At 40.1% G+C, this 72089-nt stretch overlaps 4 protein-coding genes and 1 long non-coding RNA gene across 8 annotated transcripts in view; 3 read left to right on the top strand and 2 right to left on the bottom strand.

The window, feature by feature from the left end:
* The window catches only part of eif5b (eukaryotic translation initiation factor 5B), a 23807-nt gene extending 23421 nt beyond the window's left edge, over positions 1–386 (bottom strand). The window contains exon 1 of the mRNA XM_042080522.1: positions 228–386. Within this exon, the coding sequence (XP_041936456.1) occupies positions 228–262 (35 nt within the window). The 5' untranslated portion in view covers positions 263–386. The remainder of the gene's footprint in view (positions 1–227) is intronic.
* A 427-nt stretch (positions 387–813) lies between these two features.
* Positions 814–2186, bottom strand: lipt1 (lipoyltransferase 1). The gene has a single exon (XM_042080524.1). It carries the CDS (start codon positions 1992–1994, stop codon positions 852–854), a length of 1143 nt encoding a protein of 380 aa, XP_041936458.1. The 5' UTR covers positions 1995–2186; the 3' UTR covers positions 814–851.
* A 418-nt stretch (positions 2187–2604) lies between these two features.
* On the top strand, positions 2605–4826 carry rpl31 (ribosomal protein L31). The gene is made up of 5 exons (XM_042080525.1): positions 2605–2627; positions 3302–3405; positions 3611–3736; positions 3989–4101; positions 4764–4826. Exons 2-5 carry the CDS (start codon positions 3302–3304, stop codon positions 4793–4795), a joined length of 375 nt encoding a protein of 124 aa, XP_041936459.1. The 5' UTR covers positions 2605–2627; the 3' UTR covers positions 4796–4826.
* A 31077-nt stretch (positions 4827–35903) lies between these two features.
* On the top strand, positions 35904–39814 carry LOC121698836. The gene is made up of 2 exons (XR_006026878.1): positions 35904–36188; positions 39680–39814. It is a non-coding gene; the product is annotated as an uncharacterized LOC121698836 (long non-coding RNA).
* Positions 39815–41928: 2114 nt separating this feature from the next.
* chst10 (carbohydrate sulfotransferase 10) lies at positions 41929–71437 on the top strand. 4 transcript variants are annotated; one of them, XM_042080955.1, is made up of 6 exons: positions 41929–42082; positions 66193–66332; positions 67109–67200; positions 68528–68762; positions 69209–69314; positions 69439–71437. In XM_042080955.1, the coding sequence occupies exons 2-6, from the start codon at positions 66230–66232 to the stop codon at positions 70001–70003; spliced, it is 1101 nt and encodes a 366-aa protein (XP_041936889.1). In that variant the 5' UTR covers positions 41929–42082; positions 66193–66229; the 3' UTR covers positions 70004–71437. The 4 variants fall into 4 exon arrangements, with proteins under 4 accessions (XP_041936889.1, XP_041936891.1, XP_041936888.1 ...); XM_042080957.1 differs by lacking the exon at positions 41929–42082 and adding an exon at positions 58794–58814; XM_042080954.1 differs by lacking the exon at positions 41929–42082 and adding an exon at positions 63783–63927.
* The last annotated feature ends 652 nt before the right edge of the window (positions 71438–72089 follow it).

Genomic DNA, 72089 nt, shown 5'->3' with positions numbered 1-72089 from the left:
GGTACCTGGGTTGCAGTAAGAATAAGGCCTAGCGGTAGCTTATCGAAGCGGCTACCGACCACCACATGAACTCATGGTTAGCTATGCTAGTTAATTAGCCGCATAGCTAGCCAGTGATACATTTAGCGAATGCCAATATCAACTTCATATAGATGGATAACATTAGCATCAATTATGTGTTTGTATCAGCGAGGATATGGTTGATAAACATAAAACACATATTGTACCTGTCCTCGCCTTTATTTTTCTGTTTCTTCCCCATTCTCTCTGTGCTTCAATATGCCTCCTCGTTGCAAACCGATAGCTTGGCTCACAGCAGCACATATGGTTGGTCGCAGAAAAATTGCGCAGGCGCTCTTTAAACAGGACATTTTCGCACGTAAACTTTGCGCGCTTGTTTGTGAATGACCCATTCCCGATTCAATGGGAAAGTAGAATGCAAGGCTCAAGTAAGTCCTTTTTCACATATTCTTATAATTCTCAACATAAGCTACCAGGGAACCTGTATATACTGTAAACCTTGCACCGAGATCCTCTAGTTGTGTTGTTGATAACATTTTAACCTCACTTTCACTCTGATTTAAGTTGCCTATGTTAAATTTAATTTAGCCTATTTACATGTATAGGCATATAGCCTACATTCATCGGAAGAATACTAAACCTAGGTATGGGAATCTGAAGAATAAGGACGAAGCTAGCATAAGGACAGTCCCCATAGGCCTACATTACAGACAGACAGACAGATGGAAGGAAGGACAACACAATGCATGACTGAATCCATCAGCCCACATGTATAGGGAAATGAACCATGGGTTTGCTTTTATACGTTTCATACGTTTATTTATATTCCATCACATGTTTTCAACGAATTTCTCACACAGGCTATACATTTTGGAAGACGATTCTGCACCCATGGGTGCTGTTCTCAAGAACGCTGTGATCAGCGCTGGCATTTCATTCGGACAGAACTTGCACCCCTTTACAAATGAGCTAAACTCTTCCAATAGATTTTTCGGCAACCACTCTGTGGTCATGCCTATTACACAGTTTTCTATGATACCATTCTTTATGTCCAGATTTAACATGACATTGGCTCTCGATGACTCACTTTGGATATCGAAACTAGTGCAAACACTAAACTTAGGGGTTTTCCCGTAAACCCACTCCCAAGTCTGAAGTTCTTGGGCCATGTTCTGAATACCTGGCCAACACTCCTCGTCACCTGGATGAACAGCGTAAACAACACTATCGTATCCAAATTCATCGTTGTATTGACACGCCAGAGCTGTCATAATGGTGTCAGAGTCCAAAGTAGAGTCTTCGTCAAAAAGGTTTTTCACAGGAGATGGAACACTTGGAGTTGCATTGCTTTTGATTCCCTGAGAAGAACTTTTAAGTACTGATGACAGCACAGATCGATCTGCAGAACACAGCAACGTACAGTGATGATAGGCAGAATTGCGACCCAGTTTGGCAGCAGTTCCGGAGATTTTGTACTGTCCATTGAGTAAAATGTCAAATCTCTCAGTTGACTGCACATCTAGCTCTGGTCGCAGCTTTTTTAAGGCGTTGGTCACTACAGAGAGATTTCTGTGTCTGTCGTATTTTTTCTTAGACGTAAAGAACGTCATGTTAATGTTGCCCAAATCGTGGAAAACCGTGCCACCCCCACTGCGTCTCCTTGCAAGTGGTATCCCAATATTTCTCATCATTTTGAGATTGCATTCCTGCCATGGGTTTTGGTGTCTGCCGATAACAACGGTCGGTGTGTTCCTCCAGATATAGAGTATGCTTCGCTTTTGAAGATCTATGTTATCGTGAATCCAATCCTCCAAAGCCAAATTTTCAAAAATATTTGTTGACACTGATTTGATGATGAAGCCTGCTTTACTGCCATCTTCAAAAACAGCTGGCACTGTGCTGTGAAATCGTAACGTGAACCAAGGCTGGCCTCCAGTCTTCAAGCACATGTGCCATAAAGTCCGCGTAATCATGATTTCCACAAATCCAAATCCCAAATTACTTAACTGTCCTAGAATAATTCATGTAGACAATACAGAAAATATTGCATTCAACTAATTGTTAGGCCAGCAAAAGAGTAACTATTAGAAGTCAAAGTCATTTTTTTAAATCAGGCTGTTCCTGTAACAGCCCTAGCACTTCCGGGTAGCGCATATAGCTATTTTACACTAAAATAAAAGTTCAAAGCCCAACTGGTCTAACCACAGAATTGTCATTATGTCACAGTTCATCATGTCAGTTTCCAACATGTAGTAATGTGGCCAGAGTAAAGGACAAAGAATGATGAATGTCTAAACACCAAGGATTTTGTGCCCCACAATTGTAGGTTTAAAAAAAAAAAAAAAAAACGTATTTTAGATTACCTTTGCCCTTTTCTTATCCTGTCGCTATAGCCTACATCCCAAACAATAGTTCTTGAATGAAGTGAAACTCCTAGCATAAATCATTTTGCTGTTTATATTACTATATTGTTTATGGTTCTAGGAGACCGCATCGTGACTTTTACTTTAACAATGCCATGTTTGACCCGGTAAGAAACGCCGATTGTTGGGTTTACATTTACCCACAATCCCTTTCTACTTCCTTTCTGCTATTCCCCGTTCGAGGTATGTTGTCAGAATCAACTTCATATGTTAAAATCCAGCTTCATCGTTAGTGAAATAATTTATTTTGAATGAATTAAAGTCACAAAATACAAAGGTTAATGTATAATCTCTCACAAGGTCTGATTATTGTGGTGTTGGAGTCCCTAATTCGTTTAGACAAGTTAAACTTTTGGCCAGGTCTGGTTCGTTTGTCCAACTCTCGCAAGATGGCTAGTTTGATTTATGGAAGCGTATTTGCAGATTTGTTTTTAGTATTCATTCAATATAAAGCATATTGTGGGTCGACTCGTATGTAGCTGGGGAAGTTTTTAAATGTATTATTCGGGCAATTACCTATTTGTGAACAATCTGGCCTATCTGGCAGCATTGGCCGTGATACATTTAGCTAACAGAAGCCTTGTTATGCTAGCCGCTCTAGCATGTTATGAAGAAAACGCACAATTCTGGTCAAGTATTAACTATGTAACTTAATGTCTCAATGAGAGTTTCTGCAGGGTGTTGGTGGAGTCAATACAGGCTTTTGCACTCCGAGGTAGTTAGCGAATATTCTTAACCCCGCTGTAAGAGACATCCGTGTCTTGAGTTGCACGTTACCCCTTGAGGATGTAATGTTGGGTAAATTCCGAAGGACTGTAACGAGCTGATATTGACTGCTAGTCTTTTAATGTTATTAGATGGCTCCTACCAAGAAGGGTGAGAAGAAGAAGGGACGTTCAGCCATCAATGAGGTGGTGACCCGGGAATACACCATCAACGTCCACAAGCGCATCCATGGAATGTAAGTATAAGCATCGTTGAACAGTCTGACGGTGATGTTGTGAGTATTAACATGCTGGGTAATGCAGATTTTGCACCAGACTTACAACACATTCTATTTAATGAATTCAACACACCTAGTTGTGTGTGCTTGCTTGACTACCAGATCTATGTAGCCTTGCCCCTCTTTCCTGGTCATATGTCTAAATTCAACTTTGTTTCTGTAGCTCATTCAAGAGGAGGGCTCCTCGTGCCATCAAAGAGATCCGCAAGTTTGCTATGAAGGAGATGGGAACGCCTGACGTCCGCATTGACACCCGTCTCAACAAGGCTGTCTGGGCCAAAGGTGTGAGGTAAGGAACAAGTTGTCCGAGATGGTTGTGGGCAGATGTTGGATCAACCCTGCAGTGGTCTCCTTTTCCGTCACTAATATATATATATATCACATCTCATACATCATACTCAGTAATTCTGTATCTGTAATCTTCATGTGTAATGTGTAGCTCTGGCACTCTTCCACAGATGTGGTGTTTTGAAGTGTGTATGTGTGATCAGTGTCTCGAGATGATGGGTTTTTTGTCTTCGCTGCTTCTGCACTCCTCTAGGAACGTCCCCTACCGCATGCGCGTTCGCCTGTCTAGGAAGCGCAATGAGGACGAAGACTCTCCCAACAAACTGTACACATTGGTTACGTACGTTCCTGTTACCACGTACAAAGGTGAGTGTCTCCAGACCTTGATTATTGACACTGCTGTGCCGTCATTTGGAGATAAATGTAAGCAAAGCCAGTATCATGGATTTGACAGCAAGACTATATTGGTCTCTATGTGAAATGCATGCTGTCCAAAAGAATGAAGTGACATTCGTAGTGCCCTCTCTCTCTGGTTGTGACCTACATAGTGACCCCTCTCTGGTTGTGACATCCATAGTGCCCCTTCTGGGGTTGTGACCTACGTAGTGCCCCTTCTGGCTGTGTTCAAAAGCACCTTAAAGCACACCTATACACTGAGGCCTATGGCCTCTAGCTCCCCTCGCCCAACCCCTCCGTTTTTGTTAAGCGACCTTAGGTATCTTGAAAGGCGCTATAGAAAATTAAGTTATTCTTATTTGATTTTTACATGGTCACTGAAAATGAAGAGGACAATAGTGGGATTTCATCTTGCCCTCAGATGCTAGTGAGGTGTATGTGTTTTTTTAAGGGTTTTTTTTTTCCAGTGTGCAAACAGACGTGAGCTTCCTCCCCATATATGGAGGTCAATTAGTCCATGACCTCCCCGGCAATATTGATGTACTTGCTCAGTATTAGGGAAACAATTGGGATGGTGGTTTGATTATTGTTTTGTCCCGCTGATGCTTATGTTCTTGGTCTTCTCTTCACAGGTCTGCAGACAGTCAATGTCGACGAGAACTAAATGTTGTCGTTAAATAAATTTATAAAAATTACCTTACTTGTGGTGTGCTTTTTCTGTCCTAATGCCCAATTCAACATATGGGCATTTGTGGACATTTTGTGCGGTAACCAGGTATGCCATGCTGTTGGAGGTGCAAACAAACACTGCATCGCCATTTAGATAACATAGTAAGGAGTTGGCTCAAGGGTTATAAAAGTATTTTGTTGTTTTTAGTTGTATGATGATGGCACAGTTTTTATAGCTATCTGTGAGTGTTCGCTTCTGGTTCCTTATCTATCATTTTAGTAACTATAACAAGTAGAGATGCACCTATTGCAATTTTGGGCCGATTGCGATTTTTCATAGAGTTTGACCTGCCGTTACCTCTTAGCTGATTCTAATTTTCATTTCTTTTAACCACTTTACAGCACACACTACTGTAATGTATACAGTATTGAATTGTCTACTGTATTTTTAATCACAATACTTATGGGTCATACTGTAATTAAGTACAGTAGTAATACCAGTGCTGTAATGGTCATTTTGGGAAATTCATATTCTGCTTTTATCTACAGCCAGGATAAATTTGGCTAGGCCTAGGTATGGTTTAAGCTACATAAACTTATGACTTGTTATCAGTTTGAAAAACAAGTGCATTTATTCACTCCATTTAGAAATTCACGTGTGCTGCATCCATAGACCACCTGGTTGCAGTCAGCCTGATCCTCCACCAGTAGCAGAGTGAAGCAGCACCTAACAGAAAAAAATATAGTGTTAGATAACAATGTTCAACTAAAACTGAAGTCTACTTACAAGTGAAACTTTATAATAATCATAGAATATGCATGTATGTTTTCTGAGTTTACTGTTAAAATGACAGGCTGAAGATGGTGTTCGCATAACTCAGTTTTGCAAGGTAACTTCTTTAACGTTAGCTGGGTGAGCTCATTGATGCCGTGTTTGCTTGCAGCAACAGCCATTTGCGCTGTTCGTCTGAACAACGGTTAATGATAGTCAGATGTGACAAAGTTAACTTTTATCAATATTGCCAAAGTTAACCTTTTAAACTCAAAAAACCATACATGATTACGAGGAGTTACATAAATGTTAGCTGGACTGGTAAACCTCCATGTTAATGTTAACTTTGTAGGGCCTACATTAACCAGCAGCACATCTTCAGCCTAACATTGTGACGGTAATGATACTAGGCCTACTAGCAAATATTTTGTAAATCATGAATATAATAAACTGTAACTTGGGGACTGTTCGTAATTTATTTAAGGGGCCACCTGAGGAGTTTTGGGAGCGTTCGTCAAAAAAATACGTGACCCTCCCTCGCCAGCAAGAAATTTTTCTATGACCCAAAGTGATTGAGAAAAAAACGCATGACCCTCCCCAACAATTTATTGATGCCTTCTGTACTCGGTCAATGTGGGTGCATGCTACCACTCCTTCCTTGAAATGACTTGAAAAGGCTGTCGTTTGCCCAATTTCACAAATAATCACCGTCGCAAGGGGGTGCGAGGACCTTTTCACTTAGGCTACGTGCTTGAAATCATACAACCTGTCGGTGCATTTTAATAGTAGGCTATCGACAATACTACGGCAAATGTAAAAATACATTAAGCTAATCCTAATAATTATTTTAGCCACAAGCACTTCGCGATGGAGCATACAGTGTGTAAAAAATGTATTTGGGGCTTTCTGCTATATGAGAGCTATCACTGTACTATTATTCCAAGTCATTATCATGGGAAATATAATGTTCAGATATGCCTCACATTATTATAATGCCATTGTATAACAATCCTTATAGTAATAGGTATAGGCCTATTTTAACAGGGCCGTAGACACCATAGACATTGACACCCAATATTCGGACATAGAAAAAGAAAGAAAGAATAAAGCGCTATACTAGGCCTACAGGAAACCAACACGTATCTGAAATGTAATCAAACGTAAATAACGCACAAATTAGTGACCTATGGTTCCAGAGTAGCCTACACCCCTGAGTGGTTTGTCCTGGTGATTTTCCGTTTTTCGTTAGTGGCTTGCACTATCAAAAGCTTCCATTTACTGCACCCTACTGCGGTGAGGTAGGGCTGACAACAATATCGCAAAAGCTACCGGTACAATTTTCACAAAACTTCTTGGAAAGGTGTAGCACAGACTAAGGAAATCCCATTCATGTTTGGAGCCGTTCAGACTGAAAGGGAACATTTTCCATATTGTAGCCTATTCTCGCAATGATAACGAAAGTGAAACCTTTTATTTTAAATTATGAATTTGTGCAAGCCTGTGTCATTTCTTTCACGTCTTTCAACATAAATAATGCATTCATATGCTAGTAGTAATGCCAGAAATGACCGTAGGCCTCTTAGAAATGATTGTTGCATCTTGCATATTATTTAGATGCGCACTCAATCGCGCATCCATGCAGGCAAAACGTGATCAAATGTGGCGATGTTTAAAATACGTGTTAATGTGAATCGCGGACAATAACCAAAGAAAGGAATTTGCACCTCCATTCACCAATTAAAGGCTGTAGTAGGCCTAGTGTTTCTACATGTTGGCACAAAACGTCATTTCTGTCAGATGCCAGTCTATAATGCATACAGGGGTAACATGAGGTGAGTCAGACAGAAGAAGGGCCTAGTAGCCTATTCATGAATCCTGTCCTTCATTAGCCGCCAGCATAATAAAATCTAAATTAAAAGACAAAATCTTATTAGGCTCCAAACCTATGAATCTGAGCCTTAGTTTAAAAAAATCTTCAGGTGTAAGTAATAAGTCAAAGAACCACATTCTGTGTAATATAGAGGTTATCATAAGATACTCTAGTTTGTAATTTCTTTTAAAGTATACATTTTGAACACAAATGGAGTCACGGGTCCAGGGATGGACCAGTGAAGTTGCTTCTTCTCCACCCTTCTCTTTTCACAAAACTCACCAGAGGGGGGGGGGGTGCGCATCTGTGCCCAGGGGTTCATAATCCATCCATGCCATGGCATGCCTATGTCTGTCAAAAGTTTGGAATAACCTAACGACTTGTTTGTGATTTATAATAATATTTTTGCATGGTAGGAAATGTATTGATATTCTGTTTGGGGGTCCCTCAGACCCCACCACAGATTTGGTCCCCCCCAATGTTGACATCATGACTACGGCCTTGTATTTTAAACTTTTCAAATGTATTTATTTGTTGCTTTTATTTTTCCTTCCAACTTGCTGAGCCCCCCCTGGCACCCCCTCGCGGCCCCCCAGGGGGCCCTGGTCCCCACTTTGAAAACCACTGTCATAGGCTACATCACGAAACCAAACTAGTCTAACAAAGCACTTTAACGGGGAATTTATTGGGCATGAATAATTATGCTGAACGCTTTTTGTCAATGAGCAGAAACACAATCGATAGATAGATAGATAGATACTTTATTGATCCCCAGGGGAAATTCAAGGTCTCAGTAGCATACAGACAACACACACACATTCACTAACAGCAGAAAAAGTAATTAAAAGTATATAATATAAAAACACAACTAAGCAATAAGGACAGTAGAAGATAAAGAATAGTGTAGCGCCGAGGCTATTTACTCCCGTGTTGGACTTTCCCCTGTGTTCCCGTCTCTGTTTTCCCGGCGTGTGCGCGCGAGAGTGTCTTGTGTCTCTCCCTTCTGTGTCATAGAACGTGTCAATAAGTTCTGATGTGTCCATAGCAACAAGTTCATGTGTTGAATTTGTTATTACCCAGTGTGCTTTGTTGAATGGTCTCAATGTTTTATTGTTTTATTTCATGTGAATACTTACTAGAGGAGTAACTTTTCAAGTAGGCTAATGCAGTTGCAGGAAGTGTGCATTTAGTTTCTATGCTTATTGTAGTCTAGGCAAAGTAAGGTCTGACCCAAAACTAATTGCAACAGAATTTATTTTTCCATTTTTATATTTCAATTGGTGATCTAAACACCATAGTAAAAGTCCATGAAAATACTGTGTGACTGTCCAGGTTTACATGATGACACAGCAAAGCCAGCAAGTCTGTGTCTTCTCCGACAACGACAGTTTTTTTCAGTTATAGCCTCCTGTACTGTTGTCTGCACAATCAGCAGGTCAGCGTCTCCATCACTATGGAAGACTCTGAAACTCTCGTCTTGAAACTTTCTTACCATGACATTTAACATCCGTTGTTTATTTGCCTTGTTTGACAGGAAATTCTCTTTTTGGGAGTTACAGACCATATCTTCTGTGAAGGTAATTGTTGGCTCCATATATCCTTTTCTGCGACGCTGATGTGTGCTGTCCTTGGTAGATGGTCCACTGTCATATCCATCAAATACAATCACAATTGATTGGCCGTATTTCTTCCTTACGTGGTTGATGTATAAATCTGCAATGGCACCATAGGTAAGCCCACGCGGCCAAGGTAACTTTTGCAAGAGAGAGCCTCCATCAAGTACAAAATGGACATTACATGAGGGGTCATGTTCATCAGGCGTATGTAGAGCTAATACAGCATCTGTGAGTGCTGGTTTGTTAGCCTTCCTCATCATCCCCATGTTATCAAACAACGCAGCAGGATGTCCACATAATTCATACCGGAAGATTTCATTAGGATTCTCCATGTGTTCTGATGCAGCAATGTAGCGCTGGAACAAAAGCTCAGGAGCAACCTGCACAAATTCACCATCAGCTTTGATGGCATGTTAGGCTGCTAGTGTCACTGCTCTATCATTTTTCCTAAAAGTATACTCTGCAACATTCTTTCCCTCCATTTTATGTAAGATATGCAGACCAACATCTTTGGCCTTATCTACATTAGCAGAGCTGTCAGCTGTGACTCCACTAGTGATGTTGTGGAGGGAAGGGTCTGATGATAATTGTAGAATTCTGGGGTATTCTTACTGTATTCTGATGTGTTCATATGTTACATCTGTGTGTAGTATACAACAGGGAGAAGTCCATATTATTGTACATAACTATGCCTTAGGCCTGTGTACCAGCAGGAAGGTCATACAGGCCGATGTTTAGGAACATCCGAGGAACATCGGTGATAACATGGACCAAGGGAGACAGCATGTCTGCCTATTCGGGCTAGTATCTCCATCTGGCCAGGGCCAGGTTTTGTACACTGGTTGGCACGATTGACGTTTCTGTGTTTTAGTATAACAGGCTTTGTCTTAGGTTTTGACTGGGAGACGGATCGAGGAAGCAACCCAAGGAGCATCTTCTGTCGGAAGGCTCAGCAGCCGCTTCTAATAACAACCACAACTGTTAGACTCTGCACAGTTTTACTGTTTGAGACTTAGCCTGTGTTCTGTTATTCATTGTTGTACCATCTACAATAAATCATCATCTAATCGCCGATCCTGATCCCGCCGTCAAGCTTTATTGACCATCTTCAATACAGACATTAGAACTAAAACACAACGCAACAACCAGAGAATCCAACATTTGGTGCCGTGACCCTTCTCGCAAAAGGAGAAGAAAGACGACAACATTTGGTTATCGTGACCCGACCGCAACAGGAGAGGCAAGACGAGAACATCCAACGGGTTCAAAGAGACTTCGGGGGCAGATTTTGGATTTTGAACATCTGTAAGAAGAGTCCATCTTGGCACCCTGATTGACGTGACTGAATCCCAGCTGGAAGCCTGCCAAGAGGGGAAACACTGCTGCACTGCGCACCCTGCATGCAGTGAAGACATTCTGACCAGGTGAAAGCAAAAAATCTTTACTCCTTTATGCGGGAAAAAGAACCAAAGTAAAGCTAATTTATTAGATAAATTAGAAATTAAAAGCTGCACATTAATGAGAGTATTGAAGTTTGTGTCATTAAGTGTTTTGACAAGTAACGTACCTATATCAATGATTGATGAGCTCTAGATGTCATTTGATATAAGAAGTTTTCTGTGAAAAAGTAAAAGGTCAAAGTGTACACATATTTTGGGTAATTGGATAGATTCGTGAACGAATTAAAAGAAGTAATCGATTAACTACGGACAAGCTTGGGGGATTAAATCTTTTCTTTTTCTGTACTGCCATTACATGTTAAGCTGTGTGAGTTTTATGAGATAAATGCTGTGCATGTGCCAATGAGAAAACAGGAGTCATTATTTTGCTGAGTGAACTGTGTGGTTGTTTCTCAACGGTCTTTGTTTAGTTTAATGGCCTAGGACTAAACTTAGTGCTACAGTGATACGGAAAGGAGACGAAATCACCAGAGTGGGGTGTTTTGGTTGTGCAGTATTTGAAAAGTGGGATAGGGTTTCCACCTATGTTTTTTTGTTGACTTGGTCAACTGGGAATTTAACGAAAGATCGTTAAAAGTGTGAGTGAGACATTAATTTGTATCATTGTCCAGCCGTTTTGGGAGAAAAGAAACAGTCTGAGTTAAGTGGAACTGACACTGGTGAAATTTATTGTTGTGGCATCATGCTGTGAGTAAAATAACTTACCATGTGTCAGGTTATGGAGCGAGAGAGATAGAGAGAGAGTGTTTCCTTTTCCCTGGCGTGAGCGTGTGTGTGTGGGTGTGAGTGGAAAAAAAAAAAATAAGAGATAGACAACTTGTGAACAATTGAGAGGCGAACAAATTACTAACCAAATTTTCAAAGTGCAAAGTTGTCACTATATCACTACCACATCACGGGAAAATATAAAAAATATATTTAAAAGGATCACGTCACTGCACGAAACACATAGTACAATTTAATATTTGATATTAGCACAATCCAGATATGGTTCTTGGTAGGAAAACTAAGTTACAGGCCTTAGCTGAGATACAAGACTATGTGTCAGATTGGATGGCAGTGAAATTACAATTGGGCAAATTTGAGAAAAAATTACAAAGAAAAATAGAGAAGTTGGAATTAGAGATCCGAGACAGGATTTGCAGACATGAGACTGAGAGACGTGATTTGGAGGAACAACTCATGGAAGCGGATGTGTTGCCAGAACAGAGTGGAATGAGGCGAAGAGGAGTAGTCTCAGAGGCCCACTCAACGGGGAGGAGCCAACTCCTCCCATACACACCAGCACCTAGTGGGGGCGGGGGTCGCAACAGGCAACCAAGCACCTGCCTCAATCCGACTCTGCCTGACTTGGACTCAACAGCGCCATATGCCATGGTGGAGACATCTAGAAGTGCAGTGGACATTGATAAAGACAGCTTCATTGGACAGAATGCTGCTGTTATGGGGACCCCACATGGGCCAAGAAACAGCACCCCACCTGACGAACAGCCAGCAGGTGACACAAAACAAATCATTCTGGCCCCATCAACAGCCACTGCTTTCTACAATCCACAAAGACAAGGAACAACGTCTGCAACCAACCATCATCAAACTGCTCCACTCCAGTATGGCTATCCACAGCCACTAGCCATAGCTTCAGTACCTCCTCCTCCCCCATTGTTGTTACCAATGCCACTGGCTACAAGCCCTTACCCACCTCACCCACCTGTCAACTCTTTCCCTACCCCACCACCACCACCACCCCCACCCGTCAACTCTTTACCTCACCCACCCCCACCCCCACCTCCCTCACCCCCACCTGCACCAGGGAATGATGGGGCATCTACATCCATTGCTGCCCAGGGAGTGACTGCTCCGGTAACAAGGCCAAAGACAAAGAAAATCAGGCCAGCGATGGAGGACTGGGATGCCTGGGATGAGTCAGCTGACGAGGCACTCATATGCCCTGTGCGCACAGTAGCCACCACCGACGGCGTGTCTGTGCTTTACCAACCAGCTAAAACTGACAACACCCTCTATGCTACTGCCTTGCTTGAAGAACACATCAAAATTGAATTCTTGATTGATACTGGTGCTGAACTTAAAGTCTTTTCATCCGACCTATTGAAGAAACAAAAAATACCTCTGTCAGGCATCATCAATACAGCTGGTGGACCAACTGGAGAAAAATTCAGTCTGAAGCAGACAGCCCCAGTCACCATAGCCATTGGAGAAGGAGATGGAGAAGTCTTGTGGAACCTGAGAAGGCTAAAAAGAGAGGATCTCCTGGAACATCCTGCATGGGCTAAGGGAAGGAATGACTGTGGACTGTTGGAAATGGAACCTGTCAGACTGACTGGAAAACCACCTCCATGTGTGAAACAATGTCCCATCAAGAATGGACAGATTGTGGCAGAATTGTTGGATGCAATGCAGCTGCCAAAGGAACTGGCAGTGATCAAAGTAAAGGCACATACAAGGCAAGACACCATTGAAGCAAGAGGCAATGCAATGGCGGATGCGGTGTCAAGAACAGCCGCAAGAAAGAGAGGGAGGGGATAACGAAACGACTAACGAGAATGGACACGGAAATGGAAACACGGACGGATCTAACGGTAACAGGAACATTTTTGAAAATGACAACGAGAAATGCATGATGAGAGTGACAAAGAAGGTCAACGAAACATCTGAAGAGGGAAAACGGGAAAGTTTGGGGAATGTGTTGTGTTAACCACTTAACTAACCCTATCTAAAAAACAAAAAAGATTAGACCTACTTCAACAGTAGCCTATAATTAGTCTACACAATAGGCCTACTGAACCACCTTGCTTATTGTCTTTGCACTTTGCTTATTGTGTGGATTCATACTGTATGATTTAAACTGGCATATCTTACATAGACAGTGTTGCAGAACTGTTTTTTTTACATACAAGTTGGTTCAATATTGGAAACAACTCATCTATATTATATTTTACCACGTCTGCTCGCGGACTACTTGGGATAGCTTGCGGACCACCAGTGATCCCCAGACCACACTTTGAGAAACACTGGTCTACGAAGATGACAGTGGTCCAGTCAAATCTTTTACTGTCTATGGTCAAATCCTAGCCGAGCTATAACTGTAGCTCGACTTACCTGTGCATGTAAACATACTGACTGACAAAAAATCAGAATGAGTAATTATAACAGATGAGTAGCCCTGTGGACACACAATATTGTTGGAAAATTGAGATGTGTGAAACACTATTTGACTCAAATGGTAATCAGAAATAATTTGTTATAAAAAAAAAAGACTAAAATGTGTTGACTAAAACTGACTAAGACTAAGATACCTTTAGTTTTCTTTTGACTAAAACTAGACTAAAATGACGAGACTTTTAGTCAACTAAAACTTAACTAACAAAAATGATATTTGAATGACTAAATATGACAAAGACTAAAAAGGACATTTCGTCACAAGACTAAGACTAAATTAAAAATAGGTGACAAAATTAACACTATAAAACTTTCGGACAAACACTTTTTAAACGAACAAAACACCGTTCGGTTGGGACAGAGAGAGGTCGCTGCGTGTGCACGCGCCGCCATCTTGTATGTTTACAATATGATACAATCAAACGATAGCCTATACCCATATCAAAATCGCTGGACAATCATATGGTGTAAGGAGGCCTTTGGGCTATTGCAATTTGCATACCTAGCGTAAAACCTTATCCTCAACGGATCCTGCAAACCACGCTCCTCCCTATACAGTACACACAAGCACAAGTTTAAACTTCATGTAAATGTTATCAATGTTATTTATCACTCTGCCACAATGCTGCTGCTACTACTACTCTGTCAGAAGGTTACGCTAGGACTATGTAAATATACAACACAACTACCTCTATCTTTTTGATATATGTTCTATATTTCAGTCTCGCACTTTAATGTCTGTATGTGGTATGTTACGTAGTGGACAGTCAGGGAAACTACACACTGATATGAGAAGGCCGTGGAAGCGTAAGCTGATTAGTGGGCGTGGACGCACCAAGGTTTGAAAATGGGAAACAGGTGACTGATTGAGGGATGCACGTTTTCCCATGATGTGAGTTTCTGTGTCTGCAACGCAGCATGCCCATGACCTCTCAGACCTTTTAGGATTTTAGTTTGGACATTCTCCTTTTGTGGACTACCGTCGTCGTAAGACAAAACTTTGACTTGAAGGACTTGGAGCTTGGGCTGGCCACTCGCTGGGAGTAAGGATTGGGTTATCCCTGTGCGTTCTTTGGCGGATGGTAAGCTACGCTCCTGGCCTTCTCATTAGTCGCAACCACAGTTCATCCATACTGACCTAGTTTTCAACTTCACGTTCACACATACACACTGCAGGGCAAGTTTAACGTTACAACCCAGGTCCTAGCTAGCATGTAGTTATTTTAGAATCCCTAGACAACGTAGCAGGTAAGTGAGCTAGCTAGGAAAGTAAGAAACGAAATTTCAATTCTTTGTATGACCAGTGCATGTAAAGAAATTGACAATAAAGCCGACTTGAGATTCCTGCATCTGCTTTTTTAACTCCTCCACTTCACGGGCTAAATCCTAGTTTAGCCTATCGCACAACATAAATCTAACGACGATGGCTTAGTGTGGGATGTTATCTTAAATTCATCCCGACGAATGTTTGCCACCCACTTTCGTCTGCAAAATCCTTTTACAGTCTATGGCAAAATCCCATAACCATAACAACTTTTGCCGCAGATCGGGCTGGGTTGGTAAACTATGGAAACTTACGCTGTTAAATTTCGATGAAGCATTAGCCTACACAACGATACAGCAATGTTCAGAATACTTAAGCTGTTTAAGTAGGTGGATGGTCTTCTTTAATTTACGACACACACTCGTTTTGCTGTATGTAATTATTTAAAACGTTTCAATGAATAAATGAATGAATGGGATGGGAACTCCGGCTGTGACCATAACTATGTAAACAAAATGTACCGGAAGCGTCCAGGCAGCACTATTTCAAAACGGAAATACGTAACAAAGCCGAGTGCAAGTAGCGAATTGGCACTGTCTGGTTACTTCCGGTTTCTGGTTGGTAGTAGCCTTCTAGCTGAGGCTAGAAGGCTACTACCAGAGCCCGTCTACGGAGAGCCTTGGCACTTCCTATTAAGCCTCATTGTATCGACATTGGTTGCAGTTCCATTAGAATTCCACTTGAGGGCGCTCGCATGCGAGTGCAGAATGCATTGAGGTCTATGGAGCTTTGTCCCTCAATATCCACTTTTCTCTGGATATAATTTTTTTAGTAGTAATTTGAATGTTGCATTTGCTAGGAGAGGCAAAGAAAATACACACTGTTGATTTTGAAGTCACGTAAGTCTTCTAAAAAGCCTTTCAAATATGTCAATGATGTCATTCATTAGCAGAATGCTAGCATGATATGGGCAACAACGACCCAACCTGTAAGAAATGAAAAGGACATAAGTACTCGTTCATTCAACTTTAGATTTAAAATCTATATTGAACTTGCATAAACTACAATAAAATCTACGATTCTTCCACGACAAGCCAGCACTCAACCTGCACTCGCCCGCGATCACCCCCAGTGGAATTCTAATGGAACTGCAACCAATGTCGATACAATGAGGCCTAATAGGAAGTGCCAAGGCTCTCCGTAGACGGGCTCTGGTAGTAGCCTTCTAGCCTCAGCTGGCCAATCACAGGGCGAGTAGGGCGGGACTCTTCCCCTACCACCCTACAAAAAAAAAATTTGCGGCCTGGCCACCTGGCACAAGATTCTAATTGCTGTGATGTCATAAAGGCCTAATAGTTTTTAACTAGAAATGCAATTCCAAGGAATTACCAGTGCATGAAAATGCAAAAGTTGTGATGTAAAATATCAAATAGATAATACAGAGATGGTTACTACAGTGATGCTAGGATAGATATGGTGGTTGCATAGCTTAATAAAAGTTGATAGTTTAAAAGTAGACCGTTTAAAAGTTAAATGTATAGTTTAAAAGTTGTTGATAGACAGCTAGTTTAATAGATAGATAGTTTACAAGTAGACTGTTTAAAAGTTGAATGTAGATAGTTTAAAAGTTGTTGATAGACAGCTATTTTAATAGATAGATAGTTTAATGATAGTTTAAAAGTAGACCGTTTAAAAGTTGGATGTAGATAGTTTAAAAGTTGTTGATAGACAGCTAGTTTAATAGATAGATAGTTTAATGATAGTTTAAAAGTAGACCGTTTAAAAGGTGAATGTAAATAGTTTAAAAGTTGTTGACAGACTGAAAGTTTAATGAATGTTGCTATTCAAATACTTTAATGGCTGTGTATAGGTAGATATTTGTTAAGTTTGTTTTAGAAAAAAACCCGCACTTCTACCTCCACCTAGAGCCTGTTATTTGTGTTACAAAAATCCTCAGCTCCCGGTTCCTCTGGTCTAATCAGAGCAGGGCTGTGTGAGATCTGACTGTCAATCATAGTCTGGTGCAGTCTGGTGTGCACTGACGAGCACAAACTCGATGAGAGGGTAAGGGTGTAAATATTCAAAATTTTGTTTTGTCCCCTCAATCTGTCAGACTTGCCAACTGCAGCATTAATGCAAGGATAATTGTCTCATTGGATATTCACACTAATAAATGAAACGAAACTTGAAGAAAAAAATACTGAGGACATGACCTCGGTGTCCTCAATGGTGGCTATGGCCATGGTCAGGGTCGGACTGGGAACAAAATTCGGCCCTGGCAATTTTCTCCTGGACCGGCCCACTACTGGACCGACGACCCCCCCCACCCCCCACACACACAAGCCCACCGATACCAAAATCCCCCCCTGATTCCCCCCATAAATAACAAACACACAGTATCATGCTGTAGCAACACTTCATAAACTGAACCCAATCATTTAGATTTGGACCTATAGGTTATTATATGATCAGTATCGTAATTTCTGTCAACTATGACGATCTCCATGCATGTTCAGTAGCCTATATTTTTCATTTAGTCAAGAAGTGACATGTGGTTTAATCAGTGTTGGGCAAGTTACTTCAAAATCGTAATATATTATGTATTACTTATTACTGTCATTTCAAAGTAATTCATTACATTATAATATTACTGTCTCTGAATTGTAAGGCATTACACTACTATTGTATTACTTTTAAGTTACTTTTACCAAAATATCTGGAAATATGGATTTGGAATTCTAAATGCAGTTTATTATGCTCAATGCAGCTCATTGCACTTCTAATGGAGGGTGATGTGGTACAACATAATGACTGAGCTAGGCTTAAGGCTAACAACAGTAGAATGCAATAGGTGCAGTGATGGCTCATGATGCAATACAAGGAACAATCATAGCCAGAATTTTGTTAAAAGAAGACAAAAGGTCAAAGTCTGGTCAATTGTGATAGAAATGCTGTAACTTTAGGCCTACTCATTAAAATCAACAGAGAGCCCACTACCTGTATATTGTAACCCAAAACTTAAAGACATGTCAAGATACACAGTGCAGCTACTGGCCATTTTTGTGCCCTAACTGGTGAAATACAGTATTAACCTAAGTATGTCATTATATGGCCAACTAGTAATCTGCCTGTTCCCAGGGATGGGTAGTATTTCTGAAACATGTAATATGTGTTTCAAATGCAAAATAGTAATTTTGTAATTTTAAAAATACTGCAAAATACTATATGTGAAAAACACAAAAAAAGTAGATACTACAGACAGGTGTAATGAATAATTGGTAATTAGGCAACAATGGTTTATGTTTATCGCAATCAGCTAATGTGAGAACAGCTGTGTTCAACAACACTTACAGCTTTTCAGTGACGGCTATTGCTGAAGCATCAGCTCTGGTCTGAAGCACTGGTGTGAAGTGGTACGCAAGTAAAGATGAGCTAGTTGACCTGTGCAAGTTCACATAAGGACACTGACAAAGGCAACTATGTCCCATTGTCTCCATGCCAATCTTTAACAGAAAAATGTCAGATATCTCAACCACAATGACATCAATAGATGGTAACGTGTTGAGTGTACCCAGATAGGTCAGTCACTTAGGCCTACCATATATCGTCACAGGTGACAAGCTAATCATCGCAAAGTGTTGTGCTAATGCTGGGAACAGGCAGGAATGGGCAAAAATACATCAGAATGTATTTCTAAATAAAATACCTAATACCCTCATTTTTAATGTATAAAATAAACTACAAAATACAGTAGGCCTAACCATATTACGTATGTATCAAAATAAAATACTGTATTTTTGTATTTAGAAAATACTCAAAATACTTTTTTCAAGGAAGTATGGAAGCACTGCAAAAAAAGCTTTTTTTTATCCCAAACATTTAGCCTATTAAAACTATATAGTAAAAAACAATACAATTTGGCCCCTGTCGTATACCATATGTTCATGTAGTGTGATCAAAATTAAGAATAATTCAAGAATTTACATTTACATTTAGTCATCTAGCTGATGCTTATCCAAATGACTGACAGAGCTTTCAATTAACCACATTATAATCAATAGGCCAAAATCATAATTGTGTATCTGTGCCAAAATTCTTAATTCAAGTCCAGTGCAGAACTGAATAAGAAAATCATACGGCTATGTATCTTGAAGTTCCAGTATGTGAGAGACTTGACGTGCCTTAATATCTCCAACCTCAAGTATGCAGCTTATAAGGAAACAAGGTGAACTTCTCCCCACTGTGGAATGCAGAAAAGGATGCTACAAGGAAGGGAATTCAAAGACACTCAACACCTTACCACTCTACCATCTGATGTCAGTGTGGTTGAGATATCTGATATTTTTCTGTTAAAGATTGGCATGGAGACAATGGGACATGGTTGCCTTTGTCAGTGTCCTTATGTGAACTTGCACAGGTCAACTTGCTCATCTTTACTTGCGTACCACTTCACACCAGTGCTTCAGACCAGGGCTGATGCTTCAGCAATAGCCGTCACTGAAAAGCTGTAAGTGTTGATGAACACAGCTGTTCTCACATTAGCTGATTGCGATAAACATAAACCATTGTTGCCTAATTACCAATTATTCATTACACCTGTGTGTAGTATCTACTTTTTTTGTTGTACAGATTGCCAGTCCGAGCCTGGCCATGGTAGATGGATGTGCGTACAATAGCATTCATTTCTGCAGGCGCCCCTGAGTCTGGCCAGAGATGCGGGTGGCATTCTCAGTTCCCGTCTTACCTGATGATATCGCTTTATCTTCACTTCGCTTTATCTCTGGTCAAAACGTGTGTCATTATCCTTGGACCAAGCCTCACAAAAGTTACCGGAAGGATTTTTGATTTTCAAAAGCGTTTGCCCGTCACAGCCAAACGAAATCGGCGGCGAAGCTCCGAAACAGGAAGTCGTCCATATCTCAGGAACACTGTCACATATCGATACCAAATTTTGTATATGAACTGGGGACTCCAATGTGAGGGTGCATAAGCTGAAAAAAAAAAAAGAAATATTCCAAAAGTTTCAATCATTTTGCAAACCACCCACAGGTATTTGGTAACTCTCACCATTCACCTTTGCATCATTCACCTTCTATCACAATGCCTTCCAAGTATGCTCAATGCCTCTGGGCAGCCACAATGTCTCCGGGCAACCTTGCCCACTCATGAAATCCTTGCACTGCCATGGGATAGTATGGACTTATGAACTGAAATAGCAAGGAGAACAGTAGCTATATATAGCTTACATAATAGAGTTGTTTTCACATTGACGGTATTCAAATTAAATTTTTCATTATTGTTAAATATCATGATGGGAGAGTATTATTAAAAATGTTACAAGTATGCAAATTCATATGTTTACGGGAAATTAGGTTTTACTGGGTTGTTTTGTTGTAAAGACATGCAAGGCATTCTGGGCCGTAATGAACAGTGGTCGGCAGCACTCCATAGGCTACGTATTAATATGAATAGGTGTTTCTGTAAACCTAGGGACAATAAACAGCTATCTCTGTTACAAAAACGTTGCTGTAACAAAAATGTTGCTGTAACGTTGTGAGATTTATGTTGCTTAGCGTAATGCCATGGTCATTTGATATGAGATGCTTGTACTCGTAACTTCGTCACTCGTAACTTTAGGACTCCTATTTTTTTTTACTAAGAGTAATTCAGGAAGCATTTTAGCCCTAAAAGTAGCGCCTGAGTCTGTGACAGCTTAAGCGAGGACTCCTAATAAGACCGATTCACAAACAATGTTTTGTGGTGGCATTTCACGTCGCGATGTTTTGAAATGCGTCTAACAATCACGAGGGAACAATTTTGCATTGTAGGCATAACTAAGGAATGCAGTAGCACCACCAACAACAACCAAAACTAGCCTACTCATTGTTTACATGTACATTAAATGTAACGTTTCATTGTGAATCAAATTAAAAGATTCTCCTCTTTGCAAACGTTGGCATAGGCATATGGTGACAGATTAATTTAATAATGTTGCTGCGTGAATCACGGTAAACGCGAATGAAGTGGCCACTTCTTAATAGGAGTCACTGTATGGAAGTAGGCTAAGTAAAATAGAGATGTTTAAAATAAGATAAAGTTAGGATATGCCCGCTTGACAACGGCAGAGATAACTGGCCTTTGGCCATAGCAACCATCCATTTAGAACGACTGGCCTTCATAGCAACCAAGGATCTTAGCTGTGATTCATGTAGCTACAGTATGCATACAATAATAATAATAATAATAATAATAATCTTTATTTATATAGCACTTTTCAAAACAAAGTTACAAAGTGCTGTACAATATCAACATAAATGAAAATGCAAAAAAGACATAATAATATAACAATCAAATAATAATAATAAAACTTGACACTGAAATAAAACTTGACACTGAAATAAAACTTACTGAAATAAAACTTGACACTGAAATAAAACTTAATAAACTTAACACAAAATGGAGTATATTACTTAAACAAAACTAAGGAAGGCTTGCTTGTAAAGATGAGTTTTAAGGAGGGATTTAAAAGAGCATACTGACTTGGCTGACCTGATTTCATCAGACAGGTCATTCCAGAGCCTAGGTGCCCTGACACTAAATGCTCTCTCCCCTTTAGTTTTGAGATTGACCTTAGGAATAGTTAGGAAACCACTACCAGATGATCTTAAAGTACGCACAGGTGTATAAGGTACTAGGAGGTCAGATATGTAGTTGGGAGACAGGCCATGTAGAGCTTTAAAAGTAATCAGAAGAATCTTAAAATCAATTCTAAAGCTTACTGGGAGCCAGTGCAGTGAGGCTAAAACAGGAGTAATGTGATTACAGTACTTTGTCTTAGTAAGAAGCCGGGCAGCTGAATTCTGAACAGTTTGAAGTCTCTTTATAGATTTTTGGTTCAGACAAGAAAAAATATTGCAGTAATCCAGGCGTGAAGAAATAAATGCATGTATAATGGTCTCAGTGTCTTTAAAAGTTAAGATGGAACTAATCTTGGAAATATTTCTGAGGTGATAGAAACAAGACTGTATGAGCTTTGTGATGTGACGTTCAAAGCTTAAATTACTGTCAAACCAGACACCAAGATTCTTTGCAACAGGTTTTACACAGTCTAAAAATTGAAAGGGACCTAAGGATGGTATCATTTGTTTCACTATGTGCTGGGATCCAATGATGAGGACTTATGTTTTGTCAGAATTCAACTGGAGGAAATGTTTTGACATCCAGTTTTTTATGTCACAAAGACATTCATTTAAGGAATTCAGCATACTAGGATCAGAGGAGCTAATGGGCAGGTACAGCTGTGTATCATCAGCATAGAAGTGGAAGGAGACACCGTGTTTCTGGATAATGTGCCCAAGAGGAAGCATGTATAAACAAAATAAGATTGGTCCTAAAACTGACCCTTGAGGCACCCCATACTTGACAGGAGAAAATGAAGATGTGTAACTGTTTGCAGAGACACAAAACTTCCTATTTGACAAGTAAGATGAAAACCATTGTAAGGCTGTACCAGAAATTCCCACCCAATGTTCCAGTCTATGCAGCAGTATGCTGTGATCAATAGTGTCAAAGGCTGTGCTAAGATCAAGAAGTACAAGGACAGAACACATGCCATCATCAGCTGTTCTTAAAAGGTCATTTGTAACTTTCAGCAGTGCTGTCTCAGTGCTATGATACTTTCGGAAACCAGATTGTAGCTTTTCAAAAAGATTATTATTTTCCAGTGCAGAGACAAGCTGCTTGGACACTAATCTTTCAAGAATCTTTGATACAAATGGTAACAATGTGATGCAAAGTATAGAAAGGTGATGAAATATACAGAGACAGGTCAAGAAATATAGTGCAATGTAGACAGTAGTATACAGTTGATTTACAGAAGGTGGTTTAGAGTAATATGAATTAAATATAAATATGTGCAGTGTATTAGCAGTTATCTCATACAATAAGTGGAATAATGTATGTAGTAGTAACATTATAATAGTGGAAATAATAATATAGATATATGCAGTGTATTAAGAGAATATAATAAAACAGAATAAATATGGATATTCAATATGACAAATATATAACAGATATGTACATAACATACAGCTATGTGCAGTGTGGAAACAGTGTCATTGTAGTGCAGAAACAACATTATAAGAGTAGTAAGAATAAGTTTATGTGCAGGATGAATAGTATAAAGATCAGTAGAATAACTATGTATAAATGTAATTACAGTAGGCCTATGTACATTTGTAAATAAATAGAAAACTATGGGTGAGAGGGATAAATTAATTTTATTTAATCGTAAAAGTAAATTGCATTCAATTAAATTGCAATTAAAAATCTTTCCAGTAGGCTTTAATGTCACGCAAAAAAGTACAACCAAAGCTGAGCTTGATCAACTAGAACGTCTAAAGAACCAGAACTTGAGTGTAGTTTTTTGCTGGGTCCCAGGCCATGTTGGTCTGAGGGGAAATGAGAAAGCGGACAGTGCTGCTAAGCAAGCCCTCAATGAAGAAGTCACAGAATGTCAAATCCCTGCCCCAGACCTTAAACCTATACTGAACTCTTACATCTCAGATAAGTGGCAATCTGAATGGGATTAATGTACCAACAACAAGCAAGGAATGTGAATTTTGGCACATTTTCATGATCCACTGGGTCGTTCTGGGCCACACAAAATATGGTGTTGCTAAAATTACTCCTATTGTGGCTATTAGAGACATGCGTTCATGAGTATCCAGCTACATTCAATGAGTTAAGTAAAATACATTCACACACAAAAAAAACCCCATCACTAATGTTGTGGACATTCCTTTATTCTGAGATACATCAATAGGGTCTCAAAACAATCCCAAACAGACATAAGGTCTTTATAGAGCAAATCCATATAGATTATTTGTCAAATAAACCAGTAAAACAGAATTAGGGGATGGAATATATAACATTCACACTCATAGCTCATATTTTTAAAATAAATCAGTGAAAAAGTATCCTGACAAACAAGCAGCATTTTAAAGGTCCAGTATGTAGGAAATAATGGAAAATAAACTGTAACCATTCCAAAAATGATCACCATATGTTGTCAGAGAGTAAGGCAACACGATGAATTGAAGTAATGTCTTATTTGACAACATTACTCTAACCTGTAAAACCCCGTAAAACCCATGAAAAAAAATGAGTTACGGGGCGGAATGTCTTAGAATTTTCGTTTATGTTTTGAACGATTAATTCTAGAATAGCGTATTAATAATGGGCTAGCGCCTCCTCCTATTTGGGTTGGCAAATTAGCAAAGGCCAACTGTCAACAGCTGTCAGTTGTAGTCATGAACGCCTACGACAGGCAGGCAAATTTCCAAAATTAAAACGATAAACAAATTAAATGGACATCGGAGGAGCTTCCTGAGATGGTGACGTCTTCGTCAAACGAAGAATATCAAGTGTGACGCAGAGCTGGCCATATTTCTCCACAACAGGTAGCCTAGGCTAAACTTCATCTGCATCGCTAACTTCAGCTAAATATGTTACGTTGGTTAGAGAGGTATTTTTTGTTTTCACTGTTTCCGTAATGTGTAGCTGGGTCATGGTTGGAGAAACGTTAAAGCAGCTGCAGGTCAACTAACGTTAGCTAAGTCTTCATTACATCTGGCAACCCAGAAGAGGCTCGCGTCTGGTAGTCTTGAGAATGTTCACCAGTGTTTTGATTTTGGCCTGCAGAACGTTCGGTAACAATCCTACAAATCGCACCTTTAATGCCTTATTCATATTTTATAATGTCAAATTTTTCTCTAGGTTACCTGATAGCCCAGTTTGAGAGGTGCAAGACGTAGTGATGTAGTACTCGAGTCCGGTCCCGGACTCGAGTCCGGTCTCGAGACCAATTTCTGCTTTCTCGGTCTCGTCTCGGACTCGTTCCTTCAAAGACTCGGTCTTGACTCGGTCTCGGACCACAGTGGGAGGAGAAGGACTTGTAATTTCAGACCGAGTCCTCGAGACCAACGCATTTTTTATATTCATATAAAAAAACAGACAACACATAACAACAACAATAATAAAATGCAATGTTGACCGGCATTATTTGAAAATGACATCCCATGGTGCAATGCAAAGATACTGCCGTCAGAGCCGTTTATTTATCTCTATGGCTCTGCTGCCGGTGAGTGTCTGTAGGTCAGCATAGTCCATATTAAGACGTTAAGACTGCTCCTCTAAACAATTCCCAATCTAGCTTAGTCTGTAGGCCTAACTGTTGATTATTAACTGGGGTGATATTAAATTATGAATATTAAAACTGACATTTTTTTATGGACTCCTAAAGGACTCGGTCTCGACTCGGACTTGCTTCCTCAAAGACTCGGTCTTGACTCAGACTCGACTGTATTTGAAAACCAACAGACTCGGTCTCGACCCTTCAAAGACTCGGTCTTGACTCGGACTCGGCATAGGCGGTCTCGTCCCCATCACAAGACGCGTGACATTATTTATTTTTAGCAGCCAATCACTGCTGTTGTTTTATTTCATTGATTTGATTTTAGTCATAGAAGCTAAATTCGAAGGCAGGCCACAGGTAAAATCCAACAAACCACATTCACCCCGCAAGGCAATAGTTGAATAGAGCTTTTGAGGTATTGCCACTGCTCCAACACTGAAAGGCACTGTTAGAATGCTTGGATCAAGCCAGGTTCAGCATAGCGTATGTCACTGTCTGCTCACGTTGGTGACCGGACCAGGGCAAGCACACTTTCGCAGTTCCTGCCGGAAATGCAGTCTAGTATAAGCCTGGTCTGCATTAGATTAATCTGTATAGGCATTAGAATGCGCTCGCTCTGTGCGTAAAGCCACTAAATTATGCATGTGCTTACTGCGCTACATTGAAAACTTAATTTAGTGTCTTTCCCTTTCAAAAGTGTTGACAGAAGTAGATTTCATGTTTGTGGGTTGAAGTGTGGACAGTAGTTATTATCATGAACAAACTGTCAAAAATAAGCCCCGCCCCCTGAAACGTCATAAACCACGCGATAACCACGCCCCCTTTTATGCAAATTAGCCATGTGGTTGTCACCACGTGTTGTTTGTTATTGTTTTGTGAGTCATGTGACAGTCATGTGACTGGTGTCAAACCCCTGGGCAGCCATATTGGATGTAAAGTCATGTGACAGTCATGTGTCTGGTGTCAAACAATGCCACGCCCCCTTGGCATCCATATTGGATGTAGTGTCATGTGACAGTCATGTGACTGATGTCAAACCCCTGGGCGGCCATATTGGCCCCCAAACCCACATGTGTGTTTTGTGGATAATGGGGGATCAGATAAACTTTGTAAGAGTTGTATATGTTTAGTGGTAAATGGGGGTACTCTCCTAGCAACTATATTAATGGCTGAGAGTAGTATGAAGTTTACTTTTATTTTTTGATAAGTCCTAGAGATGTTGAGAGATATGGATTAAAACATTTTTTTTTTTTTAAAAGTTTAAATTGGTTACCATTTCGCTAGGCGCTTTGGTTAAAAAGGTGTCAGCCAAATCCCATGTACTGTAATTTTTATAACTAGAATCATGGGGTCGTGTGTGTGTGACCAAATGGGTCTATGCCTGGAGGAGGTGTTGGGCCCGGGCATGTCACTGTGTGTGATGTTTGAAGCCCCTTTCATGTGTCTTATCATATAGTTGGCTAGCCGGAGTCATATTGTTTAACTGATTACAAACACAGTGGTTAATTATGTATGTATGTATTGGGGGTCTAAGAAGCCCCCACACTTTGTAGAGGCGGTGTTGTGCCCAGACATGTCTCTGAGTTTATTGTTTGAAGCCCCTTACATGTGGCTCATCAAACAACAGGCTAGCCGGAGACGTACTGCTTAACTGATTACAAACACAGTGGTTAATTATGTATGTATGTATTGGGGGTCTATGAACCCCCTCACTTTGTAGAGGAGGTGTTGGGTCAGGATATGTCTCTGAGTGTATTGTTTGAGACCCCTATCATATGACTTGATATAGGCTGGACTATTCCATGATGCTGTGTAGCGACTGTCCATAGCAGGCTGTACAATATCCTTCCAAGAGTCCCTAAACATCACCCAATCTGCATCACAAAATGAAATGTGCGCCATGTCGTCTGAAAACGCCAAATCCGGAGATGTCAAAGCGTATAGCTTCACACTGCGATCTTCCTTGTCAAAAACATAGCCTCCTATGCGCCCATCGTTCAACAACCATTGGTATTCCACGCCATCATTAGGTTTACTCAGAAAATTAACAAAAGTTTCAGGTCTCCTCCTTTGCAGTGCATAAGTCATTTCAGGATTCGATAGCTTAGCGCTAACAGGCGTGAGTGTAATCCGTCTCTTTGATTTTGCCGATTCAATCATGTCAGCCATGGTAAGTTCTGTTCAAAATCACTGCTAACAATGATAGCTATACATCACCCACAGCTTTTATAATCTCAATCCTAGAGACATGCTGGGGCAAAACACACCCACTACAAAAGGGTTTATAGATAACCAGGTGTCTGCATACAGACGTCACTACTCATAAACAGATCTTTTACAATGTTATCAGCACTAGTGTACGTAGGTAGTAGGCAGACCCCCCACATGAAAGGGGGCTCAAACAACACTCAGAGACATGCCCGGACAAAGCCGTGGCCTACTGGTTAGCACTTGTAACTTATAGCTAACACATTTTTTCAACCAGAACCTCTAACAACATGCTAAACAGGTTAACGGCTATGCTCCCAGAGGAAACTTTTGCTTCTCATTTGTATCCCTTCTGTTGCTAAGGAGGCAAAATGGTGATTCTCTTTTAAGGATCATTTAAGTATTACTTTTGTCACAATTATTTCTCCTAATTTTGAGAAATAAAACAAGCAAAATATGAGACACATAGCAATAAGACAAGTAGGAGTCACATAAGAGATATTAGTTTGAGAAGTACAGGAGATCTCTTATATGTTTGAGTGTAGTCTCATTTACAACTTGTTTCTCCTTAGGAGAAATAATAGAGCAAATGAGGAGACATTGCAATGAGAAATGTAGGAGTTACAATTGAGATATCAGTTTGAGGGTCAAAAAATAGGGCACTCCATAGCATTTCAAACTTTTATTTTATAAAACAAAGCAAAACAGTTGTACTTTAAAAATGGACTTTAAGCAATGGGAGCTTGCACAGTTGCACTTTAAAATGGACTTCAAGCAATGGAAGCATGTTAATGCCTTGATATGTTCTTTTTAAAAATTGTGTATTCTTATTTTTTATTTTTGTGTGTGTGTGTGAGTGTGTATGTGAGTATTATTTTTAAAAGCTGCACAAGCAAATTGCATTGTACGGACCAACTGCACAATGACAATTTAAGTCTATCTATAAATCATACAACATAGAGGAATGAACTAAAACAATAACATAAACAAACTGAACTTGTGCCAAAGCGTGCCATACTGTGTACAATGGTGGATGAAAGCGTGGGCTGGTCAATCTGCGTCTTTTATCCTGGTGGTGGAACCAACCAAAGGGAGGAGGGAGAGAAGAGCAGAAAATAGAACATTGTTAGTTTGTGAGCCACTCAAAAATACAAAGTAAGACATTTGTTTGACCGTCTGCTTTCATGTGGGAATTTTGATACAGCACAAAGATCAGACACACCTTATTAATCACTTAAACACAGAATGGGGGATGTGATAGCTACCACTCACATTTGCTATATGTTGCCCAATTGAAAAACAGATTGTATTGATATATTTGTCAAGCTTAAACAAGTTTGTTGAATTCCCTCACCTCATCTAGTGAGTAAACTGTATTGTCAGACTAGGATTAACCCCTATCCATCTTACCACTAGGCAAAACCTTGTTTTGGTTGGACTAAGCCTATTCAGTGTAAAAAAAAAATGGGCATCTGAAAATAGTTTAGTTCAGAGTCCTGATGTCAAAAAAGTAATTTGGGCAATTTTTTTTGTCATCTGGGAGCTGGCTCTATAGTCAGAACGCATAACAACTAAATGCAGCGTTGCCTTGTTTAGTTCTGATAGTGGGTTTCAACAGGAACATTTCTCCTGTGATCAGTGAGGTTTAAGTGATGAGTATTGCTGGAACATGTCACACAGTCTCATTGAAGGGCAAATCTGGTGTAAACTGATTCAAAGCCTTGTTGTTCGAGCTCACCAGGCACTGTCCAAAGGACAAAGAACAATAAAATGTGTTATGGACAAGAAAGTAAAGCTGACTCAATATGGCAAAAAAGCCTTCGGTATCTTCTTTCCATTACAGGGTTTCCCCAGGTTTGACCACCCCAAATAAGACTTTTTTTTAAGACCACTTACATGAAAATTAAGACCTACATCACACCCATTATGTGGTTGTAAAACACCAGATCAAATCCATAATGACAATTAAAACAACACTTCCCCATGATGTGCTGTCCTCTCCTTTCGACTGATTATGTTGATTCATTGCTGCCGGTGCGAAAACCCAAAGTATTGTTTGCGCATATCCTAAGAAATTAGACTAGTGTAGTTGCCACGATACCAAAATTATTGTTTCGATACCGATACCACATCAAGAATTGCGATTTCGATACTTCTTCGATAATTCTTAAAAAATGTATTTGATTTGGGGGCCCAGACCACCTTGACATCATCAGTAATATTGAATATAGTGTTATCATTCACACCAGTGGGCATCCTAGATTCTGCTTGACTCTTTCCACACACACGGAAAATTATGGCTTATTTCATATGTTTCTATTTCATATACCTTCGAATTCATATAAAGTGTACAGTTAATGTATAGTATTTTTTAATCTGCATAATTACTATTAATCTGCTTAATTGCTAAACATATTTAGTCATTTGAATACTTAATATTTATTTTTAAACTATTACACCTAGGCAAATTTTAATGTGGTGTGTAGGCCTAGGTGTAATTGAGTGTTTGTCACTTTAAGAAATACGTGAGTAATTACTGTAGCCTTCAGTCTCACGGTTTTAGGCTAGTGAATAATAGTTGCACATAATGCATAAGGATATGTGGATGCAATTCATTGTTGTCTGTCATTAGATAAAATAAATGTAAATAAAAAACTATCAAGTTCATAGAAGGGATCATGTTCAATAATGATTTTAGCACTAATTACGAATGACATACATGACCTGAGCTAGCAGAATTAGTTAGCAAGGAGCTCTCTCCAGATGTAAAAGTTTGCAAAGGTTGCGCTGCCTATTTCTAAATTACATTAAACCCAATAGTAGACCTACGTACATCTCATAGCCTAGGTAGGTTATGAGAGGTGCAAGTGAGCAAATCAACTTGATATTAGCCTATTATTATGTGTTTCCACAGAATCACTTAAGCTAAACTAGCAGCCATGTCTCGCTGTTTATGGCACGACAGCTGCGCATATGTGTGTGAGGAGAAAAGACGCACAGCCACAGGCTTGGGGAGGAGGCACTAGAAGCATGCCTTGTGCACACAAACAAGAACCCGGTCATTCTTAAAAGTATTGATACTAATAAAATTAGGTATTGTGACAACTGCTAATAGCTATTGCAACACTTTTGTAGTATCGGTGCACCGTGCAACACTAAATTAGACGATCTCTGACGTTAATCAACCCCCTGTTGAAGTTTCACATTGTTGTTGTTTTTTCCTAGCCTAGAAATCTAGACGCACCCTAGCGGCAGCAAATTAATTTGCTCAGCCTGTACGTCTAGTATCAAACCATAGGGATTTCTATTGGCTGACGCCGTGGACGTCATTAGCAGCCCCCCCCCAAGTAATAGCACCGCTGCTGGAAAAAATTCTAGGGGAAACACTGTAATATATATACAGGGGCGGAGCCAGAGGGGTGGCTCCGGGTGGCACAGGCCACCCTTGAGATTCGATTGGCCACCCCAGGTGCCACCCCAAATCCTAGTCTACGATTGGCCATTAACCTTTCTTGATGCACTTGCAGCAGTGTGAAGTGTCAGACGTCAGAAATGTAAGTGGCAAACACACTTGCCTTTATTGGCCTGCGGCACAATTGAACTGCGGAACGAAAGGTTTCCCCGATCAGGAAATACTCCTTAATACGCAACTTTGTGTAGGCTTAACAGAGGTAGCCTAAATATCGTGCCTATGACGATGGCAGCTTTAAAAAAACATTTATTTCACTTGTCTCGCTGGATTGAAGGCAGAATGTGGGCTGTTGCGCAAATAGATGAATGAGGGTCGGGAGATTCCGTTAACAAAAACCTAAAGTTTTGCTAACATTTTCTCCATTATTATCGTAAAATATGTCTCCATGCAGGGCAGGGCTGGTTCTAACCTAGGCTAGGCTACTATATTTGGGTGGGCTGTTAGAAATTTTGGGTGGGCAACATAGCAAAGCTGTCAAATTGGATCAAAACTAACATAAACACAAAACAAACACAAAACAATCAGTACTACCTAGCTTGAGTTGCTGCAGCCAACAGCCAGGGATAGGCAGTATGTCTGATACATGTATGTAAAATACAAAATAGTATGTGGTCATTTTTATTTTATTTAGTTGGAAAAAAATGGCATCATATTTTGTATCAAAATACTTTATAGGTTTGTAGTTTAAAAATAGTGCCAAATTATTTTGGTAAAACCAATAACCTACTTTTGGTGATGTGATTATAAAAGTGCAAAACAATGAATGCAGCACTGGTGCTGACTTGTAATTTGCCCAGAGTTGTTGTGATCAGAATATTGAGATTCAGGTAGATAAGTTTCTTGAGAACTTTAGTCATCCAATTCAATTTCTTGAGAACTTTAGTCATCCAATTCAAACACGTGACATATGCTTTGTCTAGTAGAGGTGCTTCAAATTGGCGCTTTTAAAAATCGCCTGTCTCAGAATAGAAGAGGTCCAGGGCAATTCTGTGCAAAACTGTCACATCCATATTTAGCCTAGTTGACGTTACGGACGTGACAGTTTTGCGTGGTATTGCCCCCGTATCGTTATATAAAGCTCTGTTCTCGCTGTCTAGCTTCCTCCTCTTTGAGCAATCGATGATTTGAAAATAACTTACTTATCGTTAACTTAGATATCCATCTGATTGTTTCTCGTCCCGTCTCCTCTCCTCGCTCGTTTCAGGCTATCAGTCTCTTCCCCATAGTAGGCTACTTTACTCACTGACTCGACTTTATCAGAATTCACAGATTTCACTGGCTGAGTAGCAGCAAGCGAAATGATGGTTCCTGAAGCAAATGCTGTTATCCTAACCAACGAAACATTTAGCGCAGCTTTGAAATCTTACGTGAAAATCTAAATTAGGCTATTATGGTCTGGGTCCGGATAGGATCACGTCACGGTCCGGACTCGGATCGCGGTCCACCATTTGGTGATCCCTGGTATACACCATACAACAAATATTGTTGGTGAGTTAATCATTTTGGCCATGTCATTTTTTTTACTTTTGATGTATGTTCAGCCCATCTGTAAAATATCTTCATAAAACCTAGTGGAAATTTCGCCTCTATCATTTCTATGACAATGTGATTTTGTAGCTTTCGTAGCTACACAGTTTGATGTTAACTGTATAAAGGTTGAATAATTTTAGTGCAATAGAGGCCTACCCTTTATAAAAAGCCCACCAATAATGCTCACCACAATTGGAAATAATTTAAAATAAGAGAAAATTACCCCAGCTTCATGGATGTTTTGGAACCTCCAGCCCTCGTAACAAAAGCCTTCTTGACCTTTGCGGATTCAACAGCTGTCCATCCGCAGAGCGTTCCACAGTGCATAACGTAGGCTGCAAATAAAAAGCAAAATCAATCTATCAGTGTGGTAATAATAGCTCTGAAACTGACACTTTCAGTCATTGATTTTGATTAGCTGAAACGTGTTCCTTTCTGTTGTAATTCCCAAGTTACACAAAGTTACACAAGGTTACACATCCTTCTGTACACATCCCTACGCAAAGAATGGTAAAAAATGAAGTTGTTACAAGCTGTGGCCAATGTTCCACTTACCATTGTGTGACAGTCTACATGAACTATTTATTGGTGTAGGGGTGTCTTTATAAAACCATCAACTGTGCATAAGTTAAGACAACCAGAGGAATACAATAAATCATCTGTTGGAAATTGATCTTAATGCCTCAATTAAAAAATGAGGAAAAAATCCAACCTTTAAACACACCAATATTCTTTGTGAATGAACCAGGTATCGTAAATTAATAAATGTTATTCCTTAAGGCATAAGTAAGGAACCCCCTATGTTAAAATCCCATAGAGGCAGGCAGATTTTTATTTTTAAAGGCCAGTTATTGAATGGACTCAGGATACTATGCATCCTGATAAAGTTCCCTTGGCCTTTGTAATTAAAAGATAGATAGATAACCCCACATCACATACCCTTCACCATACCTAGATATATCATGGTTTTATATTAGGCTAATAGCTGGTTTGATTTGCATGCTACAGATTCTATTAATTGCAAAAGAAATGTTGACTGGTAAGTTATTCATGACTGCAGATGCTGACTTGCCTATTTCACGATCCCTCGACCACAGCAACGCTACTTCCTAGTTTACCTGGGTTACAAGAATGCCCTTTCACTCCTGTTACAATATGCTGTAATTTATAGCAGGTTAAACAAAAGTGAGAACATATTGTGGGGAAAAATATACTTACCATTTTGGTACGCTGTTTGTTCAGCAATTTGATCTGATGGTCTAGCGTAGTCTTCCAGAGCTGCCGGCCTCTTTTCAGTGGAATTGAGCTGGAACCAGTTTAAACCAGTGGCAATAACGTTAGCTTCGTCATCTTGACTGACATCCCAAAGACATTTTAAAATTCCGTGCATTTTGGCTACAGCATGGCTTAACACCATTCAAAACATACAGACTAAAGCTGTATAAGGCAAAGTAAGCTAGCAACGTTAAATTGTCTAACGTTAGCTTTATATACAAGCGGCACAGCCAGTGATGTAACTTACAAGTAGCTAACATTAACTAGCTAGCTAACTTTCTGTGCTGCTTCGTCAGGTTGTTCAATGATATATTGAGTCTAAAAATATGCAAGAACGTTAGCAAATTACCAAAATGTTAATGTACCTTCTCTGAGTTTTCGTGGTGGCAAGTTCTGCACAATCCTTCATACCCACACACCGTTTCACTTGGTTTCACTGGGCGCCAAATCTAGACTGCATTTTCTGGTAGGAGTCTTCTGCACGCGAGTTTGTCACGTCCGACCATCATAGACCTCTGGAGTCTAACTTGATTTCTCTAACTTGCTAACAAGTCGCAAGTTAGCTCTGGGGTAGCAAAAATCAAATTGTGCCGCCTTCACGTACCATTGATTATAATATCTACTCGGAAGGTTGAAGACAAAAGTGTGTTGAGGAAAACGTCTGCGTCTCCGATTTCGTCGTCTCCCTGCGCGAGAATTTAACAGGTGATCTCCTTGTATGGGCATAGATGGTAGCTTTTTTGTAGGCGAACTTCAGAGGTCTGTCAGAGCATCGTCATGTGTGGTGGTCACATCACATGGTTAGGCCTACTGTTTGCAAATGTGAACTTGAAAATATGTGCAATTAAAACAAATAAGGCAATGAAAATCATTTGAGAATTGTTGTACAACAGCTAGCGCTCTTACAGATCAGACTAATTTATAAAACAAATAGTTCTGGATGAGCATTACATTAGTTCACTTAGAGAGCTCTCTGATGGATAAGCCTGAGTAAAATATGAGATATATAAATTGAGCAAGTCTGAGTATTGTATAAGCCTTTGCTGAGATCTCTTTTGTAAATCAAAAAAGGACTAAACTGAGATGACTAGAATGAGAACGGTTCAAGCTTGTGAAGAGATCTCTTTTACAGAACTGATGGAGCCTAATCTGAGATTTACCAAAATGATCTGAAATGAGAATTGCATGAGTTTACAGAGAGAGCTCTCTGGTGGATCAGCCTGAGTAAAATATGAGATGTATAAATTAGACAACACTGAGCATTATTTAAAATATTGATGAGATCTCATTTGTATATTAAAGGGAGTCTACACTGAGATAACTTAACTCTTTTGCTCCAGAGACAAACCTGAGAAGCGGGAGACAAAAGCAATAATCTCATTTTTATATCACTGTGATCTCATTATTGTCTAGGAGAAACAACTGAGAAAGAGAGGAGCTCTCATTTTAACATTTTCTTTCCTCTGGGCTAGCAGCACACTTTATATCTATCCCCATTTACCACTAAACATATACAACTCTTACAAAGTTTATCTGATCCCCCATTATCCACAAAACACACATGGGGGTTTGGCGGCCAATATGGCCGCCCAGGGGTTTGACATCAGTCACATGACTGTCACATGACACTACATCCAATATGGATGCCAAGGGGGGGTGTGGCATTGTTTGACAACAGACACATGACTGTCACATGACTTTACATCCAATATGGCTGCCCAGGGGTTTGACACCAGTCACATGACTGTCACATGACTCACAAAACAATAACAATAACAAACAACACGTGGTGACAACCACGTGGCTAATTTGCATAAAATGAGGCGTTGTTATGACGTATTTATGATGTTTCAGGGGGCGGGGCTTATTTTTGACAGTTTGTTCATGATAATAACTACTGTGGACTAACTGCTCAATTGCATCCAAGAAAACGCTAACCACGTTAGCTAAAATGACATCACGAGTATAGCCTAGTCTGGATGTTATGAAATGTTTCAACGTGATAGCTCGCTCTCACTCACTGACTGACGGCAGGCGGCATTTGTGCAGGCAGCTACAAACACTGTTTTTGACGTGATTAAACATAATATTTTGATCGAACGGGTTGCACAATCTGCATATGATTACGGAAGTGAGTACTCCCAGATAGCAAGGTGACATTGATATGATGTTGATTTTCCATCCAAATCATCATTTTGGTTGAGATTGAAATCTCAATGGTAAATAGACATTGAATCAGCATTACAATCCTGACAAAACCCCGACAGTACATGAGCATAGATAGAGAGACATCGAAACAACATTGGTTTATAGTTTATATTGCCATAATCGATAGAGCATCGATAAATAGTTCAGTAAAAGATATTGAAAAGTCATGGATGTATGGTTTACTGGGAAATTTTGACGTGGTGATTGAAAAGTAGCCTAGTGGATTTTTAGTTGACCGCGCGACAACGTTTGAACTGTCCGGCGGGAGATCATTTTGAGCAACGGTTCAGTCAGACCAACCGTGTTCAGTTCTCTGTCAAGTTCGCCGCTCCACCTTAATGGTAAGCAAGCATTTATTTATCTAACGATAATGTTTCAATGTGAAATTGTACTACATTAAATTCGGGCATGTTTACAGTCTATGTACATCGTAGCCTACTGTCTAACTTACAAACTCATTCATGCTTGAGTCAACTTAGGCTAGCTACGTTATCGTTGCTGGTCAAATGAATGTTTTACTTTAACGTTAGCAGTTCATCATAATGTTATGTTAACGTTAACGTAACTCGGCAGTCTGATTTATAATTAGGCCTTCCTTAACGTTAGTTGTCAGTAAGTTAGAGTTTATTATATTTATATGATTTACATAAAATGTTTGTTGAGTTTAAACTTTTACTGTCAAAATGATAGGCTGAAGATGATGTGCTGCTGGCTTACCAGCTAGCTAGCCTAAGTTGACTCAAGCACAGGCTCGGACTGGTAATCTGTACAACTGGGCAAATGCCCGGTGGGCCGGTCCATATGTGGGCCGGTGACCTCCGGGATTTTTTTTTTTTTTTTTTTTAAGTTATTTAGCCTATTTGCGGCCCGTCATGTAGACCTAGGGTTAGCCAGAGCCCGTCTACGGAGAGCCTTGGCACTTCCTATTAAGCCTCATTGTATCGACATTGGTTGCAGTTTCATTAGAATTCCACTGGGGGTGATTGCGGGCGAGTGCAGGTTGAATGGGGGTCTATGGAGCTAGACGGCTAAATGTATCTCTTTCACCTGCTTGTCGTAGAAGAATGATAGATTTTATTGTAGTTTATGCAGGTTCAATATAGATTTAACCCTTAAAGGTGTAGGTTTTTGAACGTTCTAAGTTCCGCAACAATTGAAGGTTCTAAAATTCTATGTTGAATTCAATGAACCCAGATATTCTTTAGAACGTTCATTTCTCAACATTCCCGTCACGGTGTGACGGTACTCCTTTAAGGGTTAAGATCTAAAGTTGAAAGAACGAGTACTTATGTCCTTTTCATTTCTTACAGGTTGGGTCGTTGTTGCCCATATCACGCTAGCATTGTGCTAATGAATGACGTCATTGACATATTTGAAAGGCTTTTTAGAAGACTTCAAACTTTTTAGACGTGACTTCAAAAAATATAACAATCAACAGTGTGTATTTTCTTTGCCTCTCCTAGCGAATGCAACATTCAAATTACTACTCAAAAAATTATATCCAGAGAAAAGTGGATATTGAGGGGTAAAGCTCCATAGACCTCCATGCATTCTGCACTCGCCTGCGAGCGCCCTCAAGTGGAATCTGAGGAGGAACTGCAACCAGTCCAGAAACTGGAAGTAACCAGACAGTGCCAATTCTCTTCCTATTAGACATTCTCTGGCTTAGCCTATAAATGCAGTTGCATCCATTTGGATTGGGGGGTGACAGGTCAATCATTTTGGCCTCTTCATGACAGGTTCAGTGTGTGTTACGATCGCGCCCCCCTGCCCCACCCCTCAAGTGGATTTGTCCAAGCAGCCGCTTGGTTTGTGGGGAAATATAGCCTACGAGTCCATGCATGGTAGCCTAGGCTATATAAGTGCCCTCCGCTGGCTGGTGTTCACATCATCGCAGTTTAACCGTAAACAGCAATCAGAGGTGTCTAATTTTATTCCATAAATATATTGTTTTCATAGACGTAAGTTGCACGCGCTACGAAGAGCTTCCATTTACTGCACCATGTAGGCTACTGTAGTGCGGTTTGTCTGTCAACATAAAAAAAATCTCCGGGTACCTACAATTTTCGCACAACTTGGTGGAAAAGTGTAGCACAGGTTAAAGAAAACCTATTCATGTTTGGACTCAAAAGGAACTTCAAAGTATTTCCCATATAGTAGCCTTTTAGCTCACAACGACAATGAAAGTGGAACTTGGAAAGTGGAAGTATCTCCACCGAGTGTTACATTAGATGCACAATCAATCTCGATGCACGTAAAAAGTATCAACTGGTAGGTTAGTAACGAAGGTAGCCTAATTTTGCAAAATGTGATGACGGCACACAAACTTGGGCAAAAACGTTTAGTATACACTTGTGGTGATAGCCTACAGTTAATGTGAATCGCTGACTATAACCAATGTAGAAGATTTGCACCAAATTGGCCTAAAGGCTTTGGTTGTGTTTCTACAACATGTTGGCACAAATCGTAATTTCTGTCAACTATGACGATCTCCATGCATGTTCAGTAGCCTATATTTTTCATTTAGTCAAACAGTGACATGTGGTTTAATCAGTGTTGGGCAAGTTACTTCAAAATCGTAATATATTATGTATTACTTATTACTGTCATTTCAAAGTAATTCATTACATTATAATATTACTGTCTCTGAATTGTAAGGCATTACACTATTGTATTACTTTTAAGTTACTTTTACCAAAATATCTAGAAATATGGATTTGGAATTCTAAATGCAGTTTATTATGCTCAATGTAGCTCATTGCACTTCTAATGGAGGGTGATGTGGTACAACATAATGACTGAGCTAGGCTTAAGGCTACAGTAGAATGCAATAGGTGCAGTGATGGCTCATGATGCAATACAAGGAACAATCATAGCCAGAATTTTGTTTAAAGAAGACAAAAGGTCAAAGTCTGGTCAATTGTGATAGAAATGCTGTAACTTTAGGCTTAGGCCTACTCATTAAAATCAACAGAGAGCCCACTACCTGTATATTGTAACCCAAAACTTAGACATGTCAAGATAGGCTACACAGTGCAGCTACTGGCCATTTTGGTGCCCTAACTGGTGCAATACAGTATTAACCTAAGTATGTCATCATATGGCCAACTATAAAGATGTAATCTGCCAGTTCCCAGGGATGGGTAGTATTTCTGAAACATGTAATATGTGTTTCAAATGCAAAATAGTATTTTGTCATTTGTATTTTATTGGGTTGAAGGAAATGGCTCTGTATTTTGTATCAAAATACTTTATTGGTGTGTATTTTTGTATTTTAAAAATACTGCAAAATACTAAATGTGAAACACACAAAAAAAAGTAGATACTACACACAGGTGTAATGAATAATTGGTAATTAGGCAACAATGGTTTATGTTTATCGCAATCAGCTAATGTGAGAACAGCTGTGTTCAACAACACTTACAGCTTTTCAGTGACGGCTATTGCTGAAGCATCAGCCCTGGTCTGAAGCACTGGTGTGAAGTGGTACGCAAGTAAAGATGAGCAAGTTGACCTGTGCAGGTTCACATAAGGACACTGACAAAGGCAACCATGTCCCATTGTCTCCATGCCAATCTTGAACAGAAAAATGTCTCCACCACAATGACATCAATAGATGGTAAGTCGTCGGTCCAGTAGTGGGCCGGTCCAGGAGAAAATTGCCAGGGCCGAATTTTGTTCCCAGTCCGACCCTGCTCAAGCATGAATGAGTTTGTAAGTTAGGCTACGATGTACATAGACGGAATATGATTATTCTAAAGTTTCACTTGTAAGTAGCCTTCAGTTTAACATATTTATCTAACACTGTATATCTTTCTTCTATTTCTGTTAGGTGCCGCTTCACTCAACTGGATGGTCAGGCTGACTGCAACCGTAGGCCTACTGAATAGATGGCAGGGAAGCACAGCACACGGGAATTTATAAATGAAGAAGAGTGAATAAATGCACTTGCTTTTCAAACTGATAACAAGTTGTCAATGGTTATTTATGCAAGCTTGTGTAGCCTAAACCAGACATACCTAGGCCTAGCCAAATGTATCCTGGCTGTAGATAAAGCAGGGTATGAATTTCCCAATATTTTGCCAGATTTATAGTGGTTTACTGCGGTTTAATATGAATTGAAATACCATTGAAATCGCATTGATCTTTAGTTTGGTTGTAATTTCAACATTGTTTCAATATTTATTTTAATTGAAATACAATTGAAATTCCGCTGGTCTATAGTTAATAAATCAACATTGTTTCAATATTAACTGAGGGTGCAAACTGATGTTAAATCAACATCGAAATCCGACATTGATTAAATGATTCATGGTTGACAATGTAATGTTGATTCTACATAGTTTCAATGCCCGTCTGCTATCTGGGCTGCGTTTGTAACGTGATCAAAAGTAATATTTTGACTGTCCCCAGGACCCCTTAAAATGTTACTGGTCCCGTGCCCCTGGGTAAGTGCCCAGTTGCCCTAATGGTTAATCCGGCCCTGGTCATATTACTTATTATTTATATTACTGTGTTATGATTCGCAGCAAAATGTTATTACTGTAGTTTGACCATTTTTTTACCATAATTCATAGCGAAACCACATCAACATATACAGTATACAGTACACATTTTTCCCCAAAACAGCAAGCTGTGAAAATCACAGAATCTTGTTACAGTGTAAGGATTAAGATTCCCTTGACATGGATAGATGAATTGGATTTGAATGACATGATTTTAACCAACATGCTATTTTTAAGTATGACAAACTGCAGGTTTAAGATGAGAAATGAAAAGGTTTGGCATAGCCAAGTTTTTCCAACCAAAGAAAAAGGGGGGAACTGGACACAGGTGGAGAAGACAGGGAGAGAAACCAGGAGACTGGAAAGAAGCTAGAGAAACAGAAGGAGAAAAGGACAGGCAAGTTAGAATTGCATTAGAATGTTGTTTCAATCCAGATAACCTACATCTATCGATGACTAAATTTGTCCATATTCCCTCCCTAAATTCACTAGAAGACATCATTTGAGTGGTCATTTTTTTCAAAATGTTCTCCGGTGGACTATACCCCTAAACCCCCCTAGAATTGCTTTTTGACACTGTACCATTTAAGTACAGACTATACGGACTGTAGATAGTGATTACACAGAGAAAGGGTCCACAATTCACAAATTAAGACCCACACCATCCAAAAATCCAGCTACATGTATGATTTGCCTCTCACTCTGTGTAATGTAGTTTAAAGAACAAAACACATTCAATGAAATCTGTAGAATTTTAAGTTTTGAATAATGTCCATGGCCCCCCTCCTGGAACCTCATGCCACCCCAGGAAGAAATCTCTAGATCCGCCACTGTGCACATGGCCTTACGTCAAAATAAATCTGAAAATTTATAAGACACAATGCTGAGTTTGGCCTTGTCTCCAAACTATCACATGACAATACACTGTCTTCTCAGTAATGTGCCTTGAAAATTAAATTTGGTTTTGAAGATAATCTGTGGATAAGGCCAACTGATGGGTTGTACATGGGTTGTGATGGGTTGGCTACAAACCAAAACGAGTTGAAATGTTTAAAATGTGTTCCAGTTGTTGGAGCGTAAATGCAGAGACAATAAAAATATCTGAAGGTATTAGCATATGCTGTGTATACCAGTGTTTCTCAAAGTGTGGTCCGCAAGCTATCCCAAGTGGTCCGCGAGCAGACGTGGTAAAAAATAATATAGATGAGTTGTTTGCAATATTGAACCAACTTGTATGTAAATCCAAACAGTTCTGCAACACTACCTATGTAAGCTATGCCAATTTAAATCATATGAATCCTCTGACACAATAAGCTAGGTGCAAAGACAATAAGCACAGTGGTTCAGTGAGTAGGCCTATTGTGTCTATTAGCTAGGTGGTCCATGAAGTTTTTTCTACTGGTTCTAAGTGGTCCTTGGTCTGAAAAAGAGAAACACTGGTGTATACCACATTGCCTGGTTCTGTTCTAGAGTTTTATCTTTATAATTGGCTGACGTTCAGTGCAAGTTCAGTCAGCACGATGTGACCACAGATAAGCCTTGACGGTTGACGCCCCAGACATTTGATGCAGGCACTGAAGGGTGCCGTAGGTCTCTGCTCTACAGTCACACCTCGCACACGGCTGTTTTTACACTGCTCTGATAGCAACCTACATTAGTCTATGGACAAATATTCATACATCCTTATCCAAAGAATGTCTGTCACTGACATATGCTGAACTTTTGGAGAGGTGAGTGTTTAAAATAGACTTGTTAAGCAGACTGAGAACAAAACAAAAAACATCCACTTTTCAGAAAATGGCATTTTATCAAATGTTATATTAGAACAAACATCATTCCAAATGCATTATTAGTAAGAACTTGAACTTGAGAAGGCATCTTATGCTTGGATCTATCTGATTGAATTTCCCTCAATATTCTTGACTTTCTAAACTTGCAATTTCCCCTTGGGGAATTAATAAAGTATCTATCTATCTATCTATGTATCTATCTATTCTGAAAGATCCACTGGCTGATTACTGAAACCCCAGGCTGTGATGTCTGCTGCATTTTTTAATGACAATTGAACCAATGTTCATGGGGCTCAGATTATTCTCAAAGTTATTGTGTGAAAGATACCATATGTTTCCTGACAGAAGGTCTCTTCACTTGCTTATGACTACTTTAATCTGGGATGTTTTGGAACAGATTTTGAGAAGCAGTTCTACACAAACTTAACAGCAATGTCAACCATTTCGAGAATTTATGCTCGACTGTTAAGCTTTTCACACATTTATGCAATATGTAAACAAAAGCTTTACACCTTTGTGTTCGGTAAGGTCTGCTGTTTATTCTGATATATGGTTTGTCATGTGTTGAGGTAAAGTTCGCAAAGTATTCCACCAAGATGAATGGGTAGGGAGACGGGCGCAAAAAATATGATTAAATTAAAGTTACTTTTCTCGCGAACCGTTTACCACAACAACTAACCACTAACATCGTTTAAACGCTGAGAAAAAGCTCTTTCGTGTGATACATGTAATGTCAAGTCAAGTCAAGTCAGATGTATTTTTAAAGCGCATTTAACATGCACAATCCAAAGCGCTCCACAAACAAGACACATAACAAGACAAAAGATGCCGGATGGAGCGGCGTAGTCGCCAGCGCACCCATGACATCAAGACAAGACAAATACTTTTAAAAAACTAGATGTACCGCATAGCGGTACAAAATATGACCGCCGCTCAGTCCTGTACATCCGTTCCGCGAAAATAAATCACACTTCAATTTGTCTCCATATTTTACTCCATCCCCCACTCTTGAAACGTTTGTGTATGCTTGTTTGGCATGCCTGAGTGTGTGCGGCTGCACAGAAAGTACCCTACTGGTGCTGAAAAGGTGAATAGATTGTAGAATAGCCAAAGAAGATGTAGAATTGTTATAAAACCTTTAAAATCTCTAAACAATCACAAGTAGGGCAGTTCATCACAGTTCATCCATTGCAACTGGATTGATGAAAGGTCACTTACACCTGTAGGCTACATTGTATTTGGGAAAAGCAAAAGGTATCAGCATAATGTTATTTATTTATTTATTTATTTATTTTTTATGTATTTTTAAACAAAAACATCTCTGTCAGTTCCATGCCGTTTTCAACAGCTATCAAAAACAAAGGTCATTTTTGGATGGATGGATTTTTTGTGAATGTTTCTTCTTCTTACATAAGATTTTAGTCATCTTTAGTTCATGTAATACTTTATTGTCAATGCACAAATTAAGTAACAGTAGTCTGAAACGTTATTGTTAATGCACAAATTAAGTAACAGTAGCCTAGTCTGAAACGAAATGCTGTTTTACATCTAACCAGTGGTGCAAATAACTGACATGTCCAAATGGGCCTTGATGAAATGCGTCGCTAGACTGTTCATACACATTTTAACGGGCCAAAGTTGAAGAGCTTTTGTCCGTTATTGTTAGTGCAAATATAGGCTGATTCATGATCCCTTGCATTGTTTAACTGAGGTCCATGGCTAGTCTGGCTTTCATCAGACCAAGCTCAATCTTTTAAGAAATCAAAAAATAAATAGCGGGCAGATCAGGCTGGGTTCACCCAGCCTAGTCCATAGGCACCCGATATTGTTTAATTTTCCGATTGAGATATACACGCTCTGGCTATTCTAAATGCAAAAAGGCATCAGGAAGTTATGACAAAACGGTAACTAACAAACTAGATCCTAATAGAAAGCTGTTAGCTTCCCTAAGCTACAGGTAGGATTATAAGGTAGGCCTATTTACAACATAAATTGTCAATAGGCTATGCTGGCGACACAAATAAAATCTCCTTTGGAAACCAATGGCTTACGCCTTACAGTATCAAGCGGACTTGTCATATCATGGCGAAAAGTTGTAATAACATTCACGCAGCTCCATGAGTCAAGGAAAGCGCGAATGAAATAGCCACTTCTAAATGGACCCACTACACAGTAGCTTAAGGTGTTTTGCTAAAGCAGCCATAATGAAATGAAGGTGTCATTGTTTGGATACTTCACACACACGTGCTTTTTAATTTCACAGACTACAACTACCAAGCTGTAATCAAAGCACATCGATTCCCCTCTCACACCCTGCACGCACTTAAAACAAAATAAACAGGCGTCTCAGTCTCACGCATGTATAGGCAAAACTGTATCAGACCGGTGTAACGTTGGTAAATCTTCCATTGCACAGAATGATTTTGTAGCACGTGCAATAAATGACAGTCGAAAGATACAAACAGTGCTGCTATACATTTGCTTGGTATAACCGCATTTATAGTTTTCTACAAATGCAATAAATCAAATGCCTCCATCACTCAACCAACGCTAACGGTAACATTACCTAGGTCCTTATTGATATTACAAGATTGACGTACCTGCAGTAAAAACCAAGCATGTCCGATAAACATCCTCAGATTTATTTCGGCTTCAAGAAGAAATGGGAATTACACTTCATGTGAACATCGTCCTATCCTTATTAGATGTTCGCTGCGGTAAATTACAGTCCTTGTATGAAGCGTCCATTGTTTTTTCCAACCCACTTTTAACTTCCAACAAAATTACGTCTCACTGCAATGATGCGCCATCTAGTGGACAAACGACTACTTCTCGCCAATACTGAAAATGCAGCCATGATGATGATGATGATGATGAATATTTATTTTGGCTTTCTTTTAATCCTACTGATTTTCATTTTTTACCGGGGGGCAAATCACAAATGAGTGATTATGAGCCAGGTTGATGTGGGCCCTTGAGACCAACATACCATAAAAGATTCACAGAGAACTGTGTCTGCCCTACCCTCCTTTCGGGGGGTCCAGTCCAGCGGGGGGGCTGCAGATGAAAACGAAAAATGACGATTCCATGCTATCCATGTGGGGGTACATGCCCACCAAGTTTTGTGTACCCCGGTCTTTCAGTGTCCCGGGAATCCTTGTTGGTGTACGTCACTAAATGTACACATAAATTATTTTATTGTAAGGCCCCCCATGAACGAAAGTACACAAAACTTGGCATGCATTCAGAGGGTGTCATAATGATCCTACACTTTTAATTTCGTGCAGTTTTGACCTTGTCAGCCAGAGATATTGAGATGAAAACACCTAATTTTTTGCTTTTTAATTTTTAACTAGGTGGCGCTATACATGAAATAAGTGGTAATGGGATGGGTTGACATGCCCCCTTAAGACCAACATACAAAAAAAAGGTGGACCTCCTAGGCGCTACGGTTCTCGAGATATTCACAGAAAACTGTCTCCGGCCACCTACAGGCCAGTTGGTGTATAGTAACATAAATTCATTTATTGTGTGGCCCCCCATGAACGGAATTCCACAAAACTTGGCGTGCATACAGAGGGTGTCATAATGATCCTACACTTCCAATTTCGTGCAGTTTTGACTATGTTAGGTCACAGATACCTTCAATTACACCACCTCATTTTTACTTTTTTGTGTTTAACTAGGTGGCGCTATACATGAAATGAGTGGTTATGGAATGGGTTGACATGGCCCCTTGAGATCAACATACAAAAAAAAAATGGTCCTCCTAAACCCTGCGGTTTTCGAGATATTCACAGAAAACTGTGTCTGCCCTACCCTCCTTTGGGGGGTCCAATTCAGCGGGGGGGCTACAGATCAAAACGAAAAACGATGGTTCCATGCTATCCATGTGGGGTTACATGTCCACCAAGTTTCGTGTACACCGGTCTTTCAGTGTCCCGGGAATCATTGACGGAAATTTGGGCATGCGAAAAAAAAAAAAAAAAAAAAGAAAAAAAAAAAAAAAATCTGACTAAACCTATATGACCGCCGCTTCGCTGCGCGGCGGTCATAATAACAAATACAAAAAATGCCGGACGGAGCGGCGTAGTCGCCAGCGTACCCGTGACACCAAGACAGTGATGGACTGGGATTAAAAAACGGCCCTGGCATTTTCACCAACCAGCGGCCCACACGGGGACGCGCATGCACGCGCGTGCACGTGCCGGCAACACACAGATATAACTTCACATGCACGGACATAACACGTTTGTAGCACCATTGGTCATGAACTCTAATATGCATAAAGACTGAACCAAGAACATGGATATATCAATGCACAACTCCAAAAAAATGAATGCAATATGAAATATGAAAATGAAAAAAGAATAGCCTAGAATACATGGATTGTCACGAAAACATGCGTGCACAAGAGGCAGAAAGCACCATAGAACAGCATAGAGCAGTGCTCTCCATGAAAAGAATAAAATAAGTTTTTGTGCTGAAAACTGCACCAATTCGAAATCACGATGGTTAGATAATGTTCAATATGTTCAATATCCCTAAAGGAATGCATGTCTTCGCCAAAAATGACAAAATACGATGTTAATGCAAATGAACGGCAAACTCTGAAATATAGCCTGAAATGAGATGTTATTATTATTGAGACAACAGGGTATACAAAAAATTCCGATTGTAGCTTACAGCAGCCGACTATTTAGGTTAAGTTTATAACGTTGTGGACGGCCACCAAGCGTCTGCCGCACGGCTGCCCGCGAATTTTGTTGGTAAACGGGAAACCCATCATCAGAGCAGCCGCTCCACAAACGTGTCTTAATTAACGTCATGCAGTTGGAAAAACTCTGCATGCCACTTGAGTACATGACAGGAGGAATTCATATGCTAACCATATATAGTTGTAGGCACAGGTAAAGAGGTTTAACTGCTGGAGAAGGAAATAGCAACAGATTGCACAATTCTTGCAGGTAGCACATTTCTTGCTCACCAGGTTTATTTCTGTATCTTCCTATCTCCGCGGCATCATCAAAGTCCGACGCTTTGACTGTATACTTGTTTAGAGGATACTTTTTCAGGCTGTCCCAGTGCGTGGCGAGATGTGTCAATTCCGACTGTAGATTTTCAACCGTAGCACCTTCACTGAATTTAAGCAGACATTCTCTTATGCTTCGAAGTGCATTTGGGGGCAGTTTATTGCTACACTGTAACAAGATTCTGTGATTTTCACAGCATCACTACTGTTTTTGAGAAAAAATGTGTACTGTATTTGTGAATACAGTATGTTGCTGTAGTTTCGCTATGAATTATGGTCAAAAATGGTCAAACTACAGTAATAAAAATTTGCTGCGAATCATAACACAGTAATAAATCTGACTCCTCCCTCACTTGTCAGCTTTTTGAAAATTTTGAAAAAAACATGGCGGAAAATCAGTTGGGGTTTTCTGTTTTCTTTTTGCACATAAATACAAAGTTAAGCTCCCAGATAGCAAGGTAACATTGATATTATGTTGATTTTCCATCCAAATCATCATTTTGAAAAGATATTGAAAAGTCATGGATTTATGGTTTACTGGGAAATGTTGACGTGGTGATTGAAACGTCCACGACGTTTGAACTGTCCGGCGGCGGGAGATCATTTTTGAGCAACAGTTCAGTCAGTCAGACCAACGGTGTTCAGCACTCTGTCAAGTTCGCAGCTCCACCTTAATGGTAAGCAAGCATTTATTTATGTAACGTTAATATTTCATTGTGAAATTGTACTACATTAAATTCGGGCATGTGTACAGTCTATGTACGTTGTACTGTCTAACTTACAAACTCATCCATGCTTGTTGGATCAACTAGCAGCTAAGTAACGTTAGGCTAGCTATCATAGTTGCTGTTGCTGTGAAGGTGGCATTAACGTTAATGTTTTATGTTACGTTAACGTTTTGGCAGTCTCGTTTATATTAGGCCTACCTTAGTTCTCAGTAAGTTACAGTTTATTATATTCATATAATTTATATAAAACATTCGCTAGTAGTGCTAGGCCTAGTATGTTACTGTCACAATGTTAGGCTGAAGATGATGTGCTGCTGGTTAACGTTAACGTGGAGGTTTAGCTGCTACCAGCTAACTTATGTAGCGTTAACTCATCGTAATCAGTACATATATCTATGTGTTGCTGCAAGCAAACATCATCAATGAGCTCACCAAGCTGGCTAACGTTAGCAGCTAAATATACCTTGCGAAACTGAGTTATGCTAACACCATCTTCAGCCTGGCATTTTGACAGTAAACTCAAAAAACATACAGTATATATATAAATGATTATTCTAAAGTTTCACTTGTAAGTAGCCTTCAGTTTCAGTTGAAAATTGTTATCTAACACTGTTTATCTTTTTTTCTTCTATTTCTGCTAGGTGCTGCTTCACTCTGCTATTGGTGGTGGATCAGGCTGACTGCAACCGTTGGTCTAACGTTAGGATGCAGCACATGATAATTTCTAAACGAAAAAAAGTGAATAAATGTACTTGCTTTTCAAACTGATAACAAGTTGTCAATGGTTATTTATGCAAGTTTGTGTAGCCTAAACCATACCTACGCCTAGTGAAATTTATCCTGGCTGTAGATAAAGCAGGATATGAATTTCCCAAAATTACTGTATATAATATTACAGCACTGGTATTACTACTGTACTAAGTTACAGTATGATCCATAAGTACTGTGATTAAAAATACGGTAGACAATTCAATACTGTATACATTACAGCACTGGTAGTACTACTGTAGTTTGCATTTACAGTATCAGGCATAGGTACTGTGATAAACTTTTTACAGTGTAGATCGGCATACAATTCCCCGTGCCGAAGGAAGTAGAGGCATTCGGTTTTGAAATTCCCAGAAGTCATTGCTTCATGTAGCCTAACTTTTGTAAACCAATAATAAAATAAAAGATACAGGCATATTTATTGTATTCCAATTTCAAACAATGCACTTTTCAATCATTTGATTGAATAAGGTTACAAAAGAATGTAGACTGATGTAAATATTGAGGGTCACCATGACTGTAGTATAGAGACTCATATCTGGTATAAATACTGATCAGTTTCCCACTATGAAGGAGGAAAAGAGAGTTAGAGATAAATGGCTGATTCGAAGCTAATTAACACTATTGATGCTTGATATTGGGCCGAGAGATAATGTGAAACCGGGCCGCGCAAACCCGACAAACATGCCGCTCCGTGATTGGCCGGCCCAAACGGCCCACGAGAGGCCGCGGCCCTTCTGGCATCTGCCCAAATGCCAGACCGCCCAGTCCAGTCACTGCACCAAGACATACAAGACAGACAACAAAACAAATAAAAAAAAGAAAATATATTTTAAAAGGGGAAAAAGTGATGTTAAAATTAGTCCAATTTCCAAACCAGCTGAAAATGTCCAAGGGCAATGATCCGTGAAAACTGCGCACAGAGCTGTGTCTTCACAACCGATGCAATGTCTGTGATAATAGGCTACTTCGCAAGTAGTTTAGCAGATTTGGGTGGGACAGAATACCTACACAGAGCAGCAGCTCTGGCCATATCGGCTCTGGCTCACATGATAATAATAATAAAATTTATAATAATAACATTTATTTATATAGCACTTTTCAAGCACAAAGCACAAAGTGCTCTACAGACAAACAAACAAACAAAACAAAGCAAAAAACAAAACAATAGTAATGATAACAACAATAATAATAGTAATAGTAATAATAATAAAAATGATTAAAAAAAACTACAAACACAAACTTAACTAAATATATATAAAAAAGAAAATAGGAAAAGTATACAGTATCGTACCCAAGACAAAATAAACAAACAGAAATGATAATAATGATAATAAATTAGCAGAGACATGAGTGGAATCCTTCACTATTTAAAGGTCACATTCACTGAGAAACTGTTTAATACTTGTTACTTTCGAAATACTATAGCTCACTCCAAGTTGCATATGCATGCTGCACGTGAAAATGATCTTCTACCCCCATTGCCCGCATTAGCCCATGAAAGAAAATACACGGAAAAACAAGCGAATCAGAAAGAGCCCTTCCCAATGACGCCGAAGGGAAACTGACTATTCATGGCCTCGCCCACCTTGGCTTGTGACCGCCTACAGGAAGGCTGGAAGATTTTGCGGCTAGGGGATTGTCTCTCTGCAGCTAGTAGGAGCTAACAGCAAGTTGCCAACATGGCGGAAAAAAAATCGTGCCTGTTTTATTTCTGGCAATAACACATCAATGAGTTGAGGAAGAAATGGTTCGGATTTATCGTTGGAACACCACCACCGAAGTAGTGCAACATTAGTTCTGTGTTCCAATCATTTTGACCACACTCACTGCCTTAGAAAGTGGTTTTGCATCGATGTTCTGAAAACCTGGTTCTGTACCGTCATGACGATCGACCACCAGCTCACAGGCTGTAAGTACAAACAAACTTTTCCACCTAACGTCTGTTACAAAATAGCATGTTCATATTCTTCACGTTAGCATGCATGAAAAGGGTACAAGCTAGGCTTAGGCTAGCCTATATTACAGGAAGCTACACCAGGCACGTAACTGAAGTGTTCTGTTCGCGACGTGTAAAATCAGAGAATGCCTAATAGGAAGGGCTCTGGTAAAATCCATTAGAGGAATGGTCTATTTTCCCGAACGTAGCCTACAGGCCACTAACACGCCAGGTGTAGCTACTTCCATTGATTAGGCCTATTGGAAGCTAATTGTTGCAGTACATAACGCGAACGGAATGCTTCAGTTACGTGCCTGGTGTAGCTACACTCATAAGAAACTGACCACACTACCCAGAGATTTAGCTTGTTGAACCTATAATCTTCTAACCTAAGCGTTAAACCACAAATAATAATATTAGCAACAATATTTTATGCTCTACTAAGTACGGGTATTGTTCTAGTCTAAACAGGGAAAATCAAAAACACAATACCCCTGCACTATTAGGCTAAGTTGCTATCACTAGAGCTCAGGTACACTTCAGTCTAATTTATGTCTTCTTGCCATTATTACATTGACATACAATGATGTTTTGTTTGATTACTTGCTGTTTACTTAGTGTTTTGTATGTCTTCCAGAGCACATCCTCATGTCAGGCTACACAGCTTTCTAGCCTACATTAGGTCATCACGTTAGAAGCAAAGGTTTGTGATCTAACTTTTATTGTTGTGCTAGTTAGTTTCTAGAAGTCTTTTTCTAGTAGGCTAATACAGGTTCTTATGTGCTCGTCAATGTTTTGGAAAGTCAATTCATGGGTTTCTTCAGGTCACTTTCCACAGGTGTATAAAATCAAGCACCTCGATTATGAATGCAGACTGCATGGTGCTTGATTAATACACCTGTGTAAATGGACCTGATGAAACCCATGAATTGCATAACAGATAGAATTGATATTACCGAATGTCTTCTTGTGGGTGTGCTACTTAGTACATCATACACCTTACCACAGTCACTAAAATATTTTTGTTTCCATTGTGCCAGTACAGTTTTGTGAGATAGTGAATGTCCTGTGTACTATTAGTATCTTGTAACTTGACAGTAATACACATTTATTTACTTTAGGTACCCAAACAGAATACTTCATGAAAAGTATGAGTATTGATACAAGCACTTCGGATACACCATGGGCATGGGGGCCTGCTACCTCTACTGCCATCAAGCCTGTTCATCTAAGGCCAGCTAGAAGACCTCGGGTTGATCAAGAGGAGGAGGAGGATGAAAGCGACATCTCCACAATAACACCTGATGGCTCCACCTATGGCCCAGCGCAATCAAAGAGCAATGTAATAAAATCATCACAGCCAACAAATGTGTTTTGTGTGTTGTCCCTTCGGATCCCCAGGACAATACAAGCCGAAACAACAACTCAGACCTTTTTCCCTAAATAATCCCAGCACCATCTTACAAAGGATCTGTAGGCCAGATGTCTGCATCGTCTGGCAAAAAGAGGACATTGTTAATTCTGTGCATAGTTTGGATGTTCTTGTTTTGTGTTTGCATTATTTTAATAGACTGCAATATTACTATTTGTCAGTGTTTCACGGACCACCTAGCAAGAAAAAAAAAAAACAGTAGACCTACTTCAACAGTATATTACACAATAGGCCTTCTTACTGAACCACCTTGCTTATTGTCTTTGCACCTTGCTTATGGTGTCAGAGGATTCATATGATTTAAACTGGCATAGGTTACATCAGTGTTGCAGAACTGTTTGGATTTACATACAAGTTGGTTCAATATTGCAAACAACTCATCTATTATATTTTACCACATCTACTTGTGGAACACTTGAGATAGCTTGTGGACCACACTTTGATTACCACTGCTGTATGTAAATATAATAAAGTTGTTTATAGAAAATTGACCAGTTTTGTATATTTGTTTTAGGAGTTTCATCAGTTTTTGTCCCTTTTAAGCTAAAGGTTTATCTTACCTTTCATATCTTCTGTCTCACAGAGGGCCATAGTCGTCATAGTCGAATGTTTAGTGCATTTTGAAGGGAGTACATTATGCTAAGGCAGACTGGTTCTAATCCTGGGTACAGGGTCAGGGGTACTGGTGTTGCCCATTTTTCTAACCACATGAGCAATCCCCTTACGAAAAAGTAGTATAGGAATCTTATAGTATTTGGGACAAAATATTATAGTAATCTTATAGGAATAATTGGGACATACTGTAGAAGTACTACTAATAACTCTATAATATCCTGTAACCGCTATAGTTTTTCTATAGTAGTCTTATAGTACCTATAGTATGTCCAAATACTATAGTATTCCTATAAGATTACTGTAATATTTAGTCCCAAAATACTATAAGATTCCTATAGTAGGCTACTTTTTCTGTCATACGTGACAGAAAACAACTTGAGTAGGCTAACCTCTGCCAATGTCAGGCTATCAAAGCCATAGTTCTCATTACCGGAGAAGTCTTGCAGCACACATTCTCTGCTTCTGTAGGCATTCTGGTACAATTCTAGCAAAATATAGCTAGGTAGGCGTGTTTGCATTTAGATCTATATATATATTGGGCTATGACCAAGTGGTCTTTCAATGATAGTATCATGGAATTCAAACCATAACTATCTAGCTATTCCGATAGCATTAGCAGGCTAGGTCAGTGCCTGAACTGCATTTAGGGTGCTTACCTGTGTTGTGAAGTAAAATATCTACTAGGAAGATTGCAAAGACTTTTGACTGTGTAAAAAAATAGGTCTTTATTTTAAAACGTTTCCAACTGTTTATTACTTGAAAGCAAGATGACGATTGTCACAAACGTTTACCTCTTTTAGGAGAAATTTTAAGCTGACAGGCAATTGTTACCATTCTATTAAACCAACGTTCACCGACAAACGATCAGGAAGCGGTTCTTCTTCCTACTCGAATACTAGGATCAAACACATGAAGTTGTATCTCCGAAGAGATTTTGTGCAACAGTTTTGACTCGAGTTTTAGCCAGGTTTTAGCACTGTAAAGTTGAATATGGAGCATAGCACAGGCAGAATCGGATGAGGACGCACTGGAGGAAGCGTCACAGTACTGTTAGCCAATCAGAGGCGATGTCATTAGCATGTCATTAATATTCATGACTAGAGGCGAAATCCAGTCGTTCCTCCCCGCCCACCTTCCCCACCAAACTAGAACAGCATGAAACAGACGCAGGACAGCATTTTTTTCACCAAAACCGGCTCACAGGGCATTCATCAATACTACAGACCACTGCAAAATTAATGAAAAAACGATGAGATGAGACCTTTAAGGAAAGCAATTTTATATAAGTGGGTCTTTAGACTAGATTTGAAAACAGCCACAGATGGTGCAGATTTGATGTTATAAGGGAGGCTGTTCCAAAGCTTGGGTGCTCTAACTGCAAATGATCGGTCACCCCTAGTTGACAGTTTACTTTCTGGAACAACTAAAAGTCCCAGGCTGGAGAATCTGAGGGGCCGAGCTGGACAGTAGGGGGTTAATAAATCTGTTAAATAGTCAGGTGCCAAACCATGTAATGCTTTATAGGTAATAAGGAGGATTTTAAAATCAATCCTAAAACTCACTGGCAACCAGTGAAGATTGGCCAGAACTGGGGTGATGTGTTCCCTAAATTTAGACTTTGTCAAAAGTCTGGCTGCTGAATTCTGAACAGTTTGTAAACGAGAGATGGAATGACGATTTAAACAGGTGAATAAGGCGTTGCCGTAATCAAGTCTAGATGAGACAAATGCATGTATAAATCTCTCTGTGTCCTTTAAAGAAAGCATTGATCTGATTTTGGAAATGTTTCTCAGTTGATAATAACAGGACTGCACAAGGAGTTTTACATGTTGGTCAAATTTTAAATCTGTATCAAATAAAACCCCTAAGTTTCTAGAAGTAGTCTTGTTATTTGAGGCTAAATTTCCAAGAAAAGTCTTAGCTTGATTATAGACTTTGTCAGGGCCAATGAAAAGGACTTCTGTTTTGTCAGAGTTAAGCTGTAGGAAATTCTGAGACATCCAGTCTTTCACATCAGCTATGCAATCCTGCAGTACAGTTAGCTTGTTAAGCATGTTTGGTTTGACTGAGAGGTACAGCTGTGTGTCATCAGCATAGCAGTGAAATTATATGTTATGGCGGCGAATTATGTGGCCTAGAGGTAACATGTACAGGGAAAACAATATTGGTCCTAAAATTGAACCTTGGGGAACACCGCAAGTAATAGCTGAGGTAGAGGAAGTAAAATTACCTATTGAAACAAAAAATGTCCTGTTGGATAAATAGGATATGAACCAGTCCAAAGCAGGACCCGTTATGCCAACCCATTCTCTTAGTCTTCTAATTAAAATAGCATGATCAGTGGTATCAAAAGCAGCGGTGAGATCCAGCAACACCAAAACAGAGTGCTCACCAGAATCAGCTGCCATTAGTAGATCAAGTAAATTTCTCCAGGATGCTATTGCCCTTTAACAATTCAGAAAGTTGCATCAAGACCACCTTTTCCAGAATTTTGGAGATAAAGGGCAATTTAGAGATTGGACGAAAGTTTTTTAGAATGGAAGGATCAAGGCCAGGTTTTTTTAGGAGGGGCTGGACACTGGCTGTCTTGAAAAGGTCAGGGACACACCCTGAGGAAAGAGAATTATTTAAGATTGATAGCAGAGTAGGGCCTATAGCACTAAACACTTTTTTGAGAAGAGTGGCTGGTAAAATGTCTAAAGGACTAGATGAAGGATTCATTGCTGCAACAATGTCAGTGAGGGTCTGTATAGAGATAGGTCTAAAATAGCTGAGGTTATTAGGGCAAGAAGGGGGGCATGGAACAGTAGCAAGAGACATCGGAGATGGGATATTTGACCTAATATTAGCAATCTTATCAATAAAAAAATGATAAAAACTTTTCACACTCATCAGCAGAGGATGCCAATACAGTGGTGGGAGTAGGATTCAGGAGGCGATCAATAGTATTGAACAGGAATCTAGAATTGTTTCGATTGTTAGCAATAAGGTTTGAAAAATACTGTGATCTGGCATCTTTGACTGCTTTGTTAAAGGAGGAAGTTAGTTCTTTCAAATGTTGGTAATGAACCAGAAGCTTAGTGGCTTTCCATTTGCGTTCAGTTCTCCTACAGTCTTTTGAGGCTACGTATTTCATTAGTGATCCAGGGAGACCTTTAACAATAGGTTTCCTTTTAGTTTTAAGAGGAGCTACAGTATCTAGTATGGTGGTACATAACTCATTAAATGTGTTAAGCATGTCATCTGTATCTTGTAACCCACCAGCATCAGGCATGGTATCACTAAGTTTGTTAAACAAAGAAGAGAAATTGCAGGCAGTGTGATTATTGAAACTGCGAAAACTTACAATATGTGTGTGAGGTGCAACAGCAACTGGGAGAACACTGTCAAAGATGACAGTGGTGGTCTGACACCAATAGGTCTTTCACTAAAACATTGTTCAGCTCTAAGCCAAGAGAAAAAACTAAATCTAAAGTATGCCCATGTTTGTGAGTTGGTTCTAACACATGCTGTAGTAAATTAAAAGAGCCTGGCCACTCCGTATTAAGTCCCATTGTACCGAATTTTGGTTGCAGTTCCACCAGATTTCCACTGGGGGCGATCGCCATGAGTGCAAATTGGTCTCTTTCACCTGATTGTCGTTGACAAATCTCAGATTTGATTGTAGTTTGTATAACTTCAACATGGGTTATAGGTCAAAAGTTGAATGAACGAGTACTTATGTCCTTTTGTTTTCTTACAGGTTGGGTCGTTGTTGCCCATAACACGCTAGCATTGTGCTAATGAGTGACGTCATTGACACGTTTGAAAGGCTTTTTAGAACAATTAAGTGACTTTTAAAAAATATAATACTCAACCAAGTGTATTTTCCATGCCTCCCCTTTCGAATACAATATTCAAATGACTTGAAAAAAAATTATATCCCGAGAAAAGTGGATTTTGAGGGGTACAGCTCCATAGACCTCCATGCATTTTGCACTCGTGGACGAGCGCCCTCATGTGGAACCACAGAAGGAACTGCAACCAGTTCAGAAACCGGAAGTTTTCCGAGAGTGGCAGTTCTCCCCTTATTAGACATTCTCTGATGTTGATCAGCTGTTGATCAGGTGTCACTTTACTGCCGGGCGTAGAGGCGATAGCGAGAGCGGACTGCTCTAGAAATCCGCGTTGTTTTGGCAAGAGATCCTGTGGAGATGATGATGTTCTCAGAGGGATGCTTTCCTCTGTCGCTCGGGTGATGAGAGAGCGACGTGCGCCTCTGTGCAGGTAGCCTTTCCGCCGGAGGATCCCCGCTGCCCGGCAAAGGTGGAGCACCTCATTGCTGATGGGGTCGGTGGAGGTGAACTGTCGAAGTTCAAGGGGTGTGTACTGAAAGCCCCCCATAGCCGAAACACAAACTCTGACACGGGTTGACGCATCAGCCAGACTGATGGTACCGATCCACTTGCACGACACTTCATTTTGACGTGTCGCATTCCACTCTAGTCCTATGGGTGACGTCAAGCGACTTTAACGCGCCCGCAAAGCATTCCGGGAAGGCAGCGCTGCATTTGAAAATATGTCGCGCGTCAAAAAGCTGGGCGAAGCCCATCTTTATGCAAATGAATCCGTTGAACGCGAGGCGACTCTCCAATGAAAGGACGAGGTTGTAGGTCCTTTGTTCTACCACAACGGTGCCTGTGAAACTTTGGTTCCGCTTACAAGACATATAATATTTTAACGATCTCTTCCACGACCACCTAGTAGTCCATAAAACAAACGAAACTAGGATTTGGATGAATATATTCACTGTTGGTGTTTCTGGTGAGGATTTGAGATTGCATTGAGTAGTTTAAATAAAACAAGATTTCGAAATGGCTTGCATAGTTTGTTTAGCCTATTAATGTGTTGTATACTGTTAAGTACAGTGATGGCCAAAAGTGTTGGCACCCATGCTAAAGTTGACTGAAAAGAGGAATATATATCTTTTGGAAATTGATCTTAATGCCTTAAGTGAAAAATGAGGAAATATCTAACCTTTAAGGACACCAATTTTCTTACTGAATGAATAATGTATCATAAATAAATAAATGTTCTTCCTTAAAATACAGGGGTCATAAGTATTGACACCCCTATGTTAAATTCCCATAGAGACAGGCAGATTTTTATTTTTAAAGGCCAGTTATTTCATGGATCCAGAATACTGTGCATCCTGATAAAGTTACCTTGGCCTTTGGAATTAAAATAGCCCCACATCATCACATACCCTTCACCATACCTAGAGATTGGCATGGGTGTTATTTCAGTTAGCCTATTAGCTGGTTTGATGCTCATTGAGCTCAATGCAAATCAAACCAGCTAATAGGCTAACTGAAATAACACCCATGCCAATCTCTAGGTATGGTGAAGGGTATGTGATGATGTGGGGCTATTTTAAGGAAGAACATTTATTTATTTATGATACATTATTCATTCACTAAGAAAATTGGTGTCCTTAAAGGTTAGATATTTCCTAATTTTTCACTTAAGGCATTAAGATCAATTTCCAAAAGATGATTTTATATTCCTCTTTTCAGTCAACTTTAGCATGGGTGCCAACACTTTTGGCCATCACTGTACATGCCTAAAATTGTGGTCCATTTGTGGAAAAACACTTATAGATACGTTAAAACGAACTGACTATGAGCTGGTAACTGACATTTTAAAGAAAGCCCACACACAACTGAACGTGGGGAGGCAGCGTGACATCTATGCGACACAACAAAATAAAGTGTCGTGCAAGTGGATCGGTACCGATAGGCTACGTTATCGGTGCACTTGCAGTCACCTAACGTCCGTCCAGCTAGCACGAAGCCTCAATCTCCCCACTGGTCAGTCCATCGACTATACCCAGCAGCTGGACAGTCAACCGACTAGGAACCCAGCATAGGATGTAAAGGGAGAGAGACACTAGCAAGCGAGCGCAGCTTCCACCACACAAGCAGGCAGCAAATCCAAAAACAGTGAAGTAGCCTAACATCAACTCTTCAGGGCAATAGACAACTAACTATTCACAGTCCAGATAGTGGCAGCAAGGGAGTAGGCCTCGAAGTGACACCCAGCAGTGCAGACGACCAGTCACCTCGCTGATGGCAATCGGCAGAAAAAACAGCTGATCACCAGGCGAAAAAACAGTGCAGGTACGTTCAGAGACAGGGGGAAATGCCGTAAAAGTATGGAAAAACAAAATAAATAATTGAAATAAAAAGGCTATCTGTAACTGTACAGCTAAACTAAACGAATGTACAAAAATTAAGAAAAATAATCGTGAATAAAATTGTAAATATTAAAAAATCTGAATAAAAACAAGTCAGACGGAGCGGCTTGAGCAGCCAGCGTCCCCGTTGCTAGGCGACTTTGCATCATGTGCTGCTTTAAATGCATTATCGCTTCACTACCCAACACGCGAACAAGAAAGAAAAGAAAAAAGAAACCAATGTGCTTATGTCGCGATTTCCGATAGGCCCAGGCCTAGAGAAAAGACAGCTATGGTAACCTAACAATTAGGATTTGCTTTGCCTACACTTCTGTTTGGTTGTCCCAAACTTTGAGACGATCCATACTCGCATTAACTGAATCTTATCAACCCGAACAGCGATGTTCCAAACAGAGTGACAGGATGCAATGCCTAATAATCTCACTGCCTTCGGCATAACTGCTAACAGTGCGCCTAGGCCTACTGTTAAACACCTGAAAAATATTAAGCTGCTGTTTTCTTTTCATGACGAGCACTAGGCCTACACTTAAATGATTTATGACTGAATGGAACGTTGCGTTTTTAAGCACCAGAACTGCTTATCACGTCGTGTGACAAAGTTTACACCAATCATCATCTTCTAATGTATCCTTATGTTGAGATGTCCATTCTCTTTGCCCTAGGCTATCATTTGTGCGCGAAGCATGTTTCAATTAAGACAATACACAAGCTATTTTTTATTGTTGTAATATTGAATGATTTCATGAATAAATTGTACGCACAGTGCATACAGGATTACGGCTGGCGGCGCCACTGACCAAGGCCACAGTAGCCTGTGAACCTCTGATTTTCAAAGGGAAATCATGGCGAACGCAAGGGCAACTCTTCTCTTCAATTTCCCTTCCAAATTACTTTTTATTGTCTGAAGACATCTATCGCAAGAATCTAACATTCTAACAGGAACAGCAAAGCAAATGCAAGCTAACCAAAGTGCAGTCGGTTCTCCCGCCATGGTTTATGAAATCACACACCGGCTGTATCTGAAGCCCCACGCACGCATAGGCCTACGACTATCACTCTACACGCCCCCTGTTGCACGTCACAATTTAATTTACTATAGCTGATCCTGCCTTCTGGCTCCCCAAAATGCCGCATCATGTGAACAGATCAGCAGGCCGGCACATTTTCACCTTGCTTTCAGACACAAAAAGATGGCAAAAAGACGTCTCCTCTTCCCGCAAATTTAGCGTGATCTCTGTGTGAAAAGGCCTATTGTTGTATCATACGCGGAGTTAGTGGGGGGGGCAGGGGGAGCACTGCCCCCCCTGGTGGAAACGGGTAATTGCATTGTTTCAAAAATTAGTGAAATACGTCTGGCATGACCAGATATTTTAAAAATAATTTAAATAACACAAAACAACAATAAGGAACAGGCTGCGGTTGATGATGGGAGCAGCCAGGTTTTCTTCTCTTGCGATCCTTCACATTGAAAGTGACATTACGGCCAACCTGACGAGGCATGCAGGACGCAAAAAACGCGAAAATTACTGTTGCACTAGTATGGACATCTTGCCGTGCCAACGTTGCAATAAAGGTTGCCTAAATGCCATGTATATAAATGTCCTGTCAGCTTACTAATTGATTTTGCGTTGTGTGTAGATTTGGACTTTTTATTCCACTTTGTTTAAACAGCAAAGTGGCAAAGCCTTGTTCACCTGTTTGGAACTGGCTGGTGAATGGGCGCGTAGGCCTGGCTAGATGACCCTTTTAGTGCATCTAGGCCTACTGATCGCTGTGGATTACTTTTGTTCGTGTCATTGGATTACAGCAAAATATGAATATTTTTTTCTTAACATGTCTTAACGTAATGGCGTGATTGCGCTTCGTTTCTGCTTTTGGAGAGGCATCAGACTGTAGGTGAACACTTCCTTTGATTCTTGGAGTTCTCGCTATGATTTAAGTCTGCCCTGCACTCAATAGCCTACAGTTTGGAGTTTACTTACTTTGCCTTTGTAGAATCGAATTTGAGTTTTCAATGACTCGTTCTCCTTAAGCTAAGCATGCATGAACCGATGCATCTTGTTATTTAAAACTCCACTCTGCTAGGTGGCTTGCATGCCAGCAGCACTCTTGAGGCGTCGGAGGTTTACCAACGTTCCACAAGCACAGCTAAGCTGGCATCCGTTACACTAGGCTATATAGTTCGTTTTTAATAGCAAACAGAAGTGTCAAGATGGCAACAGGCCATTACATTCTTTAATTGACAAAATATGATTGTACAAAATATTCAATCAATGTGGCGCAAATGAGGCTAGAGGCGGTGGATTAATTTATCAAAAGTGAGCAGCAACTCTATGGGCTAAGCCCCCAATGTTTTCAACTGCTAGGCGACACCCCTGTCTATTGCGTTTCAAGACAACCGTGCTGCATTGGATTTCATGAGGACGAATTGTTAAATTGTTACAATGTAATTCACCCTTCGCTAAGTCCCGCCCTCCTTAGTTACTGTTGCTATGCCTGACAAGCTTTAGGACCCTGCACGTCTATTACATAAGGGGAGAACCCGGGACTTTTCAATGAAATGTAATTTACAAAGACATCGTACCACACTGAAAGCTAATATTTTGTCACTAGCAACCTACATCTGTCCTCTGTCAAATACAGTTGGAATTTCATCTCTGAACAAAACCGTTCATGAGTTATTTAAGCAGAAGTCGAATGTGCGTTTTGTTTCATTCGACTCTCCTGGCCAGAATGAATGGAACAGGCATGGGGGATGAAAGAAACCGAGAAGATACCATTTAAGCTATGTACTTCCCACAACTTCAATATTTGACAACATATTATAAATGGTACTTCAAATAGGTTTAAATAGATTGCTGATGGGCTATACATCTTGGTGAACGTCTGTTAACAACTTCTTGCCGTTATCATGAAGCGTGTATCTCGCGGTTATGGAAATATCATGCAATATGCCATTTTTTATAGTTAGAACAATATGTGTTCCCAATTATATCATGTTTCTATAGTGTAACATGTTATTTCACTGTGTCTTTACATGGGTTAGGGCACCACACATCCAAATAAGTGCCCTTCGTGACCCACAGGCCTTCAGTCTCCATAGGTTAACATGGCAAAACTCGAAAAGCTTGTCAGACCTCCCGTGCCTAGTGACGGGTTGCTAAGCCACGATTGGCCTGTGGCGGTTTTCAGGTGTGGCTTAGCGAAGGGTGAATTATATATATCATTATTTAGCATGTTTGTTTTCTCCATATGTGCTCATGCATTGCTGTGTTCCCCAAGTGGTAGGCCAGGTCTCAGCTGCTACAATTATTTATTTATTTTTGTCTGCCCCCCCTGGCTCGAATGTCAAACTCCGCCTATGTGTTGTATGACAAGTTCTTAAAATTAGATCTTTGGAGTCTAGGCATTTGAGGGACCAAACGTCCACAGAACTCAATAAATGCAGCTAGGCGGGAGCTTACCCAAGGGAGACACGCTACTGATGATGGAGTTCCAAGATTCACACCAAACACACATGCACACACACTCGGAGTGAAGTGAGTTTCTCTATAACGCAGACTGCGGTAAGCAGTACACTGAACCGCACAGCTCACCGCACAGCACAGCACAGCAACACACAGCACGGCACAGCACAATAAAGCACAGCAAACATGCAGTGATAGGGTCCCACCACCAGGTGCCTAGCCTCCCCTTAGGAGCGCCCCGACCTGCCAAACAAACAAACAAAGACAAAACAATTAAGGCACCAGAGGATAGCAGTAAATCAACCAAAGAGGACACAACCACAATACACTGATGACAGCAACACTAACACTGACAAAGCTTAAATCATGCAAAGCGACAGTATACACGATCACATGCAAACAAAACTGAGGGAGATATACGCATCATGCCACAGCGCACAGGAAACACTGTCAATATGCAGTAGATGTTATAATTAGGCAGCTTCACCAACAAAACCAAAAGGAAACCCAAAATAAAGACCCAGAGTCTACGAAAGTAGACGCAGACACTAACAATACGCGTCTGGACAAGAGATGGAACAAACAAACAAAATAACTCACGAAATAATCACAAGTTACAAGCAAGACAGAGACAAACACTAGACGACAATCAATCGTCAGACAAAACAGCAGCGCCTGTGAAGTCCGGCCTTCCAGTCAACCAGGCTACACGCACCTGCAAGATGCAGATCAGATTAAAATATACGATACATTTTTACAAATGAATTTGAGTAATAGGATAGGCAACCATTTACATCTGGAGATGGTTTGTAGGCTAATTCCTGTAGAGCTCACCAAAATGATCATTACAAGACAAGACTTACATAATACATTACGATTTTTAAGTTACTTGGTCAACACTGATGACAACCATCACTTTCTATGTGTGTGTTTGTGTGGAGGGTCAATCAAATTATATGATTGCCACTGATGTGAATGATCTCACAAATCACACAAGCCAAATCAAATTTTAAAAAATCGCAAAAGTATCGAAATCGAGATTCTTCACTTAGTATTGGTATTGAAACACTAATGTTGGTATTGTGACAACGGGAGTTGGGGATGTGTCCCCACCAAAGCTGACACCAAACCTCAGGTGGAGAAGAAGGATGGTTCGTGTGTTTTCTTCCTACACCTCATCCAATTGAGTGCAGAGGCCTTCCCCCCCTGTATCGGTTGAAACACGCCCCATAATTATGTCCCAATGGAGCAGTATCAGACTCATATTCTGACTAGAATTGAGTATGACTACGTCAGGCTACGAGCCGCCTACCATTCTAAATCTGCTCAAATCCCCTTTTGCCAAATGTACCAAATGTGCCATGTACCAAATGTGATGCTGCCTAAGGGGGGCGATGTTGAGTCTGGTTATGGTCCGTGGTCATGATGAAAGGGAGTTTGTTCTGACCTGACCCATGTGATGTGATGTTGTAGCTTGACAACATGTTAACTGTGGGACAGCAAGACTTCCAACTTGAAATGTATGGACATCAGTTATCTAGGAGAGGTGCGGTTAGCACATAAACTACGGTAATACATTATGGTAATTTAATTTCATACATCATTGCAAATATATCGAGAGTGATACATGCCGTTTTAACTTGCACCAGCTATTTAATGTTTGGCACCACAATACTTAAGCTAACGTAACGGTAGCTCTAGCTCCTTAAAATGGCTTGTCCAGGCTAGCATTCCTAGCTAGAAGCTATACCGTTAGTTACCTAATTTAGTGTTCAGGGTGTCCTTGTTCGATGCTAATCGTAGTTACTATCATTGTTCTTTAGCTCTGGATGATCAGTTTCAAAGCCGTCTGATGTTGGTGACTTTAGCGCTTGTGTGTGATGGTTATACAATATCCCTTTGCGCATCTGTCCTGCTGTAATCTAGCTAGCTAGCTACTAGCTCCATCAATGGTGTTGTCCATAACGTTAGCTAGCTAGCCAGTGAGAAGTAATTGAATGGTAGGCTAATGTTTAGAAAAGTAGTAGTTCTAGGCTCACACGGAATATTTCACATTTTATTCGCAGGGTAACAGGAATTTTAGCGTATTCATATTACTGAATTGCCAAGTTAAAATCCGTTTGGAGGAATGACTGACTGCATAACTTTAGATGGACAGCGAATCGTCCGTGAGCTGTCCATCTATAACGGAACGTCACATATTACCAACCGTCCTGTATGTCCAACCTCTTACGTGTATGTGTCACTTAATATTCATTTCTATACAAACTAAGACGGCGGATTCCTAAAAAAACGCAAGCACCCACACCATAAGTGTATCTTAATTAGCTATGTACCAGAAAATACATTTTACCGTGACTCGAAGAGCTGTAAACAGGCTGCGTGTACAAATCCGCTTGGAGCTCAGTGGAATTTTGAATTGCAACGAGAATTCTCGGGCTAACTATTATGTGCCTTGAGAGGTTGGGAATAGGCACCTACCAGCCCAGCACTTAACTCCGAGTGTGGTACACAAAATCGGATATTTCAGGCAGTAAAAACTCCATTAAGAACCAAACTAAATTTTGTTCAAATCTACACACCTATGGCTCCTGAAAAATGTAAGGTTCATTTATCAAATGTTATTATGTTATTAAGTATTAAAAAACATCGTTTTAGAATTTTCTAACGAAATGGTTGGTAATTAGCACGTTTACGACACAGTTATGAGTGAAGCATTAAGCCTTCCTAGCTAACGATTGCTAATATTAGCTGTCAAGACTACATGATAATCTCAAACTAACACCACCCGTCAGTTTTGCTTTGTTGTTATGTTTTTTACAAATAGTTGTGTTAAAATTACATCAGTTTGTCAGTCATCTAAACTTTGAACTCGCTCAGGGTTCTTGTGGGTAACGTACATTTCATAGATTCCCAGATAAAACCATCAGTGTTTATGTGTTTATTTACTTACATTTTAAGAGCATGACTAATTTTCTTGTTTTGCCAGTTGCTTGTGTCACTTCAGTCTATTAGTAATTATTTTAATATTATTAGTAATATTTTAATTTAAAAACAAAATTGCCCAAGACAATGTTTGAGTAGGGTGAAGCTTAAATTTTCCAAGTTGCTCTACTTGTTACTGAAATGGCTCAGTAAAGCCAATGGCCAGTTCATGCTTTAAAATGGTATGATCATTGTTTTTATATAGATTATACAGGCATTGGGTAGCTCATGTGGCACCCGCCCTGTTTTTAAGAGTGATTTAGCCAAGTTAATTTTTCAAGAAGACAGGCGTGATCTAATCCTTAAGGAAAGTAGACATGTGTTCTAATGCCTTTTTGGATTTCAGTTTATTATGTCATTGTATGAAATACAGGCAGTGATGGGTGCCTGATTATGAAAGGTTTGTGCCAACATAGTGTGACAGGCGAAACCTACTGCCCTTCAGAGCAAGCTCATCATCTCAAGGTTCTCAACCTTTTTGGGGCTAAGACACACTAAAGGTCAAACCAAAACGCCAAGACCCATTGACTTATGGTTACTCATTATAAAGTAACATTATTCCAAAAAGGGTGTTCATACTTGTGCCCATAGTTTGTCTTTACAGAGTGTTCATGAGCTGAGACCATAGCAATAGGCATGTGCTCACATTATGTTTTGATTAAGCTGTGCCAATGATGCATACCTGTCTAAAAATAGAAGATTAAAATTATTATATGCTTAGTATTATTGTATGCTTAGTAATTAATGATCTGTTTTGAGATGACGTAAATCAAGAAGACTGTGATGACTGTCTTTTTTAAAGCTTTATATTCTCATGTTTTGACTTCTCATTTGTTGTCATCGTGCTAGGTGCGGTGTGGATGGCTGTCAGCCGGCACGTTGGGAGATGATGCGTCGCCATTGGCTGCTGGTGGGCGTGTGTGGCTGGGTGCTCCTACTGCTCATGGTTGCTAGTCGCTTCATCAACTTCAACCTGCGACTACCTGATGGTGAGTGATGCCCGACCATACTATTAAAAACAGAGTATCTCTTAATACATTTATTAATAACCAACGTTTATTAATCACAGTGGAAGTACGTGTCCAATCTGAAGAAGAGAATAACAAATGCAATCTCAATCACAAAACACATTTGCATTCCAATTATGAATACATCAACACAGGCTTATACAATTATAACACATTTATTAACATGTAAATTCTTTCAGACCTTTCTTTAATCTCATTTTCTTTCACGCAATGTCGTGTCGTCCGGCTGTTTTGTTTTTAATTTGATAACCTCCTGGCCAGCACTTCTCCTTGGGTGTACATTCCTCTTCCACACTTTTGCCCAACCATACTGACAAAGAATCAGGGCTGCCCAATGAATCGATTTTTCATCGAAATCGCAATTGTAACTAATGCAAATAGCTAATCGCAAAAGGCTGCAATTAATCATGCAGCTCATAAATATGTCCCAATGATTAATCTTCATGACCTCTATGCTTTTTATATTCATGTAGTCCTTCATGTGTGATAGACAATGACGCTCATCTAACACATTTCGAATATTGAAGCTTGACTACTGTTCACTGGGTGCTTGACTAGTATAGTATACTATGTTGCACTTTTAAACTATTGCCCTTTTGCCCTTTAACGCCTCCCGGAGGGGAGTGGGGTGAACAGTCAGTGGTTGGGGTGAGAAGAGATGATGACTGGTATCTGACCAACACAGCTTAAAGTTCTGTTAACAGTGGAATGACAGACACGTCTGCTGTGTTTTACAGACTATGGGGGGAAGGTGAAGTTACGGACTTGGACCGAGCTGTCTTTCAAAACAGTCAAACCTCAGAAAGCAATACAGCAACCTAACAATTTGGTAAGGTTGCCATAAGATTATTATCATTGTTTTGTCAATAAAACTTTATTTTTTATGACATGCTGGTTTCCCACGGTAATAGTTCTGTTCACTTGGTTGACTATTAACCCATAGGTGCATCTGTAGTGCTCAGAAATACTGAAACAGCTTATTACAATATTTCAATATCTGCAGTGTTCTATAATCCTAGTATATAGGACTATCTCAGTTTTAGCTGGACGTCAATTGTCTTGTCATATTTCTCATTTAGTCAACAGAAAGTGGAATCTCTTCTGCTATTACATAGCATCAGGACTGATTTGTGGTAGGACTGTACTCAGAATATCGATATTATATCGTCATAGCATTAGGACTGATGAGCGGTAGGGCTGTATTGACATACATTGTCATGTCCTCCTGTATTGATACAGCATCAAAGAACAAAACCATAAGACACAATGTAAAAGGTCATTTTAGAATGTCAAGGTTAAAGTTAGCAACTTTCAGATTTGAAACAGAATTATTATTTTTACTTTTAAGATCTCTGGGCCTGAATTGTTTTTTTAAGTCTTGTGATCCTTAACGCTTTGCCTATTACTTTTATACAATTACGTATAAGTAAGGGATACTGCTCTGCTGCGCGTCGGGGTCCAGTTCGCCCTGTCGGGACTTATTTTCCCAATAATGACCGGCGTTCTATACATTATCCCGCTTATTACACGGTTACTACCAAAACGAAACAATAAACTCCCCACGATGTGACTCTTTAGCCTACATAGCCTAGGCTATAGCCTATTTGTTACCGTTTCATTGTGGCTTTTGGTGAGAAACAAATAGTTCACAGCACACGCTGAACTTGAATCAAACATTCTTTAGAACACAGCTGATCAACCGTCTGCTTTCACTTTTGAATGATGTTCCAGTCCTTGCACAGTAATATCAAAGACGCGAAATAGAAGTATTAAGCCCATTTTCCTTGACAGCGGTCTGTTATACTTAGCAACGTCTGTTATTGAGAATTAGCAGACCACCGAACGTTGGGAAGGCCCATTTAAGTGAATGGAGCATTCTGCAGCACTCTGAAGAGCCGTGTAATAAAGAATTATAAAGAACAGTTCGTAGAGCAGCTCTTCTGTTTTGGACACGATCATTATTTAGAATCAACATGTCAACATGTATTGTAATGCATATCGTTTCGTAGCCTCTGTATTGACATATTGTATCATGAGGTTTCGGGCAATAGTCAGTCCTATAATGAGTGGTCAGCCCTAATAATTCGGTGTACATTTACATGTACTTGTGCATATGCACACTCATGCACGTATGTGTGTCTGTGCGTCCTCCTTAGTCCACCGTGGGGGCTTTACCCACAATCCCGTCTGACTGGCGGTCTGTGCGAGAAAGGCGTTTGGATGTGCTGGCCAGTGTCTGCCGGAACTCTTCCATTCGGAATCTCACACACACTCCCATCAACAAGTTTGTCCTGGACCGCATATTTGTGTGTGACAAACATAAGATTCTCTTCTGCCAGACCCCCAAGGTTGGCAACACACAGTGGAAGAAGGTCCTCATTGTTCTCAATGGTGAGTGTCTCTTTGTGTCTGTGTGTGTGTGTGTGTGTGTGTGTGTGTGTGTGTGTGTGTGTGTGTGTGTGTGTGTGTGCTTGATACATGACTCATAGTGAGGGAGGGCCAGGGGTTTGGCTTGTGGCAATGTAGCTTACTGGTTGTGTACACTGGCATTGTTGCCCACAAAATTAAGACTCTTTTTGTAATGGCATTTTCATTAGTTGGAAAACATATCAGGCGAAATCCTGCTCATATTGAGCTCAGTATGAGCTTTCTCTCCTGTCCAGTTGTGAATGTGCCTAAGGTGGATCTTATGTCCTGTCCAGTTGTGAATGTGCCTAAGGTGGATCTTATGTCCTGTCCAGTTGTGAATGTGCCTAAGGTGGATCTTATGTCCTGTCCAGTTGTGAATGTGCCTAAGGTGGATCTTATTCTTTTGTCCCCATGTTCTTTTTCTGTAGGAAAATATTCTAAGGTAGAGGACATCCCTGAAGTATTGGTACATGACCATGAAAAGAATGGCCTTCCCCGCCTCTCCTCCATGAAAGAAAATGAGATTAAAGAAAGGTCTGAAAGAATATTTACATGTTTATAAATGTGTTATAATTGTATAAGCCTGTGTTGATGTATTTGTAATTGTAATTCAAATTTGTTTTGTGATTGAGATTGCATTTGTTATTCTCTTCTTCAGATTGGACACGTACTTCAAGTTCTTTATTGTTCGAGACCCTTTTGAGCGAATCATCTCTGCTTTTAAGGACAAATTTGTGAAGAACCCTCGCTCTGAACCCTGGTACAAGCATGACATCGCCCCTGCCATAATTCGCAAATACCGCAGGATCCATCGAGATCCCGACGACGACTCCAGCCAAGAACCGCCCGGATTACGCTTTGAAGATTTCGTACGCTATCTCGGTGACATATCTGGACAGAGGCGACTCAACAGGCAGTTTGGGCAGCATGTGATTCACTGGCTGACGTACGTGGAGCTGTGTGCGCCATGCGATATCTCGTACAGCGTGGTGGGTCACCATGAGACACTGGACCGCGATGCCCCCTACATCCTCAAGGCGGCCGGGATCGAGCACCTGGTGTCCTACCCGACTATCCCGCCCGGCATCATGCTCTACAACCGCACGAAGGTGGAGCGCTACTTCTCCGGGATCAGCAAGCGCGACGCACGACGCCTCTACAAGCGCTTCCAGGGGGACTTTGACCTCTTTGGCTACCCACGGCCTGACTTCCTGTTGGACTGAGAGAGGCTGCCCCTCCCTTCAACTCCATGTAGCACCGGCCCTAGCATGAGGGACGGCCAGCCTGGCCGACCTGATGGCTTTGGCTGTTCTTTGGCCAAGTGGTGGAGCCCTGATGGCTTTGGCCTTTCTCGTGAATGGCAGGGAGGGCGACTATGATTGTCCCCTTCCAGTACCTGGGTTTCCCAGCATATGGTGATGGTGGACACTCCCTCTAGAGTTTGATGATAATGGTCAGATGTTATCGCTATATTGGCCAAGCAATTGCTGCTTCTTGCTGTAGTGCAGCAACATTATTTAACAAGACTACTGTACACTAAATATGTAATGTAGTTACCTGCTCTTACCTTGTCTCCTTTTGGAAAAATGTGCAAAGACTTGAACTAACAATTGCAGTATCTCTTTTTTACAGACCGATAAACACTCCACAACATTTAGATAGTGCCAGAAGATAATGACGATTTGATAACAGTTGGCAGTTGAGTAGAACAGTATAAAATAAAAGTCAACTTTATGAATTTAAGATCATTATAAGGGTGTTGGTGGTGGTTGTGGATGTTGGGGTGTTTGCGACAGAAACTAAAGGGTTGGTTTGAATCCCTGACCAGCGTAGTGTCAGTAATATTGAGAAATTGCTCTGCACAGATGTACAACTGTGTTGTAGTGCCCTGTTTCTGCTGACAAAGTGTCCTTGTAGTTGCCAACAAAATATACCATGTAGGTTAATACTCTGAATGCCTCTGAATTTGATTGCAGTGGAGTAATACTGAGTGGTAGTATTGTAGCATCCAGTAGTTATTCTGAAACCTTAGTGAATTCCTACTCAAAAGGTCTGGAGCTGCATTGTGTCATGCTAGCTAGGTCATGAGATGATGTCCAGTCTGTTCAAGAGGTTGTATTATGTCAGAAAAATATATTATATTATTATTATATTTTAAGATAAATGGAATGGAAAGGACTGTTGTGACTCCTCGTCGGTTATAAAAAAAGAAATTTTAAAGCAAAACAATCAAACCCACGTCACCCTTGCTGTGTGGATGTTTCACATTCCCATACCTAGGACATATTTTTCAGGAAAAACATCATATGAAAGAAGTTGTGATATGTGACAAACAACTCATGAAGTCACCACAGTCTTTTTGTCCAGGAGGATTTGTGTCAAAATAGCCACCTATTGCCCCCACAGTGATGTAGTGTGGCAGAAGACAGTTCAGACTGGGGCACTTTAGTCGTGGGTGTGCAGTGGCGAAAAAATGACCAAGCACACGCCCAGCCTGTGCATGATGACCTCACTCCAGCGCTGTGATGTCATTTCCTGTTCACATTCTTCCGTCATGATGGTCTGAATATGTTCATGTCAGTTGCAGTAGGACCAGGGACATGGAAAGGTGTTACATTGCACTGAAATGACTAACTAAATGACGCAACTAGAACCTCCTCAACAAGTCTGATGTCTTTCTTCAGCAAAACATTATCCACACACTATTCACAATTGATTGCTAGAGCATTTACATGTATATGTAAATATACAACTGTGAATATGTTATTAAGGCCATAAATGGTGTTAGAGGTTTTCTCTGAAACTAACAAGTTAACTGGAACAAGTTAACTAGAAGCCATTGGGAACACCATCAACAATTGCATTGCTAAATGATGCAAAACATTTGGTAACTTGGCTGTAAAATCTAAATTGTTTACAAAGCTTCCTACCGATACCAAAAGAACACTAAATGGCTTGAGTGCCTAGTGGGGACAACATATAATCTGTTTACCATCAAAAATGTATCTGAGAAAGTCATGTAAAAATGGTTTCATATGCTGCAGAACGGTGTAATGTATCTCGTTTGACCACTTAGGGGCAGTACTGCACTAAATGTGACCTTTATACCACTTAAGTGTAGGCGGCCTAATGTAACCCAATCAAGTGACATCCAGTTGTTCTTAAGCACAAGGAAATAATGAGTGGTTGTTGGGAAGCTAGAGATCTGTGAAACGGGTAGCAATAGTTATTTAAGTATTTTTAGCAGAATCCTGAAATGTTATGCTCAGATAAAAAGTTCTTTGTCAACTTGCTCTTAAATGGAATCAG

This window comes from Alosa sapidissima, chromosome 23, assembly GCF_018492685.1.
Source record: "Alosa sapidissima isolate fAloSap1 chromosome 23, fAloSap1.pri, whole genome shotgun sequence".
NCBI lineage: Eukaryota > Metazoa > Chordata > Actinopteri > Clupeiformes > Clupeidae > Alosa > Alosa sapidissima.
The sequence above is the reverse complement of the archived record's forward strand: the minus strand, read 5'-3'. Positions and strand labels throughout refer to the sequence as shown.

Coding starts and splice junctions, on each gene's coding strand:
- rpl31 (XM_042080525.1), top strand. CDS start 3,302: ATGGCTCCTACCAAGAAGGGTGAGAAGAAGAAGGGACGTTCAGCCATC. Junction 3,406..3,610: donor CACAAGCGCATCCATGGAAT/GTAAGTATAAGC, acceptor TTGTTTCTGTAG/CTCATTCAAGAGGAGGGCTC. Junction 3,737..3,988: donor GTCTGGGCCAAAGGTGTGAG/GTAAGGAACAAG, acceptor GCACTCCTCTAG/GAACGTCCCCTACCGCATGC.
- lipt1 (XM_042080524.1), bottom strand. CDS start 1,994: ATGATTACGCGGACTTTATGGCACATGTGCTTGAAGACTGGAGGCCAG.
- chst10 (XM_042080954.1), top strand. CDS start 63,881: ATGGACATCAGTTATCTAGGAGAGGTGCGGTTAGCACATAAACTACG. Junction 67,201..68,527: donor TACAGCAACCTAACAATTTG/GTAAGGTTGCCA, acceptor CGTCCTCCTTAG/TCCACCGTGGGGGCTTTACC. Junction 69,315..69,438: donor GAAAATGAGATTAAAGAAAG/GTCTGAAAGAAT, acceptor TCTCTTCTTCAG/ATTGGACACGTACTTCAAGT.